The 63,392-nt window shown below is 32.7% G+C and overlaps 1 protein-coding gene across 1 annotated transcript; it reads right to left on the bottom strand.

The window, feature by feature from the left end:
* Nucleotides 1-20,221: 20,221 nt before the first annotated feature.
* On the bottom strand, nucleotides 20,222-47,189 carry LOC124364172 (nuclear fragile X mental retardation-interacting protein 1). Its single transcript, XM_046819451.1, has 7 exons — nucleotides 46,447-47,189; nucleotides 31,163-31,386; nucleotides 30,275-30,375; nucleotides 26,425-26,604; nucleotides 24,524-24,709; nucleotides 22,620-22,978; nucleotides 20,222-20,417 (listed from the first exon to the last, which is right to left on the bottom strand). The coding sequence occupies exons 1-7, from the start codon at nucleotides 46,978-46,980 to the stop codon at nucleotides 20,301-20,303; spliced, it is 1,701 nt and encodes a 566-aa protein (XP_046675407.1). The 5' UTR covers nucleotides 46,981-47,189; the 3' UTR covers nucleotides 20,222-20,300.
* Between the last annotated feature and the right edge of the window lie 16,203 nt (nucleotides 47,190-63,392).

Below are 63,392 nucleotides of genomic sequence, written 5' to 3'. Positions count from 1 at the left end.
CAGGAATAAGGGATGAGGAATACCATTAATGAGATATGCCACAAATGAGTCAATTCCACAGAGAGAAATAGTATTTCATTACAGATCTATTATAATATGTGAACAGGAGCAAGGATGTTATTCACACCAAGATCAACCTAAAACTGCATTAAGTAGATTTTTTACAATAATAAATTACTGTAAGCGGCATGAAAGAAGTTCAATGAGTAATAACTAATATTAGATTGAGCACGGTTTTCATATCTAACAGCTGGTGAATATTGTTTAATGTATTTGATACAGTCCATTAGGATAGAAATGCGAGTACTTCACAGAATAAAAAGAGATAAAATGTAGTAAGTCTACTTAGTCTATGTAGTAAGTATTTTAACACCACATTGGAGTCATTAGGTTGTGGTCACTATATTTCAATTTGCTCGACAATATTGAATTTCAGATTAATACATAGATTCCATTAGATGGTTGAATCTAAAGACCATCATTAAAATTTTCTACTACATACTTTTAAGAAACAATTTCTATTTCTTTTTTAATAACAAATGAAAATTATAAGTATTGAGAGAATGATTAACATGTAATTTTATACCCAATATGATAGTAGTTTGTATACAACATTTAAATCAGTATTTAAAAAAATTATCAACTGAATCAAATCTTTTACTATAATGTCTTTTCTTTCAACAAAGTATGTTATTGATATTTTAATTTAATTCTTTTACATGGCCTAAGTAAGTTTAAAAGGATACAATCTACTTGAAAAGTATTTTTAATTCTTACTTGGTGTTTGTTTCCTTCACATGTGAGATTAGTATTTTTAAGAATATACATTGACGAATTGTAGTAATTGTATTGGAATACGTAACAGAAACTGATCTAAAAAAACACATTTGTTTTATTTTTTAAGCATACATGAAACAATTCGTCAGAAGAGCAATTTGATTCATTTCATTAATAATAATTTAAAGATGTAAATTATATTTTTATTAACAATTGAATTTTGATAATTAAAACATGGAAAATATAATTGAATTTTACATTTTATAATTTTATATTTAAATGTAATAATAAAGTGTCACATTCTGTATACATTCCTGAAACAGTATGAAATGTCTTGATTCTTAACAATGTTGATTAACTATTCTTAAATTAAGATGACTCTTTTCTTGAAATTAAATTAAAAACAGCCAGTTTTATTTTAAGATGTAATCCAAAATAATTTTCCTGTTATTTAACACTTAATAATAGAACTGGACCTCAACACTATGTAACCTTATTTTGCATGTCTTACAAATTACAAGAATATTTTTATAATATTTACTGTTTGAATATTGTTGGTTACATATAATATAGTACACACAGGCCTTACTCCAATCGGTACCGGCCATAAATCTAAGGGAACTAATTGGTAACACTGCACGAGTTATCGGCCGACTTCACGAGCAGGCTCCATTTCCAAGTGACTTCATTCATGCCGCTTACAATAAAATACCACAACGGGATTAGTACACAATTTATTTTAATTTCCTTAAAATATTTTATACTACACATTCAATTCTCCTCAACATATGATTTCAAAATAATGGTAGCCATACTAAATCACTATTAATATTGTACTATAAAAGTAATTAAGCAAATAAAAACACAAATAACAAAAATTATACAGTTGTTTGAAGGATTTCTTCACGTAATTATATAGCCTGTACTGTAACTACTGTAACATTAGTGCATTGTAAAGTTAGTTATGTTTCTTTAACTCTTTCTAATTGAAAAGGGTTCAGCGAACTCAAAACAATTTTTCACTAATCGTAACGAATAGAGGTAAAAATTATCCTTATACCACAAAATAAAGCGAAAATGTCAAAAGTTTTTTTGACAACAATAGGATAGTTCACACAAAGAACAAGACTTATCTTCTACTAAGACGCTCAGCACAGAGCCTACCAAAGATTGATGATGGCATAGTGAAATGCTGTTTGTGTGAAATGACTGTCACTTTAGTTTAAGTATTTTACATGGTGAGACTGTTCTCTTATCAAATCTTAAAAACAAGTTTATCATGTCCTAATTTCAAAACTAACAGAATAAATACTGCGTTAGACATTTTGATTTATGTTCTTACGTTAAAATGTGTCCCAGCACAAATTTCCACAATATTATTAGAATTAATTACGAAAATAACTTCTAATTCTATTGATAGTGTACTTAAAAAAAACTTAAAATAAACTTAAAAAAACACAATAAAATAACAATAAATTTGATTATATGCTGTAATGATTTGGCTGCACCATAGTACAGTGCAGATTCTTAGATTCTGTTAAAAATAAAAACCCAATTTAAAAAACATTTTTATTATGATTAAAATAATAAAATACATATGTATAAATTTACTCCATATACAGGGTGAGTCTGACCACCCGTGCAGTATTTACAGCTGTCTTAATAACTGACTTCCACACTTTTTCTATCTCTTTTCTCCATAATTTGGCCTCTCCGAATCCGTTAAAATTATTTTCAATTTTGAAAAATGCCCCTAAAGGGCCCAATTTTGGGGGGTAGGGGGTAACTTTTTAGGGAATTTTTTCAAATGTAAACATGGGTCGTGTGATACATCAATTTAAAGGTCTTATTACACCGAACATTTTGGTGCAAACAAAAGTTAATTATCTTTAACCGTATGTACAGGGTGTACCAAAACGTTTTGAAATAGGACTTTAAAATAAAGTACCGTGTTACCTACCTACCATACGGAACAGCTCCAGATTTTTTTTTCCTAACTTGCTATGACCTATTTTTCAAATGAAATATGTGGTACGGGCATTTTTCACTGGATTTTCTAAATTTCAAAAATATTCAAAATTTAAGAATACAAAAAAATCCTAACACTCAAAATTCTTAAATAGCAACATATAAAAAATTTTATATCAAATAAAAGGTCCTTTGTTAAAACAAACTTTTTTTGTATTTAACTTTTTTCCTATCTCTTACTGTTTCAAAATGGCAGCCGAAAAACTGAATTACGTATATCTCTGTTTACAAAATGTAACAAATTATTTTTATTTGAACAAACAGGTTTTTTTGTGATGAAATAAACAGAATTTGTTATGAAATCAGGCCAAAATTAAACATGTTTTAATTTTATAATGTGGCCCAATATTCTTTGTAGTAGTTTCCATGTGTTATCTTTTAAAGATAACATTGTTTCATGTATGCACAATCTCAATGGCAGTCTTTGGACTAGAAAGGTACTTTTGTACCACCCTCAACAGGCTTATCACTTGCGGTATGCTGGATAGACATCTTTATCTGACAAATGTGATAAGGCTACCCTTAGTCAGTTCATTTGTGTCTGCTGTTAAAGGACAGCTTGTGGTTTTTGTTTCGAAATGCCGTACACGTACACAAATGCAGAGGCATTCGATATGCTAATGGTGTTAGGCGAATGTTTTCAAAATTATGTGGCTTCTGCGAGGGTATATGCCGAACGGTTTTCCAAACAGAGAACCTCAGTCACGAATGGCCTTTCAAAAGACTTGCTATTCGAGTTCGTGAAACAGGACAGGTACAGCCTGACAGCAATAAGGGAAAAACGCTTGCAAGGCCTGTAAGAAGTGATAGGGCACCAGAAGTATTGGCGGCGGTGCAACTAAACCCAAATGATTCTTCCAGAAGAAATAGCTATTGATTCTGGTATGAGTCCAAAGTTTCAGTGGTGAGGATCCTGAAAGACAATAAAATGCATCCCTACAAGATGTCCCTGCACCAAGAACTTCATGGTGATGATGGCATTCAAAGAATGAATTTTTGTTTGTGGGCAAGAGAAAAGTTTGCTACAAAATGAACATTTTTTCGCAATCTACTATGGTGTGACGAAGCTTACATTTCGGAGCAACGGCGAAGTTAACCGTCACAACATGAGGTACTGGGCTCATGAGAACCCCCACTGGATACGAGAGGTTGACAACCAGAGGTACTGGACTGTGAATACTTGGGTGTGTATTGTTGGTAGGAGAATTGTAGGTCCTTTTTTCTTTGAAGGACACCTAGATGGAGAGACTTATAACAATTTTTTTAATATTAATCACTTGCCTAACTTATTAATAGATGTACCTGACGAAGTTGTTGGCAATATGTGGTTTATGGCACGACGGTGCTCCGCTCACTACTCGCACAACGTTGCGACAAACGCTTGATGAACAATATCCTGGAAGATGGGTTGGAAGAGGTTGGTCCAGTTAACTACCCACCAAGATCCCCTGATTTGACCTGTATGGACTTTTACTTTTGGGGTAGGCTGAAAGGACTTAGTTTATGTTTTACGACCGACAACACCCGAAGATATGATGCAGCGAATCCGGAATGCTATAAATTCAATCAGCCACGGAAGAAGTGTTGCGAGCTGTAGATAGCTTACGTTCCAGATTAGAACTGTGTTTAGCAAATGACGGACTACAATTCGAGCACCTTTACTAGCAAAATAAATGAAAGGTAAGATTATGGATAGTTCAGAGGTCATTCAGAGCTAATTAAGCAAATTAAAAATTAAAGGACATATTTTTATTTCATATAATTTAAAATTAATTTGTTTACATTTTGTAAACAGACATGTCTATGTTTACAAAATGTAACAAATTAATTTTTAAATTATATGAAATAAAAATATGTCCTTTAATTTTTAATTTGCTTAATAGCTCTGAATGACCTCCTGAACTATCCATAATCTTACCTTTCATTTATTTTGCTAGTAAAGGTGTCTCGAATTGTAGTCCGTCATTTGCTAAACACAGTTCTAATCTGGAACGTAAGCTATCTACAGCTCGCAACACTTCTTCGTGGCTGATTGAATTTATAGCATTCCGGATTCGCTGCATCATATCTTCGGGTGTTGTCGGTCGTAAAACATAAACTAAGTCTTTCAGCCTACCCCAAAAGTAAAAGTCCATACAGGTCAAATCAGGGATCTTGGTGGGTAGTTAACTGGACCACCTCTTCCAACCCATCTTCCAGGATATTGTTCATCAAGCGTTTGTCGCACGTTTGTGTCGTGCGAGTAGTGAGCCGGAGCACCGTCGTGCATAAACCACATATTTGCCAACAACTTCGTCAGGTACATCTATTAATAAGTTAGGCAAGTGATTAATTAAAAAATTGTTATAAGTCTCTCCATCTAGGTGTCCCCTTCAAAGAAAAAAAGGACCTACAATTCTCCTACCAACAATACCACACCAAGTATTCACAGTCCAGTACCTCTGGTTGTCAACCTCTCGTATCCAGTGGGGGTTCTCATGAGCCCAGTACCTCAATTGTTGTGACGGTTAACTTCGCCGTTGCTCCGAAATGTAGCTTCGTCACACCCCCCATAGTAGATTGCGAAAAAAATGTTCATTTTGTAGCAACTTTTCTCTTGCCCACAAACAAAAATTCATTCTTTGAATGCCATCATCACCATGAAGTTCTTGGTGCAGGGACATCTTGTAGGGATGCATTTTATTGTCTTTTCAGGATCCTCACCACTGAACTTTGACTCGATACCAGAATCAATAGCTATTCTTCTGGAAGAATCATTTGGGTTTAGTTGCACCGCCGCCAATACTTCTGGTGCCCTATCACTTCTTACAGGCCTTGCAAGCGTTTTTCCCTTATTGCTGTCAGGCTGTACCTGTCCTGTTTCACGAACTCGAATAGCAAGTCTTTGAAAGGCCATTCGTGACTGAGGTTCTCTGTTTGGAAACCGTTCGGCATATACCCTCGCAGAAGCCACATAATTGTTGAAAACATTCGCCTAACACCATTAGCATATCGAATGCCTCTGCATTTTGTGTACGGCATTTTCGAAAAACCACAAGCTGTCCTTAACAGCAGACACAAATGAACTGACTAAGGGTAGCCTTATCACATTTGTCAGATAAAGATGTCTATCCAGCATACCGCAAGTGATAAGCCTGTTGAGGGTTGTACAAAGTACCTTTCTAGTCCAAGACTGCATTGAGATTGTGCATACATGAAACAATGTTTATCTTTAAAAGATAACATGGAAACTACTACAAAAATATTGGGCCACATTATAAAATTAAAACATGTTTAATTTTGGCCAGATTTCATAACAAATTTCTGTTTATTTCATCACAAAAACCTGTTTTGTTCAAATAAAAATAATTTGTTACATTTTGTAAGACAGATATACGTAATTCAGTTTTTCGGCTGCCATTTTTAAAACAATAAGAGATAGGGAAAAATGTTAAATACAAAAAAAGTTTGTTTTAAAAAGACCTTTTATTTGATATAAAATTTATTATATGTTGCTATTTAAGAATTTTGAGTGTTAGGATTTTTTGTATTCTTAAATTTTGAATATTTTTGAAATTTTGAGAAATCCAGTGAAAAATGCCCGTACCACATATTTCATTGAAAAATAGGTCAATAGCAAGTTAGGAAAAAAATCTGGAGCTGTTCCGTAGTTGTAGGTAGGGTAACACGGTACTTTATTTTAAAGTCCTATTTCAAAACGTTTTGGTACACCCTGTACATACGGTTAAAGATAATTAACTTTTGTTTGCACCAAAATGTTCGGTGTAATAAGACCTTTAAATTGATGTATCACACGACCCATGTTTTACATTTGAAAATTCCCTAAAAAAGTACCCCTACCCCCCAAATTGGGCCCTTTAGGGGCATTTTTCAAAATTGAAAATAATTTTTAACGGATTCGGAGAGGGCCAAATTATGGAGAAAAGAGAATAGAAAAAGTGTGGAAGTCAGTTATTAAGACAGCTGTAAATACTGCACGGGTGGTCAGACTCACCCTGTATATGATGAATCCTTTGGATAAATTTAGAAAAATTAAGCTTATCAAGTAATTAAAAAACTTTGCTTTAAGTTTTTAGCATATTGTTTAGCTACACATTGTAATTTTGAGGTGATTTTTACTAGTGTACTAAATCACTTTAGAAAGATGGAACCTTCCACTGAATTTTTATTTAACCATACAATTAATAAAAAAAGGTGTTTCTTCAACTAAACTAAATTCATTACATTTAACAACTTTTTGTTGGTATTTAATTTATTGTTCTATAATTGTATAGAAAAATATTAAAGGTGATTAAAGCTACATTTTTTTATAATAGAGTTACAACAAACAGACAATTTGATTTTATTGCCACTATGATTTTTATATGTACTACCACCAGTTAGTAGTAACAGGCTTCCACTCGATTTCATTCTTAAGTTAATAGTAAAAATCATTTCAATGTATTCTAATAAATAAAACAAATAATTGTTGTATTGACATTTATTTTACACACAGGACAGTCCATACTTACTGTATGTATTTTAAGCACAAAGTACAGACATAGCAACTGAATCTACAGTCAGTATCCAAGAAGTAAAATAAATTAACCGACAGCTGTTTGGATACAAATTTGACTATTGAGATCCCATGGCAAAATAGTATAAAATTGCCTTAGTTCAAAAACAGAAGTAAAGAATTGTTTAAATCAAAATTATTATTGTAAAATCTCCATCTTAAATACTGGTCACAATGAATTAATATGTGACCACAACATGTTAAGAGCTAGTTATAAATTTCCCTCCTTTGCATTTCTTTAAATGTTAATAATGAACCACAGCCATTTGTCATTGAGTCATAAATACTTTATTTTTGTCACAGTTGGCATTTTGAATATATGTTTTATAATTTTTTACCAATTGGAATTGGTAGTATGATAGATATCTAAAAAAATTTAGAAAACAAGTAGACAAGAAAGTACACTACTACTTATTATAATGGGACCACCTACAGAATTAATCAAAACATAACAAGTAATAGTTTTTTACGAAGTACGATTTTACAATAACAATTTCGATTCATATCTGTTTTACTCATTTCTTTCAATATTCTAGACTGTTTTTCGTTTCACTATTATGGAGTCTAGCATGTTTATTGTAGAGATGGATTGATCTTGTTTCCAATACCAATAGAATCATATTAATCTGTGGACAACAGCAGATCGACAATATGCAAATTTAACGCTTACTAAAACATGTTTACTGTTATACTTTGTGTATAAAAAACTTAAATAGATTGAATACCTACAATATTTTGTTTACAGATTGTATTTACATTCACAGATAGCCAACAGTGTCATCAGGGAAAACACTCTGATTGCGAAAAACATGCTTTTTTTTACTTTAGGTATGAAAACACATGATAGATAGCAAATTATTGTAGTGTTGTAAATAATATTTTGCTTACAGCCCCTATGTCTATGCATCTGTTATGTAAATATACAACTGTCTAAGGCTCAGCAGTAAACAGACAATCAATCATTTTGTTTTGATAACATTTTTATCATACACCACAAAAGGTAGTTTAAAATAAAATGTTTAGCGCTTCTTTAATTTAGATATGCTTTAATGTAAACAAAACAAAACCAATTAATATTCTATATTCTTAGTTACAAATAAGGTGGGAATCAGTATTGAATTCAGAATTGAAACCACAATTTTGATGTTGACCCATCCCTAATTTACTTTCCACCACACTGTCCACAAAAGGAAACATTATATACCTAGGCTAAATGTTTTCAATTTTCTAACTCAATACATTTAAAATTAACAAAACAAAATGTTCTTTATTATCTGTTATACAGTTTTTTAATTGCATTTTAAAAATAAACTTCAGTAATCATGTAAACGCGCACAGCACGTTTAGCTAGTTTTTTAATATTTTTGCCATTCGAATTTATAAATATTTTTAGTTTTGTAACAATTCAACCCATCACTTAAAAGTAATACGAGGTGGTGGTTCAGAAAGTACCTGGACTGTACTCGCCTTTTTTTTGGACGCAATTACACAAGTTGGTGCACCAGTAGCCTCTGCCGCAATAGCCATTGTGCTGAGTTGAGTGGTTAGATTATTTCTACAAGTTGTGCTTTGTTATTGTGTGGTATCATTACACAGCGATTTTTGTTGATGGCTGATAAATTTGCTTCAAGAAGCTTTTGAAAGAACATTCAGCAGTACATAAAGCTTTTTTAGTGGTACGCTCGTTTCAAGGCTGGCAGAACTTCAATTGAAGATGATCATCATTCAGGACGGCCTTCCACTAGCACAAAAGATGAAATTGTTGGAAAAAATTCGGCAACTGATGAAGATCGTCGTCAAAAAATATATGACTTAGGTAGTAGTGTTAGTATTAGCTCTGGACTGCAAAGAAATTTAAACCGAAAACCTAGACATGCATCAAGTTGCCACAAAATTTGTGCCTCGGCTTTTGACTGTCGATCAGAAAACAGCGACACGTTGATATGTGCAGTGAACTCAAAGAGATGTCTGAATCGTGACCCCACATACATATCCAGGATCCTAACGGGTGATGGAAGTTGGTTTAATGGTTATGATACAGAAACAAAACGGCAGTCATCAGTGTGGAAAAGTCCACAGTCACCAAGACCAAAAAAACAAGACAAGTGAGAAGTGCAACCAAAACAATACTCGTGTTTTTTTTTATTATTATAGACATTGTCCCATCATGAGTTTGTGCCACCTGGTGTTACAGTGAACTCTGATTTTTATTGTGACAATTTGAGGTGTTTGAGGGAAAATGTGTGTTGAAAAAGGCCTGATGATTTGTGGAAAGACAACATTTTTACTGTTTCATCACAACAACGCTCCAACTCATGCTTCCATGAAAAACAAAACAAATTTTGGCCCAATAACCAACATGGCTAATGTTCCACATCCTCCCATGTTTCGGCAGATTTAGCCCCTTGTGACTTTTATCTCCTATCAAAAATGAAAAAGGCATATGAAAAGGTCACCGTTTTGACAGTGTTTTTAGAAGATGTACGGAAAATAAAAACCATGAAGTTCTTGATAGCTTCCCGGAAAAGCTGTTATTTTTTTACACTTTACAAGCCCTGGAAAAAATGCTGGGTTATTTCTAAGGGGATAACACCCAATAGTAGCCCAGGTAAGAAAAAAAATTAGCAGACAAATTCTGGGAACTTTCTGATACCACCTCATAAAACACCTTGACATGTGTTGTCATCAGAATCGTTTGTTTCTTCCATATTCAATTTACACTTGTAGCCAATTTGTTTCCTGGACTATTCAATTGCTTTCTAAAATTCTTTAAGATATTAAACAAGATTACAAAAACTACTACTATAATTAATTTACATATTACTGTCCAGTACTATATAGAACTGGCCCACTTCAGACTACATAGAAATATTTATATGTTCAACAGTTGCTTATGGATACTGCCATATATTTATATATACATAGTAATCAACACGATTACAAAGTCATTTCCTATTTAATAAAAAAGAAAAATAGAGACATATATAACAAAAAGAAACAATACATATATTATATATAATTTTAATCAAATTGATTTCTTATGTAAAATTGGAAATACAAATGTACAAAGGATAAGAGCTAATTAGACAACTATTATTGTAGTAGACGTTTAGCTAAGATTTCGTAGACCATTTTTCTCCTGAAATATGGCATGTCCTTTTTGAGAAAAGGTGATTTTTTGCGTTTTCTACTGAGATACTCTGCGAACATGCACGAGAACACGCCACAGTCACTCCCATTTCATCTGTTGCAGGAATATCCTGGAATACACGAACACGTTTCATACATTAGGTCAACTGAGAGGAATATTCGAGGAACAATTATTACATTTCAAGATTTTTGTTACCATCAACTACAGCCAGAATATCTCACTCTTAATAACCCTAGAGACTGGAGTTTTTTTAAATAAAACTTACTTAAAAAATGATTAGGGCCATAATGACTGGGAAATAATCCAAATTTTAGGAAAGTGAAATAAATACCAACACCTTTGTCACATTTGTTGTACGTTTTTTAATTCAGTTTGAATTTTCATAAGGTCAAAAACTGAACCTAAACTGAATTACCTTTAAACAAACAAAAAAAAAATGGATACCTAATATTTTAGTTCCTAAATTCATAAAAAAAAAATGCATCAATCGTTACAGGCTACCAATACCAGTAGAACTTTTTCAGTCGTTTTTATTATTTCTTCTTCCAGAAAAAGATAATAAATTAAACTTTGACAAAAAACGGAATTGTTTAAAATTCCTAAATGCATACATATTGTATCTAAGGCAAAGTTTTTTCAGTTTGTTTTACAACTGCAATCCACCGATTTTGGTTATATTGTTTAAAAAAATTCATTTTGATTTAAATACATTACTACTTTTGTCCAAATTAACGATACTAACACATTTCAGAAAACATTATTATAAAGTATTTGGTTGCTAAAGCATATTGTTTCTTTAAATACCGCACATTGTTGAAATCAAATTAAAACACTTCTAATTGTTTAAAAAAAATATTACTAGTAATCACACTACAAACTCTCTGGACATAAATACCTATTTCCGTACCAATTCCTTTTTTTAATTGGTAAAGAAGGGAATGTTTTATTTACAGCCTGTGATAACATTAATAAATAAAATAATAGTGATATAATATACCTTAACATTTTCAGTCTTCCAGTCGCTGATGTCATATTCCTTTTTCTTTTTATCCAAAACTCTCCTCATTTAAGTAATTAAGAAGTGCCTGGAATTGAATAAACAGATTAGAAACACATAATGTAACTATAATGGGAAGAGTTGATTCAAGGTGGATCAACTCTAGTTTCAGTTCAACTTCCTCTTAGTGCAGTGTCTGGAATCTGATGCTGTTACAGACTTGACTCCTGGAATCTTGAGTTGTGCTCGTCTGAAGAGATTTCCAAAAAGGTCAGCAATGAAAAAAGCTCAAAATGAACTGATGACTATGATGTAACTCAGATACCCAAAACGATATAAAGAGCTAATTTTGATCTTCTCTTCAGGCAAACATGACTCCAGATTCCAGGACTCAAGTCTGAGACAGCGCCACATTCCAGACGCTGCACTAAGAGGAAGGTGAACTGGAGCTAAAGTCAACATTCAGATTAGAAACGTTCAGACAGACAGTGGAAAAAATATTCAGTCTTGGCAATTGTTTAAGTCTAAACATTTCTGTTCAAACATGGCATTTTATTATTTGCTAAGAAATTCCATAGCTAGTGTAAACTTAAGACTGAATTTTAGTTTATTGTACAAGGTAAAATGCATGGTATTGTTCAGGTTGATGCTGGGGGGTGGGGGGGGGGGGGGGTGGGGGGGGGGGGGGGTGGGGGGGGGGGGGGGTGGGGGGGGGGGGGGGTGGGGGGGGGGGGGGGTGGGGGGGGGGGGGATCGTAGTAAGTAGGCTATATGAATATTCTGTTCTTTACAACGGAAACATTGGACGTCATAAATCACTACTACAATGCATGGTGCTGAAGAAAACACACGGCGTAACATTGGAGGGCGACAGACGCTGATGGCGGCAAAATTGTGTCCACACCAAGCGACAAGGCGCTTCATCACCTGACGAGGACTCAGGCAGCTGTCAGAGATGGGCTAAATCAGTACGAACCTGTAACCGTTACTTCTGATACAGTTACTCGGCGATGCTGAGTACAAATACCGGTTACAAATATTGGATACTTGAAAACAGTACTTCCGTACTGGTAACGTTTTAAATACTGGATACTTGAAATCAATATTTCCGTACTTGTAACGTTTTAAATACTGGATACGGTACTTGTAATCAATATTTCCGTACTTGTAACGTTTTTTTAAATACTGGATACTTGAAATCAATATTTCCGTACTTGTAACGTTTTAAATACTGGATACGGTACTTGTAATCAATATTTCCGTACTTGTAACGTTTTAAATACTGGATACTTGTAATCAATATTTCCGTACTTGTAACGTTTTAAATACTGGATACTTGAAATCAATATTTCCGTACTTGTAACGTTTTAAATACTAGATACTTGTAATCAATATTTCCGTACTTGTAACGTTTTAAATACTGGATACTTGAAATCAATATTTCCGTACTTGTAACGCTTAAAATACTTGGTACTTGAAATCAATATTTCCGTACTTGTAACGCTTAAAATAGCCTACTGAGTATTTTTCTCAATAAACGAACAGTTTTGTGAAAGTTTCGATTTAATTAATAGTATTCAAAGTAAAACGCAATTATTTAAAAATGTATAAACATAATTTATTATTATTAGAAAGTTTATACTTTATGAGATGTAATTAATGAATTGTATGATAAATTGAACCTCTGCTTCTTTGAATAGTCCAATAGACTGTTACACTGGGTATTCTTTAAGGTTATGAAAATAAAATTCTATTTTATATAAGTAATTTTAATTTTCTTTGGTGTATTTTTGGTACATTAACACAGTTTTGTATTACTTATAATTTGAATTAACAGCATAAAATATCTAATCATAATTTATATAATTAAACACTTTTAACTCAATTTATTATATAAACTGCTTAGTTTTCTTTGAAAAAATGCATGTACTACTTAATAACTAATTCAAGAATATCACACTGACACCGGGGTTGATAAGTGATTTAGTTTGCAAAGTACCAATATTTTGCAGTTGGAGCGTTACGATCGCAGTACCTATTTTGTATATTTATTTTGTATATTTGCCAATCTCAGATTATTATTTGATTATTTGGTATCAGTGAGGATATGAGTACTTCAGGACTTTTAAAGTAATCAGTATGAGAAAATATCTGTATCTTATTACCATATGTAGTACTAGATACAAAGTATATGTCATCAGTGGTTTTGGTTCTTAGTAACCGTGACAGATACTGGAGAAAAGTAACCGTTACAAAGTACTGATTACTGAAATACTGTCTCACCTTTATTTGCCAGTGTAGCGCTACTAAATACAAACCTGTTTGTATCTTGAAGCGCTTGTAACACGACTGTCGCTCTCCGACTTAGGACACTCACGTTACTTACCATGTGTTTGTATTTCTAGATAGAGTCACTCTTGCCGTCCAAGCTAGGATGCCGCCTAATAAGTTTAATCACGATTCATAGAAATAGTAAATATTTTGTAAAATTTAACCCATACTGCAAGGAAGTAGCCAGCGAGGGGGTCCAATGGGTCCGGACCCACCCCTCCCCCATTTTCAATTATTTCAATTAATTTTTCGGTAAATTATTATTATTATTTAAATAATTCTGTATTACTGACATGTACTGCTGAAAGATCGTTCTCAACACAGATACAGGTCAAGAACATTTTAAGGAACAAAATGGGGCCTTACTTTCTGTCCACTTTGAGAAAATATCAGTTGTCTTAACTCCCTCAAATTCTTTTCCTGGTTACGTTCTTGCCATATTGTAAACCACCCTTACAGTAATGTACGGTATAACCGTGTTTATCTGTTCTTTGAATAATAAAGTATATTATTCTTCTTAAGATTCATGTTCGTACACAACACTGTTATGTTGTATTATGATTGCAATGTCTAATACGTGGTGATACTGAGCTGAATGTTATTACAGTATTTTAATTTATTACATATTCATAGATTTCATAATTTAAATAATAACAATAAATGAGATCAAATATTATTGTTCACTCTAGTTTTGACATGTAAACTTCAAACATGTATTGCAGTTTTCCGAGGCTGTTGTGATCATTCGTCGCATTCGCATCCTCTGGGTGGATAAGATTTCAGAAGAGGAGGAAATGTTGGTGGGTTTACTTTTGTAAGACTAGATGTATTATTATTTTTCCGTACTGATAATAGGGTACATTCATTACCTGAATTACAAGGTAGGGTTGGTTCAAGTCTGACTCAGATCGGCAAGGACAGACTCGTGTTCAACAACAAATATGGAATAATTTCAGTTTATTTTGAAGCTATTGCCTTATTCTCTTTAAATTTAGTCGTAGATACTTACATAATACTTACATTTTACAATACTTAAGGACCATTTCATTTATTCAATATTTATCTTACATAATTAATTTATACTTACATAATTCATTTAATTATACTTACATAATACTTATATTTTACAATACATTAGGACCATTTCATTTATTCAATTTTCTAAAAAATGTGTCAAAATTTACTGATACAAAATTTTGATTTTTTCTCAATTTCATGTTCGTCCTAATAAAGGTAATAAAATTCTCTTTAAATAATATCAGAATACCCCTATTTTCTCCTGTAAGTTTTATCCCCATTTTCAGTAATATTTGGAAAATTTCCAACAATTCTGGTGATTGAAATTTTAATTTTCCTCCCCACAATTTTAAGACATGAGGTGCTTTTCACTAAATTTCAACTAGAGTAACTTCTATATAAACTTTCAGGCACTTCCACCGCTTCTGAGTGTTATCTTTGATTATAATCGAAGATGTTATAGCTTACCAGTTTGAAATTTTCCCAAGACTTTTCGCTAGCAATATTTGTAGTTTGTAATTTTTGCAGCCCAATCACATGCATTTGTTGACCTTTAAAGGCAACAAAAGTAATTCTCATTTCATTTTTTTGTCTATAATGCTTACAACATTGACCATGAAATAGATAAAAATGGGTTGCTGTTACCACAATGGTTTCAAAACCAAAGTGTGCAAATAAATCCTTTAACAATCTCAAATCTTTACTTTCATTTTACACGGAATACATTTCACCCTAAAAGATTCCATTTCCATTTGAGCTGCCATCCAGCAGAATTGGATTGGAATTTTCTTATTCAAAGAGAAATTTTTGTCCAAAAGTTTTGATGTGACTCAATCTGTTTAGCTGCTTTAACAAAAATGGTGAGAACCAGAGTTGATAATGAAATTTGTTACCAAAGAGGTTTCGCTTAGCTCAGCTAGTAACACAGTGTTTATATTGTCAAAACTAAGTAAGATTACTAAATCTTTGTGCAGTTGGATACATATGAGGAGCTCATGGAGTCTATAAACGTTGAGTTCACAGCTTGTGGATTGTTCCCAGTCAACATGCAACAAGTACTTAGCGTAAGTAGACAAAACATCCAAAAGTGAATAACAGTTATTGGTAGTAGTATAGTATGGGTAGTATTTTTGACGTGACAACGTCTTAAATTAGGATGCGGCTCGGAGTCACTCATGAAAAAGTGTAACGCCCGGTAACATTACGATGCCCGTCCAGTGGGTCCGCCGCACGGGATCCGCACGGGATAAAGCAGATAACTGTGGGTCCGCCGCACGGGATAAAGCAGATAACTATGTTTATTCGTGAAAATGTGGAGTGCTTAGATTCGTCATTTACAACAACTACAACAATAAAGGTAAATAATTGTACACTGATATTTCATTATCGTAAACTATGATTGATTGATTAATTGTTAGATTGACACAAAAAGTTGAGAAACTGAGTTTATAGGTTATGTCATACTATTGACAAATGTTGATAGTGTTAAGTAAATTATTAGTTTAAATCACTCTGCAATTAATCGTAATTCAATCGATTGAGAAGAAACAGCGCGTATTGCTAGTCAAACATTTAAAATAACAAATTATAACCTCTAACCTGTCATAACTGTGCGACTAAACAAACGAACTAAAACCGACCAATCACCACGCGCGGAGTTAGAATTTAACTGTGTTTAGCAAGAATTTCAAATTCCAATTTTAGTAAATGTTTTATTCAACTTTACCATTTACAATAACAAATTTTAATTAATTTCAAATTATGTACAATGGTTTAGTAAACAAAATATATTTCTATAGTTAAAATTTGTGCAATTCTTATTTTCATTCAATTCCTTGTTCCTATTGTGCAATTTAATAATATTCATATCAATAAATATTCTACCGAGAAAAAAGACGTCACGTAAAATCTTCGCCCGTAAAACCGACTTTACAGGCAACCATAATTTTTTTAAATTTATTTATCTTCTATCAGACAATAGACGTTGAAAGCTTATAATATATATATATATATATATATATATTATTGCTTCATTTTCAAACTATAACTTTTTGTGTGACATATAACAAAATGTTGCTAAATGTTATTCCGAAATCATATTATTTCAACATTAGTCATCAAAAACAAACTTTAAACAAACAGTTTTGTTTGTGTTGGCCCAATTTACATGAACGAGAGACAGAATCTGTCTATTTCATAACTGAGATATAACTACCAAAATGAGTGTTACGGCACAGGAATTAATTACAAAAAGCTTCAGGTGCATTGGCATGAATTCATTTTCATGCCCGTAACGTCACAACTTGATTGAGTTGATTCTTGTCATCTCTATGATATTAAAGTAGACCAAAATCTACTTGGTGAATAAGGCACCAATTATACATGAGTTTTTATTCATTAAAGAATGAAGAGGAATATAAACGAGTACGGTTAGTTTCCAGATTACTGTAAACTAATTTTCACATCTAATTCTTTAGTTTTCTAGTTAGATCTTGAGTTTTTCCCCAATAATAACAATGAACCTCATAGTCTGAATCAGGAACTCACATTAATAAACATTTCTGATCAAAGGGTAGTCCAGGGCAAGTCCAAACTGTTCAACTTGTCCTGTTAATTCAAAACTCTTACACAAAAACATACTGACCCAATATTACTAGAGAAAATCGCTTTTACAATAACATAGCTTCTCAACTTAAGCTACAATTTACCTTTGTTCTGTCATTTATTTTGTACCAACTACCAATCATTTTATTATTTTTCAGGTTCTTGGGTTGATTATAACCTATGGTTTGGTCGCTCTGCAATCTAAATGATGAGTCTACAGAAGAATACTCTGCTATGATAGAGATTATTGTACCAATTCTCATCAAAATGCAACTCTCAGTTCACTAAAAGTTTATTAGTTAAGACAGATCCTAAATGAATTAAAGCAAAATGAACTTGAAATAATTTTATTCTAATGTAATTAGTCAAGTAAAATCGATAACATTCTGATTTTTTTTAATGTTTCATTTAAAACCATTAACCTACTGAAAGTAAATGTCCTCTCTGCTCCTTCTGCCACCAGACCAGAAATATGTATTGACTTCCTCGATCTTACTATTTTTTATTGATGATAAGTAATCTGAAAGGATAACAGGATTATGGATATTTTATTACAGAAATGTGTGTTTCAAAGACTGTTATGTATTCTTTTCTTTGGGTAATAAATCTTGTTCATGTAGGACTACAGAAAACCTCTCATTGCACTTAGACCTACACAGACCTTTGCGCTTACTTAAAAGCGCAGGATACAGTAGAGTCCCGTTAATCCGACCTAATTGGGGACCGAGCCCTATTCGGATTATGTGATTGTTCGGATTAGCCAGAATTACAGAAAAATACGGTTTTAAACTTGAGAATGGGTCTATTTTGTTATAGAATTATCAACATTGTTTATTAAAACATGTTTTCTGACTGTTGCATTGTATTTCTTGACAAATAAACGTGTTTGCGAATACTAAGCACATTTACCGTATTTAGTGGTCTATTGTTAAGCAATGTGAGTCATCCAATAAACTCTCTTCAATGCGACAGAAGACAATAACTGAACTTTTGTCTTTTAACAATTAATATTGTACTCAATAATAATATCAGTACTAGTACTGTACGTCCAATTTTTGTTTGATTTCACTTCTTAATACAGTAATTTAATTCATACTTAACCTATAAGTTTCAATTTGGTACTGTATTTAACTTCATTATTTATGTACTGTATCGTACACAATTTGTCTCTAAAATACTGTATGTCTATTTAATTAAAGTTTTCTTTGTTTATGTACGAAATGATGCACCCATTTTCATTTTTTAAGTAATTAGTTCCTATAACTGTTCATTATCGTTATAAATAATTCCTCCTGGACCTGTTCGGATTAACCGACGTTCGGATTACACGTGTTCGGATTAGCGGGACTCCACTGTATTTAAATTTCTTGAGGAGGGATAATGGGCTGTATTTCAGTCATGTCATCTTGGAAAAAGGGGAGGGAACTCTGTTCCAGCCTCACCTGTCAGAGCAGGCAGGCGGCAGCACTCCCTCATGTCTAAGACTAGCACCAGACTTTAACACCGAGGGAGCTCCAACAACTACAACACAGTCATCATCCACAGTAGACTAAACCTATCTATCCACCCTTCCATCCCAATATCTTGACATTTTGTGGTTAGTGATGTGCTGCTCCTGGATATCCATGGGTTGCCCAAATACTACACTCTGTAACTAAGGAACTATCATAAAAGTACATGGTGAAGTTTTACCTGAACGTTAGAAACAGAACAATGTTTTCTAGTTTTAATTGTATTTTTGAAGTTGCTATTATATTGTTTTATTTTATATTTTGATTGCGGTTTGTCAGCATGGCAAGAGATATTTGTAGTAATGATAACAGCATTTATCAATTTCATATTTTTTTTTAATTTTGTGTGTAACTTTTCTGAGAATGATAAGAATTAGGATACGGACTCAATCTATTACCCATGATGAGACGGATCAGGAGATTCTGGTTGCAGTTTGGTAAATGAAGAAGTCTACCATGATGGACGAGAAACACATTACATGTATGCTAACTGTGGAGCAGCTCTGTACATGGCAAATAAACCCAGCAGTACTGGGTCACTGCAGCATTGAAAACTCAGTACTTAAAGGGTTAAATAATCTTGGAAAATTCCCATATTAATGGATATATTCAACTTTTTTGTAGTAGTTTTATTGATAGTGATGACATGATAACAATCAACAAATAAAAGGACTTGATCAAAATACTTTGGAGATTAGCAGAATAACTAATGGCATTCATATTAAGTATTTGTAGTGGATATTACGTTTCTTGTAATGAACATTAAAACTTGTCAATATAAAAAATTATTTAACACAGTTTCCATGAATTTGTCACTGCAAATAAATTAACCTTATTTTATCTTTTTTTTATAACCTGTAATTAGAGCTAGGTAGTTTTATTATTTTTAAGTCCGTAAACACTGCAGTTATGTCAAATAAATACTTCTGTAAATATCATCATTTTAAGCATATTCATACAATTTGCATGGTCTTTTTTCCTTACAAAAACCCCTAATCATTCACTTACATAATATCTTTTTTTGTAAATAGATAGACGTTTGTGCACAGATTCAAGATTGTAGTTCGATCCTTTTGTTTGCAATTACATGGTCCAACAAAAAGATCAAACTTACTGATAAACTTGTTTATCAGTAACTAAAAATATAACTAAAAATTGGGTATTAATTTTGCACCTTACAATAATATTACAATTGTAATAACTAATTTACTGAATAAGTTATTGTTAAGGGTATCAAATAAAACAATTTCATGTTGCCTTTCCAATATTTACTTTAAATCACAGTCATATCATTGGTAGTTCCAATCATAATCAACAAATTTGATCATCCTCAATGGCCATTAGCAGCTTTTGGTAGATTTGCACATCCGAAGAAATTATTGTTCACAACGTAACGAACACATTGGAGAATTGCATTTCTCTCTTTCCGTATTTCATTACTGAGCAGCTGGAAAAAAATTACATAGTTAGACGTAGGTAACGAGTAATAAAACGTAAAACACATTAAAAGTGGACTACATTAACGGTTTTATTCACACTCCACTTTTCATTAACTATTAAGAGTGTATTATGACTGCTTTTATCAAGGTTTTTATATGTTAAAGATGCTTACTACCCTTAAATGGGTTCATTTTGAAATATAGAATTTAATCATCTGAAAGGGATTCAGTCCCAATTAATCCGGAAGGCGGCCCCAATTCATTCAGATTATTGATGTTCTACTATAAAAATTACAATAACTACCTTTTTATGGTTTTTTATCTAATATTGTCCTGATTTAATCTAAAAGTAATTATACAGTGGAACCTGGCTAATTCGAACTTCTATAATTCGAAATCTTCTTTAATTCAAATATTTATATTGGTCCCTAGCATTTTCTATATAAGTAATGCAAAAATATCGTGGTTAATTCGAAGTTTATTTTGGATAATTCGAACTTTTTATTCGAACCCACAAAAAGACGCTGCACTCTTTCTAATCGCAAGGCCATTGGACACAGATCTAGCCACCCTCCCGCCCGGCCGGCCGGCTCGGCCCTATCCTTCCGCGCCTATTGTTTTGTAGATGTGACTTCGGTTGTCCAGCCTATGGACCAGGGGATCATAAAAAATCTAAAACAGTTTTACAGACGTTTATTGGTTGAGTACATACTGACTAAAGATAGCGACGCCCTAAAAATCAAGTTAGACATTCTTCAAGCCTCTCGCATGTGCAAGAAAGCTTGGGACAAAGTAACGCCCGAAACGATCAAACATTGCTTTAAAAAAGCTGGTTTTGTAAAAAAGGAGGACAGCGGCGAAAGAGCCAACGACATTATAGCGGAAGCGGTACCTTCAGTTGACGGCTGGGAGGACGTCATTACTGACCCTGCCATCTCGTTTGAAGATTTTGTCAACGTGGATGAAGATGTTGCAGTATGTGGTGAGATAACAGACGCGGAGATCATCGCTTAAGTGCTCAACAATAAACAAGATGGCGACATGGCATCGGGTGACGAAGACGGCGAGTCATCAGTTAGGGCGGAATAAGTTCCGAGTGCGGCCGAAGCAGCACATCACATCATGGAACTTAGACGTATTTTTGAAAGTAAAAATGACGTAAGTGAGTCTATTTTCAATTCATTGAATATGGCAGAATCTTTTGTCACTTCCGAATGACTTAACTTTAGAAAACAAGTGAAGATTTCCGACTTTTTTTCGAAAGAATTAAATAATATTGTACTGTATAATGTTCCTTATCACCATTCAACTTATTTTCTTTTATCAAAAACAAATAATGCAATTTTGTATTTTTTAGATAATTCATGATTCAATTTTGCATTGTTTTACCATACTTTGCTTGGTAGGAATGCACAGGAAACATACATTTACAACTATTCATGTTATTTTCAATAAAGGTTTTCAGCAAAGATGTGAAGTGCCATTATTTAATTCTTAACTTTTTTAATTCGAATTTTTGGATAATTCGAATTTTTTTATTGGTCCCTTGAGATTCGAATTATCCAAGTTCCACTGTATTTCGATAACTCATTTCTAAAATAAAACTGTACTAAATACATTAGAAAAAGTTACACCACTAAGTACCATAAATAGTTTAGATCTATATCATGCAAACAAATAAGAAATTAAATAAATTTGCTGTCTTTGCCATAAAAAAGCAGTTTGAAATCATAACACCACATTTACATTTTTTTTAAACTAATTCTAAAATGTGGATTCAAATTATTACTAGAAGTTCATACAACAATTATGGCATATTTCGACACTGATATCTGAAAAATGTAAACAAAGTACACCAAATATTTAAAATTTCCCCTATAAATTATATGAGGAAAGTTCAACTAATAAACATTTCTTTGCAACACTAAAAGGAGTTAAAACTATGCAATTCCTCAATTACACATTCTTTACATTACTTGTAATAATGGAAATTTTACACATTCTACTCGTTACTTTTAATAATGGAAATTTTGAAATATACAAATATTAAATGTAGAATTGCATGTCAGAGCTTTAAGTCCTAAAGGGAATTGAAGACCAATGAATAATGCCAAATAAGAGTCAGTAAAATAGGTGATTGGTAGAACTTACAAAGCCATGAAAAACAAAATGCAAGTAGTCCAACACAAAATATGAAAAAATAGATTTACCTTTTCAAGAAGTGACAACTGGTGCCGTCTCATAGGCCTTGCATGAGGTGCTTTAGGCCTCACGTCCAGTTTTCTAGCCTCAGTGCTTTGTGTTTTATCCAATTCTGTCTTATCCTCCTTGTCAAGTTTATCAGGGAAGGGAATATTAGACTTGTCCTCTCTGTCAATACCAGTTTCTTCTGGACCACTGTCCGACTCTTCACCTACATTGGCAGCAGATGCTGCATCCTCTGCTTCACTCCTCAACTTGGGATTATCATCTCCATTCTGATTTGCAATAAAATCAGTTGTCTCTCCAATATCTTTTACCAACGTAGTACTTTCCGTTCTTGTGGACTCTTGAGTCATAACTTCATCATCTACAAACACATAAAAACTTTGTGAGATTCTTCTACTTGTAACGTAAAGTGAGAAAAAGACTTTTAATTAATTCGTTAACTGCAAGTTTAAAAAATACAAAGCACAAGTAGGACTCCTGACAAGTACTGTCTTTACAGAGAAAACATAATTTCATCAAAGACCAATTACTGCCAAATTTTTAAAGCACAAATTAATATTAAACTATTGAAAACTCCAATAGTTTTTTGTGTGTGCTAAAACAAGATTGTATTAACATTCAAAATTTTCTTGCTTAAAGTTTAATTTTAATTTATTTCAGAAAGTAAACATTAAACTAATAAAGAGAAAAGTTTGCAATTTTATCAAATCAATAATAACTATAAGCTTTTCTGAAACCCAATGAAAAAGTGTAACTCATTAACTAACCATTGCACTGTAACTATCCTTTACAAGTTATTCTGAGTGAATAAAATTGACCAAAGTTTTCAGAATGCACCATTTTGAGAAACACTTGAGAACGTTGGCAAGGACTGAGGTAAACACATGTATTTCTCTTATAATATACAAGATGGGTGGGTAATAAGCAATTAGTTACCAGTTTTTCTTGACTTATTTGTGTCATCTTTGGAACACTCCACATTCAAAAGCTAATTACATATTTTAGATGTTACTATATTAAACTGGAAAACATTTGACCACAGAATAATCTGCCTAGTTTGAATAAAGGTCTAATACCTCATTTTATTGCAAAAGGTAATGCTTATTTCATCTCAAATCAAAAATCCCTAGATTTTAGTTCTAATGCTGATGAATATGCAGCTTAGAGAACAGAATCCAATATAAAATTAACCCTTTCCGCTCGGATGGGCAGCAGTGCTGACCAAATATGGCTTCTCGTAGGCTCGTATTATTAGTTGGGAAATGTCTTGCAATTGGGATGGTCTTCCTTTTTTATTTGTGTTCCTTACATCGCCAACAAGCTCTAATACCAGTAATTAATAATAATACCAGTAAAACCAGGTATTAATACTGATATATTTACACTTTTATTTACAGTTATATTTACACTGATATCTACAAAACTTCATTTACACTAATATTTAATAAAATTGCACAATACTAAGAATAATAAACAATCCGTTCTAATAATGCGTGTAGATTAACTCACTAGTGACAATGTGGTTAAAAGCGCGCTAAAACGAAAGCCTAGAATGCAATATTGACCAGATGATCAATTTCCAAGCTTTGTAATGAAACAGCTGATTGATCTTAATGCGTTGTATTATTAAAAAATACGTCAGAATAAAAAAAAAGAGTTTATAACTTGTGGTCAACGCTGCTGTCCATCCGAGCGCTAGTAGGATTATTCAACGGACAGCACAGCTGACCATCCGATCTCTGAGGACGGCAACTCTAAAAATATATGCACGCGCTAGAGAAAATGGCGGTGGCCAACACTGCTGCCCATCCGATCTCTGTGGACATTCTAACATTACCGCTCAGAGCGGAAAGGGTTAAAGCTAACTTTGGATAAAACGTACATAGAACATTTATATTGAACATACCACCATCCGACATGTCAGACCCATAACTGGTCATCAATGAAAGTAGAACATTGCTGACCAAAGGTTTCTCAGTGTTTATGGCATTTGGAGTTTCTTCACCTTTCATCGTCCAATCCTCATCGTCACTAAAATTACTATTATCTACTAAATTTTTGTGTTTTTCTTCTTCTGGAGAAGCTATCGCAGCTGAAACACAAAATAAAACTTTACAAAAACAAATCTACTAGTAATAACCCTTAACACTTCAACATGGGGATATCCAAGAGACGTTGTATTTTAATAGTGTTTATGGTATAAATGGTATTTTAAAAGCTATTATTACGGTCATTATTAAATTTAAAATGCCTCATGGAATACCAAATAATATAAATATTTTTATTAATATTAAAGACAAGAAATGCAAAACGGGTGTTTTGGGTCTGGTATACTTACATAAGAAAATCACTGATCCCGCCAACTTCCACCCAAGCCAATCACCGTTAATTATATTTTATTTGCTGACAGTACAAATAACAATACTAATTCAACCAAATAACATAACGACTATGGAGGAATCAATCATAAGAACTCTAAACCAACTTGATGAACGGTTTAATTCTGCTGAACTGTTAGTAAATCAAACCAAAACAAATACAATGCATTTTAAAACAAAAAACAAACAATGTCTTGAAATTAAGTACATTAAACTTAGTTGATCCAGAAACGTTTTTACGAGTGAAAATTGATAAAAACTTAAACTGGATACTTCATATTAATTATCTAGTAAACAAACAAAGCTCTTTTCTTTTTCAATGAAGATATTAGCAGATTCAGAATCAATTTCTACATGTAAAATTATATATTTTACACATATAAACAATCAATTCTGAAATACAGAATTTTATCTGGGATTCATCTCCTGATATAGAAAAAGCCCAAAAAGCTATTATGAGGACATGGTTGGTGGACACTTTAGAGAGAACTGCTGACTGCTAATAAAAAAAGGTCAAATACTCACACTACTATGTTCATATATTTTTAAATTGTTAAACTTAGTTCATAAAAATCCAAACACAGTAGGTCACCAATACAAAAACCAGCACAATCACGATACAAGGCACAAAAATATTCTTGCGTTTCCAATTCATAAAACTTCTTTATTTGAAAAAAAAAAAAAAAAAAAAAAAAACAGAATATATAGGAAATTATTTTATAACTGTATACCTTTGTCACTAAAAGAGCTTAAAAAATTAACTTTCACAACAATAATAAAAATCAGCTAACAGAAAAAGCTTATTATAATATAACTGAAATGCTGAAAGATTTTCAAGCAATTAATAAAACAACAACTAATCAATTTAAAATATTTAAACATTCTAACCCACACAATTATTCATTGTTACACCATATTATACCTTCAGTCTACTCGTATGCAATATAAGGATAAATTTGTTATTCTTTATAGACATATTAGAATACATACAGTACGTATTGCAGCGTTTGTATCTTAGTTATACTTTTAGAAACTTGACCATACACCTGATTGTATTACTTACGTATTTAAATGTCAACTTGCAATAAAATAATTTGAATTTGAATTGCTAAATGGAGTACTAGTTGTGACCACAACCTGCTCATCAGTTGCCTATTTTTTTTATTAATTAATTCGTTCTAATTGTATGAAAATTTTCTAAATGTTTCAACTATTAGTAGGTACATTTTTAATCTCTCCTCAAACAGTGAATCACCTAATAGTTAAATAAATAAAGTTATTTTTTATTTTACTCTAATGTAAAACTAATGTATAGTGTACACTTTATTTATATACTTGTTACATAATCCATGTTATTTGCAAACCCTTACCAGAGAACATAGATTAGATTCTAAAATTGAATTCATTAAATCATATTTTTCCTACGCACCTGTTCCCGGGAATTTGGGGAGGTCTCCCCTCCAAGCATCTGGGTCTCTCCATTTGGAGCTATCGGAAGTCTCCATGAGCTTCTCTGGACGTGGTCTTGATTGTCTTTGAGCTCCTCCTCGACTGAAGCCACCTGCATTATTATTTGTATTTCTTCCTCTGTTGTTCCATGTGGGTCTGTCTAAAAAAAATACAGAAAATCAATATATATTATTTTTGAAGTACAATTATTTGAACTAGACATACTAGTTATCTTTATCATCTGTTGGTTCTAGTTAATTTGTATTTCCATGGTGTTGTGTACTTAACGTAGGAATCATTTGCTGTGGTTCCTGACTGAGGAATACCAAAGCACTTTTCTATAACTTTTCTATTTTTCTAGTTTCTCTTCTTTGCTAGGTTATTGGCTGAATGGTTGTGAAAGACCTGATAAAATTTCTGTTTGCTTGTTTGTCTGTACTTTGGCTCTGTTTGTAGCATGAGAAAGTTATCATTAACAAACACACGAATAGCCTAACCAAGCTTTACCTGCCCACTATGAGCATCAGTTTTCATGCTGTTGTTGACAATAACTAAACACTGTTTCTGCATGTGGTTCATTTGTACTTGCAACACTTTATAATTAGTGGGGTGTCAACTACTTTGTGGTTAGAAAAACCACCACCTTGTGTTTGATTTGTAACTAAATCCGTATTGAAAGAATACAATATTAGTAAACAGTAAAAGCAAATATGCTCAACTCAAAGGTCAGTACCGAGTAGAAAAAGTGCAACATTGGAAAAGATTTGATGTAGTCTCACGGTGAAATTTTACTAAGAGTAATCGTCAAACGTAGCTGTTTGAGCAAGTTTCAAATAATGTTATCTATTAGTTGGGGCTAGCAAGCCTTTTTTCTGACCATGAATTCAGTAAAAACCGATATTGTAAAGACCATTTAGGAGTTATGTCCCTGAAAGCGTTTAGTTCACACGGCATGTCTGCAAATATAGTTGCACGTGAAACAGAAGATATAGGAACTGAAATTAGCTACCAGCTTGAAGATGCCTGCAAGGAAATTTAATTGGTATTTGATTGCTTTGGATGAGAGAACAGATATATCCGATTCATCTCAGGTGCTTCACAGGTGGCCTCACTCTCGGACCACTGTCTCAATAGATTCGACATAGAGGCAGGAATAGAGGTGAACGTGACCCACAGGTTCCAAAATCCACCAACTGGATGATCACATTAAAAATAAAACAGTTCATTAAAAGTTGAAACTATAACTTTATCTTGAATTTATTACACTTACTGCAAATGAGGACTTGAAATGAATAAACAATTAATCTTTTATTTAACAGGTAGGTTCTCAAATATATTTTATGGCCTAGGTTTGTTAATTAATTATACTGATTGATAATCTATTAATAGTCAATCATCAAAGTGTTAGACATTCACATTTATACCCTTTGTTTCTATAGGTCATAGAGTAACTCCTTTGTACCATACCCTTAGCAAGAGGAATATTTTCAATTTTTGGATCAACATATATTTGTAAAAAAAACCTTCTTGAAAATTATATGTGAGAAATTTAAGTACAGAGCAAAGCTTCTGATGAACAGCTAAAATCTATTTTAGAGATAAGAATGTCAAAGTATGAGCTAAGATGGACCAAGAAAAAAACTGCACAAATGTGAAGAGTATTTTGTCAACAACTTTAACCCTTTGCACGCCAAGTAATTACGTATATGTTTTGCCCTAGCGCCAAATTATTGAATATTTTAATTTTTTGAAAACTGTAAAGCCAATTTTTTATTTGTTTAAGTAATTGATTTAAAGAATAAAAAACCATGAAATGCTTTTATGGGCATTTTTTTATTCTTAAACGAAATATAGATATTTTTCTATTTTAAGTACCAGTAGGTATGAAATGAATGAAAACGTTATTTTGATAAAACTGTATAATTTTTACAAACGTATACCGGTACATGAACTAGATATGATGTATGATAAGTAAATAAATACTGTACATATTTTGGAAAACAGTAAAAAGATATCTTACAAACTGTTTTCTGTTTTTTTTTTTACGAATAATCGTCCAAAGTATGAAACGCCTCAAAACAAACTTCTGGGTGTAACGCTGGATTGTCTGTACATGTCTTGCACGAGTATACAGTTTCTTTTCTCAAGCCCTTTTTGAGACAAACCTCACATCATGCTGTTTTTTTTTTTTTTTTTTTTTGTTCTCTTAGGACAAGAAGCTTATAAATTGCACTTAGTCCTGTAAGGACCTTTGCGCTGCTTCCGGAGTGATAGGATATTCAGGATGGGTAAGGTTAGGGAGTAGGGGCCGCCTCCTATCAAGATCCATGAGGAGGAATTAGGGCACTACATCTCAAAGTCATCCCGGAAGAAGGGAGGCCAGCTGTGAACCAGCCTCTCCAGTCAAAGTAGGCAGGAGGTGGCACACCCTTGTTGAGGTTAACAAGAGCCTCTGAGGTAAGGGAACAAACCCCACCAACTCCAACAGCCATCCTCCACAGTAGACTAGACCTATCGAATTGCCCATGAATCCCAGAATCTCAACATTTGCGGTTAGTGATGTGCCGCTACTGGACATCCATAAGGTTGCCCAGATTGAAGTGGCACATCGGTTTTTGCTGTGCCCAGTGGTGGGTTCAACTGGTACATCATGCTGTTCCTTTTGGTCTCCTCTGAATAAAATGTGGTTTCTTGTTCAAACGTTCAGCGGGTGGTGTTCCTTGACCTTGAGTGGGTCGGCCGCGGCGGCCCCGTCTGCTCATTGGTTGCGCCAGTTTGCTTGCAACGAGGTCCTTCACTAAACTTTTTCTAAATTGTGTATGTGTCATCGGCTTCTTCAAGTTTTGTTTCTGTACGTCTTTGTACAATATGTAGGGAATTCCTACCTCCAACAGATTTCTTGTAGGCCTATTTGAGGTTGATGCTTGAGTGTCATCCTCAGAGTCAGATTCACTTTCACTCAAATTATGCAAAATAATGTCCTGTTGCTCAACATCCTCAACTTCGTCAACTACACTTGAAAACATGGCGTTCATAACCCCAAGAACGAAATCGTCAAAGTCCGGATTGTCTGCGTTAGCCATAATTATGGCAATATATTCACAAGTTACGTCAAAATAATAAATAATAGTTATTACTATAGTAATAGTTTTAATAGTTCACAAGCACTAAACTTAATATAAACTAATAAAAAACATAAACAGTCAGTGAGTAGGAACACTAGAGATAGAACTTCACAAAATGGCGGCGCTTCATGAAATGGCGGCGAGTATAATCGCTTTGGGCGTTTCGAGAAGTACGGGAAACAAACATGAATAGAAAGAAACAGCTGTTACCGATTGATACTCCTCAAACGTTCAGTTGGCACGTTGGCTAATGGCACTAGGCAGCAAAAGTGACTTTCTCTGCCATCTAGCGGCAAATTCGGCAACTATTAAACTATCTAATGTTGTAAAGTGTAGTTCGCGGTATAACTCGCTATGGGCGCTGTACGGACTTTTATGCATGCGAACTAACTCGCTTATGGCATGCAAAGGGTTAAAGAATTTTCATTTTAGTAAATAAATGAGAGAGTTTTGTATAGAATTGTTTTAAAGGTTTTCTTAAGAAACATACTCTACTGGCTTTCAAGCATACCATTTTGCCTTTCAATGAAGTACATATGTAATGCTTGGTTTCGTGCATCTTAACATTTTTCATTATGGCCCTCAAACGTTTAGATACATCTCATCTAGAGTAAATATTATTACAAATTTCACAGACCATAAAAGTTTTAATATATATACTGCCTCCAATTCACAAATTTATAATTAAAGTTGAGTAGAACTTACTTTGAAAGCGTTTTCCCTGAGTTGGAATTCTCTCACCACGATTCATCATCTCATCCTGTTGTGCTTCTTTTTTCTGCACATTTTCTTTAGTAGGGAAGCGTCTGAAAAAATAAAAAGATGATTCACTGATGTTGAAAGAATTCTGAACCTGTTCAGACACACAGAGATCGTGCCACAACACACTTCTCCAAGAGTACTTCTGTCTCTGGAAGGTTTTACTTTCAGCTGATTTATCCCAGCCAATAGAATATGTACCGAGTGCAGCACAAGCCGATGTTTTCACTTATGTCTGAACAACTCCATAGATGTCCTGGAGTGTCACGATATTGGGATAAAGGAGCAACTTAACTGATAGGTCTAGTTTACTGTGAAGGACAATTAATTCTAGAAGTGGATAAGGTTAGCAAGCCTAAACATGAGAAAGAAGCCTTTTCACTCTTTGCTTCGACTGATAAGAGGATGAAATAAAGGCATGTAACTCTTGGACAAGGGGCAAAACTCTTTATTGATGCAGATCTTGCATGATCATCCTACACCCAAACATCATGCAGAGAGATACTGACTGGATTATTACTTTTAAAGAGGATAAAACAACATTACTATAAACAGAGCAATAACACTATAGTACAGACTTTGCTAGGACCATATCACAAGATCATAACATGGAGATGCACATTAAAGTAAACATAGAGAGTAATGATTGTACAAAAACGTGGAGTAAGGATATTAAATTTCCAACCTAAAGCAAGCGAAATCCTGTCGTGACGCATTCAAGATGTTAAGGATCACGATTGATGTTAACACCTATACATTATTTTATTTAAACTAAATATTGTTTGTATCCAAAAATTTAATATAAAGAGAATATTCTTATGAATCCTATTTTACCTCTTGCGTTCAGCAATCCACTTGGCAATGTCGTCAGGGTTGTCGGCGACTATTCGCTGGTACAGGCCGGTGTCGTGCTGCAACTCCACATGCTTCTGGACCACCTTGGGGTGTCCTGTGAACGTACAACCGTCACGGCCGCACACCTCGTGTTGTGACACGTGTTCCTCCAACATCTCCTGTGTCTTCCAGCTGCGATCGCATGTCTCACAATAGAAGTCCCCCTGCATCACAGAGACACCATTACTTGTTAGCCCTTACTTCAAGTCTTGGGATGAGGGGAAAGAAATAACATCAGTAAATAAAAAGACGTGAATGTTCTCATTGAAAAAATTATATTCTGGATTTTTAAAATGTCTAAAACTAAACACCAAAATTTGACAATTTAGTGAATTGACTGAATAATCATTAGACCTGCTATGTACAAGATAGCTATAAGCAACTCAATTCCTTCTGCTTATAGATTTGTTGTTTGATATGTCTGAATCTGACTTAGAATAAGATCTTTGACCCCATTGAAATTGATCATGCAATGATTAGGCCATGGGCAAATTAAGAGAAGAGGTGGCAAAAATTTTTTATACCACAAATATCCGATTTTAAATATATTTTTGTGATATATAATCGCCATTTAAGGTTAAAAATGTTGCATGTCCAGATAGTAAGGAACATTTGTGCACTACCCTGAGGTATTCAGGAAACAATCTATCACGGTGAATTTACGCTTATCCATTACCTCCCTTCCTGTCTAAGTGTGCACAGTTTCAGTCCTGTGCGGTTCACTTCACTTACAATATTTCTAAATGATGCCTGTAAGTAGATAGTACCACTACAACAGAAAATTCCACTAAGTATGAAATCGGTAGTCAATCAAGTTTTATATGTACAAGATATTTATACTTTTGATAGTCATAGAGGAATCCAGAGTTTATGATACAACGCAACAGGAATTTAAAAATTACAATTAAACGTTTTGTAATTTACACATTGACCTAAGAGACCTAACCTAATGCCTAATGACTGTTACCGGCTTCCAAAACTGAAAATGTTTCACGGATATACACTTACAAAGTCATGAAGTACTGAAGCAAGAAGTAACTTTATGGTATCAATCATTAAACAGCAGTAAGAATAACACTGCTGTTTAGACAGCTGTATCTCATTAAGCACCTATAAAAAGCATAGCAATTATACAGAAAAGTAGGGTTGGGATTAATGGTACCATTATTTAATAAACCCGTCTAAAATTAAATCTTTCAACTTCTTAAAAACATTTAGTCTGATGAAAGTTGGATTCAGACACCTCAAACATGTAATTTGAGAAAATTAATTAACTGTCCTAAAATTTATATACCTGCACAAAAGAGCTTATCCAGTCAAATTAACAGTATTATCAGAATTTATAAATTAACAGAACTTAAATTAAAACAATCATACTACAAAAATGGTAAAAATGTATTCTACATAAAAAATCTTAAAAAGGTAAATATTCTATATTATAATTTTTTTTAACTTGTTGGAAAATGTAGTTAAATCTGATTGTATATAACATTTCATGAAGTATTGTAAATAAAACCAGAAAATATTTAACAAAAAACAAAAAATATATATAAATTATAACGAAGCTAAAAAATTGCTTAATACAATATATAGTTTATTAGATACAGTAAGAAAACCTTTTACTTACATGTATATTCCTTATGATAGTGAACATTGAAATCTAATTTCATTTTGTTATTTGAGATTCTAATAAGCTATGTTCACTAAAAACCACAGTTAAAGAACATTTCATGGTTTTTTATATTTTTGTATCAAATTTAAACATGAACAATGTTTAACTTCTAAACTAGTTATAGGTTCGTACACTTTTAAACAACTAATTTTTATTTATTTTTTTTTAAAGGAACATTTTAAAAATCAATGGGCATTTAAAAATCTAATTTACTTACTAAAAGGGGTTTGTAAGTAGGGAATGTAATCATCATGAATTATCAAATACTTGTTTAGTGTGTTATTTGATCAAATACATTTTATTATCATTTTGGTACGATTAACTATATAATTAACGCAACTTTGAATTTATTTGTAATAAAATTAAAATGTTTTAATGGATGGGAGGCTCTCTTCTGTAGTACTAATGATTAACATCAACATTTAAATTGATCATATTTACCTGATGAGGTCAGATATGATGCTGCTTGCTCTCAGCAAATAGCAATTTTCGAAATGGCACGATGAAATTTCAACATGTCCATTAACACAAGTGATCGCATGTTTACCTGGTCTGCTGTCATTTAACTCAACCAACAGGCGCAGTCAGTGAATCAGGAATTTTCAAAACCTGTGACTGTTTTACTGGAAATAAATTTTGAGACAGGATCCAAAGTCCTGTCGGAACAATTTATGATTAGACAAAGTGATTTTTGGCAATGGTGTCCAAATTGTATCACCAAGGCCATGATTTTCTAAATCACTGTTTTTACAATTACAAGCATTTTCATGTATTTTTCAATAGTTTTTTACAGAAATTCTTGCACACAAATTATAAAATACAGGTAATAAGTGTATTAGAAGTGGTAGCAATAAATTTACCACGCCAGGCTTGAATTTCCTGGAAACAGGCCTATTGCTTTTGAAACACAGAGAACGATAACAACCAATACCACAAAGAGACAATACAAAAATCAACCAATACACATATAAGTATTTTTAATTATTAAAATTTTGTTAAAATTACTTTTATAACAATATTTTTAATAGAGTATTCATCATTTATAAACCAAGCATATCTAATATTTTATAATTGAAAAGCTTTTTCAACTCCAGAAATGCATGAAATATAATTTTAACTCCTATAGTAGCAATTTAGAATACTACCAATTGAATAAATACATTTTTTAAACTGTTTAGTTTTTGAACTAGACAAATGTCTTTAATTTCTTTTCGTGGAGCATGCTTGAAAATGATGTCAACATAATATTTTGAAGTAAAGTTAAGAAGTGTTTCACTATTATTAGAATTGAACATTCTATATGAACAAATTTTGACAGGAGTTGATCTTCTGGAGGTCTGTACTAAAGCAAACCTTGTAATACATTACACTACACAGTGATATGACATGTAAGGTCTAAAGCCTTTTAAACACTTAGCATTATTTAAAATTTGCACAAGTTCAATTTTTAGCCTACCAACATTTTTGGTTCATCAATATATTCACTATAACCAATTTGAACTTTTTAACAAAGTTTCTTTCCAGAAATAAAACTATGTTTAACACTGTATTGTAGTTTTATTAAAGGTTTCGTTTAAATGAACACCGCCTAAATATTAAAAATGGGAGAACAAATTTTTGTTCTTAAATCTGATGTATATTTATAACATGATTTCAAGTAAACAATGTCAAATAAAGACAAATAATAAATTATTGTTATAAATATATTTTTTGGCAAATCCCTAAATCTATATTTTTTGTCATAGAAAAACTTTGTACCTAATTATCATACAAAAAAATTTGAGCACTCAAAATTTGTCAAAACGAGAAACTTAACTACCCTGTATATATTACCTCATCTGATACTATTCATTTTTATATGGCACCTATTAGATTAAGGAATTAACATCTCATTGTAAAACACTTCAGTTACATATCCTTCTGCATTTTTAAATAGCTTCCTCTTTTGTACCTGATATCTAAAATGTATGAATATTCAATTTTTTTAAGAATGAATATGTAGCCATCACCTACCACCCGGAAAAGGTAAGCTTGCTTCTCATATTCTCGTTTATTTTATTGTTCCAAAAGGTTTTTATGCATCAGTAGTTGCTATTAGTTTGTTTCCATCGGCGTTTTATGATTTATGCAAACATTAACATAAACAAAAGTGTAGCCAATAAACTTTAAAAGCTTAATGAATTTTATGCGTTGATTCTTTAAAAATAAGGTTCCATTCTGTATGGTGTAAAAGGCAGTGAGTGTTATCTGTGTATAGCCGTGGGGCCCAGATCAGAGTTTCAGTCCGGATATATATTGGGTCTGTTAAGTGTTCTTCGCTTCATAATAAACATTCAAAATGATTCCAATTATAAAAAGATCCTGTAACTAATTAGGTACCATCAACCATTGTCTGTAATAAAAATTATTATTTGTTGCCAATAAAGATTAAATTTGAGTTGCTAGCAACAAATACTAAAAACACAATAATGTTAAAAAAAAAACAATAGAATTCAATTCTACCACTTTCAGAAGCAACTCTAGTATTATTGGACTCTGTAGGTCTTCGTCCGTCAAAAAGGTCTTTATGGTCTACTTCTCCCATTTTTTTAAAAGCAAATCTGGAATCCTTTAGATTTCAGTCACTCCAATAATTCTGCCACTTTTGGAGGTATGTCTCGAATCCTATGGATTCTACACTCTCAGTGCAGTAGGTCTATCCTACCACTTTTATAAGCAAAACTGGAATCCTTGAAATTCCACATACTCACTCCATTAATTCTGCTATTTTTGGAATCATGCCTGGTTTCCCACGGATTCCACACTCTCAGTGTAGTAGGTCTACCCTACCACTTTTATAAGCAAAACTGGAATCCTTGAAATTCCACATACTCACTCCATTAATTCTGCTATTTTTGGAATCATGCCTTGTTTCCCACGGATTCCACACTCAGTGTAGTAGGTCTACCCTACCACTTTTATAAGCAAAACTGGAATCCTTGAAATTCCACATTCTCACTCCATTAATTCTGCTATTTTTGTAATCATGCCTTGTTTCCAACGGATTCTACACTCTCAGTGCAGTAGGTCTACCCTACCACTTTTATAAGCAAAACTGGAATCCTTGAAATTCCACATACTCACTCCATTAATTCTGCTATTTTTTGAATCATGCCTGGTTTCCTACGGATTCCACACTCTCAATGTAGTAGGTCTAATTCTACGATTTTTGGAAGAAAATCTGGAATCCTTGAGATTCCATACACTCACACCATTAATTCTGCCACTTTGAAAGGATATCTGAAATCCTTGGAATACCACAAACTCATCCTGTAATTCTGCCACTTTTGGGATCTTTTAAATGACAACTTCAAGTAATAGCTAAATTCACATTGTCTTTTCCAGATGAATATAGCATGATTTAACCTTTCAGTTGGTTTCATGTGATAGCCTCAGTTGGCAAACTCACTTCTCTGGAATGGTTTTAGATGATTGTCACATTTTTTGGGAAGGTAGTATTCATATGCGACCTACCAGCAAGAGTTGGAGCTCTTTCAAACATTTGTTTGTCTCACTAGAGAGAAAAAAATCATTCATCTTTTTGTCATTACTATAACTGTTTTTTTTTTTTTTTTTATCATCTCTGATTTTTGTCAACCTAACAGATGATTTAAGTCAGCTGATCATTTTAACACTGTAGGAAACAATGTTGCTACTGTTTACAACGGCTATATTTTTAAAATTATATAAAACAAAGTTATGAAATAAAATTTTTTTTTTACTTATTAACAATAAACAATTAAATGTTTACTGTTTTACTAGGAAGATATACAGGGGTGGTAACCGGCATGAGAACATAGAAAACCTTCGATAAGCTGCTACAATACGACAGCATGTAGCAAGACCTACGCATTGTGTAGTGTGGAGATTGTGTAGGTGATTTATATCTATACCATGTGCGTTATAATTAAATATTTGGCCTGCTTCACAACTGCCTTAGAGGCTTGGCAGTATCACCATTTACGGAAACTCGGTATGCTGTACTACCATGCCACCGGTTGTTATCTGCTCGTCCAGCCATGTGAAGCCGGTGGCACCCATTTCAAAAAATACGTTAAAACATATTGCACGGTTGAGTAGTGATCTTCAGTGTTTGTTTGGCATTTATGTACCAGATATAACAAAAACAAAGTGCATGGAACTAACTTCACAACAGAACCAAACCAAAATAACCCAAAAGCTAGTGGAATCGTTTATTTAGATTGTTCATAAAAAACAAAGTGGGGTGCCACTAGATCACGAGCATTACCCACTCATCAGTAAATTCCAAAAACTAGTGGAATCCTTCGTTTCAAGTTAATTTAGGTTTGTTTAGCTGTTGTTAAATGTTTGGCATTCATATGTGGGACAACAAAATGTCACAATTCACACTAAACTTGTTTTACCAAAATACACAAAAAACTAGTGGAATCATTTGTTTAGTAATTTATTTTTGTTTTTTGTTATTTTTAGAAATTGTTTGTCATTTGCATGTGGTAAATATTTAACCCATTGACAACCAAATAAAATTCAAATGTTTTTGCCTTAGGTATCAAATTATTTTTTTTATTTTGCAAATGCAAATCATTGTGTGGATGCCTATGGTCAATTAAAAATATTGACCACATAACATGTTACAATTCTACTCTATTATCTTATATTTAAAGTATTTATTTGCCTAGCAACAACTGAATTAACACCACATCTATCACCAAAAATTAAATTATGTTGATTATTAGCTTGCCTTCGCCACTTTCAAGTTTGAAGGTTAAGCCTTATCACCTAATTTTCTTAAATTTCATCACAACTTTTACTCAAAATTTCGCCATTAAAGGTGCCATCAATCACTTCATTTTTACCTTTATTGTATGTTCTCCATAAAAAAACTCTCAGAAGTCATTTTACAGTAATATCATTTTACTGCTATGTCATTTCAGACGGCAACTAAACAACACAAACAATCAACAGTTGAACTTGTAAGCAACAATTGATTTCCAGAGAGTCGACCATTTACAGAATCAAACATGTTATATTTTAACAGAACATTGATATAACAGAATAGACAAATGCCAAAATAATCTATATCGGGAATATTTTTCGACTCCAAAATTACTAACATAGCATGACAGGAAGCGCCCGTCATTAGTAATTAAACCGACGCTAACTGATGACAGGCAGTATACGTCATTGGTAGCCAATGGGTTAAACAATATCAAAGTGGGCTCCCCTAGATCACTAGCAACACTGGTTCACAAAAAAATATTTAAAAACTGTGGATTTGTTTTTTTGAGTTATTCATTTTTTTAGAATGGCACTGTTTTTACTATACAGTACCAACGATCGGCCCAAGGGACTTCTTAGTTACGTTTACCTGTAAATCATGTATGTTCGGAAGATGTGGGTGGATGCCATATATAGGATGGTCTAAGAGTGGCATGAATTAAAATATTATCCTGCCTGAAGATTAATAGATCCTTTAAGGATCCCACAATTATGATAAGTATCATGTTTGCTACAGTCAATTGCATAGAATGCCAGGACAAATGCACTCCTGTTATTTGTTTGCAACATCAAAACAAGTTTTAAAACTTTTTGAAACGATCTTAAAGTGTCACCATAAATGTAATGAAAAGCCTGTTTATGTCACAACCATTGTATTAAATTTCATAAACATTATGATACCTTAAAAATTACAATAAACTTTTTATTTTACTTTTGAACCGTAGTTTACAAAAATTATGAAAACCGTTAGAACGTGGAACATTGAATTAAAAAGTTAAAGTCGAAAACAATGTACAATGTGCAAATGTGTTTTTTTCCAATGACTTTAGTTTGAATTCTAAAGTTCAAATCTTTGAACAAATCAATCTTGACAGCACTAAAAAGGTGCTTGTTTTAAGTTCCTAAAAATTGAATTTTAAGTTTAAATAAAAGAAAGCGAAGGTTTAATTATTGTGATTTGCAGCTCCTGATGACGTCATGAACATGAATAATTCGAAATTGGTACACCATGGGAATTTTAAGATAGTCTGATGAAAATGTTACGACTCAAATATTTTGTACTGATAAAAACCTTGAAGTTCTCTTTCCCATTTGTCCCCGTTGGAAAGTACATGGTTACAACATTATTCTTACTATAAATAAGTACATAAAAGTGCTTTTTAGTGCCACTTCTTATCATGAATTCTGAGAGATAAACAATTTGTACATGAAATTAATTTACGTATTTCCGATAGTTTAGTGTATATGTTACAGGCTGTTGGTGCAATTGCTGCCCAAAAAGAAAGTTCTGCAGAATCTGGAGTCGTTAAGGGTGATACCGTTTCTTCACTTAACATTATAGTTCAACTGAATGTATCTGTCGTGTCATTGTGAAGGTCACTCAGCCATAAACATTCCACTGACTGTTAATACATTCTGTTTTATACTAATGACCAATAAATTTAAAGACTACAGCAATTCATCGCCTACAAGCAATTCACTGAATTTATAGTGGAAACATTATGTGCAAATGTATTTCACAATTTTTTTAGAACAGGCAAACAAAACCGATGTCTACGATACAGACCAAAATGGTCAGAATGTCTCATTAGTAATGACATTCTCGAAAAATTAATGAAAAAATCTGAACAATATATTAAGAGTACTATTGTGAACAGTTTGAACAAAATAATCAGTAAGGCTTGGTTATCTCTAGATTTTGTGTGCACGGGGTACCAAAAGTTCTCCGTGTGGAATTGGTGAATGTCATTTAATTTATTCAATAAAGTTTAACTTGATTTTTTTTTATCTAAACCGAATGGAAATATTTTTCCAAAGTTAAAATTATGTACAGTTTTCCTTTTTTTATTTTACTTGGTAAAATTAATTTTTACAGAGATTGCTATTTACAAACTGTTCTCACATTATTCCCAATTGCTTTATTATATTTAATATGAAAACAATATTTTAAATTTATATTCTTTTAATCTAGAACATTTTAGTTCAAAATTTTTTATTATTTTAGTAAAACCTTTTTACATTCTTAACGAGGTTAACAACAATTAAATAATATCAACTTAAACTAATCCTGAACACTGAGTGGACTATCTTTTTGAAAAAAAAAACAAGGTTTTCTGAAGAAACAAACTGACAAATTAATTATTGCTTTGAGTTTATGTATTTAGACACAAATCTTTACAAAGTTAACAATTTGTTAATTGTTAAGGAGCAATAAAACTACAGGTGAGTTTGTACTTTCACTATAACATGTAAACACGTATGCTTAAACTGACTGAACAAGATTCAAACCTTAAAATACAGCAAAACTAAACAATGTTACTATAAACAAGAGGGATCCTTCTTGGCAGTGAAAGGAGCTGTTTGTATAATATATTAGTTCTGTGTGATAACATTTATTAAATTACAATGTCATTTCGTTTTTAATTTACGTTTAAGTGGTTACGTATAGACACCTCATCAATAAACTGTTGTCTATTGACAATGTTATGTTTACACAGTGAAACATGTAGAATAAAATTATTATTAAATTCCAAGCAAGTATTTGAAGCATAGAATTATTCTTATATTTATATATAAAATGTTTTAAGAAATGCATTTAAGTGGAGAAAATAACTTATACTTACAAAGTAAAATAAGCACTTTAGCTAGAGTTTAGTTCATGTCATATAACATAAAAGTGTTGACCCGTAACAAATAAGTATTATTTCTTTTTAAATGTATTATTAAAATATTCAAAGTTAACGACCATTATCACTACACATTATTCCAGTTACAAAAATATGTAAACTAATCAAATTACTCAATGTAATACTGTATACCCAGTATACTTTAAAATTATATTATTACATTTTTGTACGCAATTACAGCATCTGCATCAAGCAAGTGCCTTGAAAACATAATTTTATATGTTTATATGTATACAGAAGAATGTAAGGATTTAAAAAGTAAGTGTTTCAAATTAATAAAAAAAAAAACATACATACAATATAAAAGTTTTGGGTTAAACAGAATTAGGCTGCCATTAAAAGACAACCACGATTATATTTAGGCTAACTACACAGATAAATTTTTTAGACATAAATTATTTTTCCTGACAAACTACGATAAAATACACAACAACAATTACACGTATTAAATGCATCATTGAAGTTTTCTGCCTACCACTTAATATAATTAATTGATTAAAAAAGGGAATATTTTTAATTCAATTTTCTTACACAGAAGTGTGTATATTTAACTACTCAAGAAGCATTACATCAACCCTTGGCCTAAACAGTTTTAAATAAACATTAGGTTAAACCTTTCAAACATTAAATAAAAATAATAATACAAGATTTTATAATTAAACTAGTGGTAGTTATCTGTATGTCTCTCCTCACATCTGTGCCTTGTTCCCTGGAGTAGATCCATACATAATCTGGTCAACATCCTGGAATAAAAAGAAAAATTAGTTTTCATCAATAAAATTAATAAACGTAATTTTATAACCTGTCATTTTAAATTTGGTTTAATTAAACTGTTAACACTGATCACTTCTTTGCACTGAATTTAAAATGCAATAAAGTGTTTTAGAAATAAATAATCATACAAATAACATTATTACATAAAATAAAATTCTCCAATTTCGTGCCGGATACTTTCAAGAGAAGAAAAAAGAACATGCATAATAATTATAAAAAAATTAAAATACAACAAAACATCACATATTAATTAAATTAGTTTTGAAATAATTTTACATTGTTCATGGCATATTAAATTTACTACAATTATTGACGTTATGTAATTGAATAGTCAGTTTAAAAGACAATGTTCCAAAATGTTAATTTCAACTAAATATGATTATTAACAATATGATACTATTCATATCTTTCATTTAACCCACCAGTGAGTACTTAGTTTATAGAAAAATCTGAGCTCTTTATATACGTGGATTACTTTATATGAATTTGTAATTTAGTTAATGCACTTTAAATAAATCATTTATCAATTTCAATTATTAACTGAATTTTCAAGATAACTGAATATTAATACTAAGTAAAAACAACTGTTTATATTTCTTATGTAAATAAAAAATAACCCATAGGATAAAATCCACAAAACAAAGCTATGTATGTACTGTACAACGTATATCCTTGAAACACACGTAAACTTTATGCTTAATAACATCTTTGCTATAAAAAGACTGATTTTTAGTATTGTTCTGTATTTACTGAATGTATATGTAACCATATTAACTTAATTCCATATTACTCTTTAACAGAATACATAATTATATCAATTTCAATGATTAACTCAATTTTAAGGATGACTGACTTAATACTAAATAAAAATAACTGTTTATATTTCTTATGTGAATAAATAAACCCATATGATAAAATCCAAAAAACAAAGGTGTGTGAGTGTGTACAATGTAGTAACATGAATCGCACGTAAACTTTACGCTTAATAGACATTTTTGTTGTAAAAAGAATAAAGAGTGCTCTGTATTTACTAAATTTTAATGTATCCATATTAACTTCATTCCATAAAATTCAATCAGATGAGATTCTACTGCATGTGTAGTAAAATGATTATTCATATTGCACAGAGACGAAGGCATAGACACAAATGGAAATATATGTCTGCTGCACTATGGGTATTTTCAGATTTTAAGGTATCTTTTCATCTAAATCTCTTTACAGTAGCTTATTTGGTTTATAATTGCATTTTTAAATGTTTTGTAACAATTCTTTATTTTGTTTTCAAACCCTTATATTAATTTATCTGGATGTATACATTTACGTAACTAACTATAACTCAAAGAAGATTTCAATTATTGAAGGGACTAACTTAAAGACAATTTCATTGATTTAAATACATAAAATATTTACACATGTAAACATAATTTTCAAACAAGTGCATATATCTGAGGGGTACAGGCACTGCTTAATTTGTGGCAAAACACTGGAATGGTGTTCTAAAAGGTACCTCCATCTGGAAAAAAGTCTGTGTGGTGTCTTACACCTAACCCGAGATCTCCCTGAGGTAACATTTCTACCACCTCTAGATCCCCGAGATCTCTAAGAGGTTACAGTTCCACCACATTCTAGATCCCCGAGATCTCCAAGAGGTTACAGTTCCACCACATCTAGATCCCGAGATCTCTAAGAGGTTACAGTTCTACCACCTCTAGATCCCCGAGATCTCTAAGAGGTTACAGTTCCACCACATCTAGATCCCAAGAGGTTACAGTTCTACCACCTCTAGATCCCGAGATCCTAGATGAGGTTACAGTTCCACCACATCTAGAGCCCCGAGATCTCCAAGAGGTTACAGTTCCACCACATCTAGATCCCCAAGAGGTTACAGTTCTACAACCTCTAGATGCTCAAGATCTCCATGAGGCTACAATTCCACCACATCTAGATGTAAAAATCAAGTAGTGTATATCTAAATTTAAGTAACATTGAAAATAAAAACTCTTTCTTACAAATCTGTTAACAATGATAAAATACAGTTCAGTGGTGTGTGTAAAAAAATGTATACCAATATATAATGTACTTATTATATGACCTATAGATGCAAACTAGTCTTAGCTACTTCCACATCTCAAATTACAATACTGCAAATGTAGATTGTTTTAAAAGTGAGAACAAATATACATTATAATTTTGCATCTAGTAATGTAAGTGGCTCTTATCTTATAGTGTCTATCAATGTAAGGATTAGGATATGGTAAACACAAAAACAATGTCAAGTTATTTGCCACTTATCATATTAATGACAGTTTTTAGTTATATTACTAATCGGGTATAAAAAGAAATTTACTTACAGCTTCCGGGTGAGATCCTATGTACTCCAGCTTCGCAATGTTCGTCATCTTTCCAACAAGAATTCTTTGGTCTTTGAAGGCTTGCCAATCAGCATCGGTTTTTTTCTCTTTGGCAGCTTCAAAAAGTTGGTATTTCTTACGGATTTCAGTTTTCAAATTTTCCGTCACCCACGGTTTGTTCACCTCCGATTCCTAGACGATATCTTGGAGTAAGACATTGCTTTTATAGCAGGAAGTAATTTGTAAATTAAGAAATTCTTTTGTTACTACATTATTGTTCATAATGTCATGAGGTAAACAAGTAATTATTTTAGTAGAATTTTTATTTGTTAATACCAAAATAATCAATATGTGCTTCAAAAAAGTATTTTGGATTTCATTTTGAGACAGTTCATATCACGGATATGATATTCATATTATATAAATTTAAATATAATAAATGGCTAAGTTTCTCGAGATAAGCGCCTCATTAACTTTTTATACTTATAGTACGTACTTATGTATTTACCTACTTATATAGTCTAAAGACACATAGTAGATAGGGACAGAGTGGCCAAATTTTTGCTGATTCCGAAAGTCCAACATTTGACCTTATGCTGCAATTATTAATTGTTTAGTCAACAGTTTATTGTGTGTGTTTTGTTATTTGTTTTGTGTTTATTGTTTGAATATTATTAAAAGCAATTTTATGTTCACATTTTTGCTATATATGCACAAAAGGCCTAGTTGATTTTTACAATTATTATTAGTTTTTCTTATCTTTCAGTATATTTTTGATAAAAATTGGGTACTTTGGTATTATCTGGGGGCCACTATTTTGGAAGTTTTTCTTACCTGGGATCTAAAAATACTACATTATTAGAAAGAAGAGACTTTATTTTACTTACTGTGAAAATTACATGTTATTATAGGGATTGTTTCTGGTTTTCTGCCTCCAGAAAGAAAGCGATGTCAGCAAGGAGATCCCTCTGATCCTATGATCTACTACTTGTTATTATGCGGTATAAGTAGGTTTAGATTAGGCTATAATAAAAATTTTACTAGTAGTACTGAAGTCAAAGATAATCTTTATGAGCCCTCATGTGATTGGAACATGAATTTGGGTACTATCTCGATGATGGATGAATTATTTTTTCAGTAGAAGTGAGGGGTGGCGAGTTTGCCGCCATCAAAGCCCATACTGATGGCCAGGGGTATTTCCAAATTGGTACTTTCCCAACCTCGGATTACGTTGGATGATCTGGCTCGTGATTTAAGGTCTGGAAATTACAAACGAAAATGCCCCTTTCGTGCGGGTTTTCGATGGTCCCAACCCACACTTTTGGCAAAAAAAAAGAAAAACATCCTTCAAATAATACCTAAGCTAATAAGTAATAAATTCAACCTCAGAACTTGTGAGTCTTCATAAATGTCAACTTTATTTTTTTATATTTAAAGTATGAATATATGTATAGACAGTAGATAGGGATGGAGCCTAACAAAGTATATTCTTTCTAATAATGTAGTTCTTTTAAGTCCCGGGTGAGAAAAACTGTTAAAAGATAATGGCCTCCAGATAATACCAAAGTATCAAAAAATTTTCAAATAACTTGCAACTTTCTCACAAGTTTAAAAAAGCAAAACATTTTCATTCTCACATTTTTTAAGATTTTAAAATGGCTGCAGTATAATAATCAGCCACCATTTGAATCATCGATATTTATGATTATCTAAACTACCAAAACAAACATCAAAGTGAATTACGTTGATACGCATTTCAAATTAAATTATAGTTCAGCTGTTTCATACGTAAAAAGGTAATAATGAATGATGAATAAAACACTAACTGGTGTGTCTTTTAAGTCTGGAAATTTGAAAACATGTGGCCTGAAAAGAGTTACAGTTATATGAACATTTCCTTAATTAAAGCCATGAGGAATAGATCAAAATCAATTAGGAAATTTATATTTGATCACAACTAAATGGGTGTTTTGTTATTAGTTTTGTTTCATACAGTTAACTTTGTTATTTTTAATATGTTTATTTTAGGTTTTGCTTCGATAAATGAGGTATCCAGTCCCATAAGAGGCCGGTAAAACAATCAATTGTATATCATGATAAAAACAAAACTATTATCGATTAAGCCAGATATTTTTATCCTTCAAAACAATACGTGAAGTAAGGTAAGCCTATAAATTACACTGCTACATTTAATAAATAAACATAGTTAGTTTATAACTCTAATAAAAATTCTTACTTTTCTACATGTAAAAAACATAGCTAAACTAGGCTATACTAGGTGGCCTATATGATAATCTTAACTACCAAAACTACAATGTCAAACCGAGTTGCATTATAGAGATTTCAAATTACAGTACAGCATAGTTCATCCGTAATAGTATAATTATTATGAATATATCACTATCTAGGCTACGAGTATTTTAATTATATATTTATAGGTTATGGTCAATTTCTAATCGATAATTAGGTTCGCTGACTCGATTGTAATGGTAGCTGCTTATTATACTGCAGCCAATGATTCAAACAAAACATGATTGATTAGGCCTAGTTAACTTATTGTACTTGAATTGATATAGGCTGATGAATAACTTTAGTTTAATTACGTCTTCAATTCTTTTGGTGTTCATTAGGCTATAGAACTGAGTCATTTCCTAGGTGAAGTGTATGTTGTAAACTAGTTACATATACCTTGCCTACTTATTTAAAATATAGTATACCCACCTCCTTTTTTTCTTTCCGTTTGGAAACTTTTTTGTTTCTACCATTTGCAGGAGTATTGGTACCTAAGCGTTTAAGGCCTACACCCCTTCTCGCAAGACCTCCTCTGCCTCTCATAAACGGAGGAGGACCAGGAGGGCCAGGCCTTAACGGTCTTCTAAGTGGAGAGCCTGGAGGAGGTAGGGGGTGTGGATGCATAGGAGGTGGCATACCTGGCCGATTCATTGGATGAGGTCTTCTTGGAATTGGACCAGGCATACGTAAATCTCTATGATTAAGAGGTTGGTGAGGAGGAAGAGGTAAAGGTCTCGGAGGTGGAGGTGGTAATGGTGATGGGGCCATCCTAGGGGGAGGAGGCAACCGAGGATGAGGAGGGCCTGGTCTGAGATTTCCTCGAAGTAAACGACCTCTTGGTGCCCCAAATGGAAGTCTAAAGTTTGGTTCAAAATCACGAGGAGGCCTTGGAGGCAGTGGATACGAGAAAGGCGGCCTTGGTGCTCCTCTCCCACCTCTACCACCACGGAATAAACGCACCATTGTTATAGTACACTGATATATTACCGTACAAATTCACTGATTAGTTTAATGTTTCCCTTCCCAATCACAAAAAACAGATTAATTGCATTACAATCCAAGAATTCCTTATGTAGTCGCACGGTTTAAACACAAAACATCGCAAACACTACAACTACTACAAACAAACCACACTCAAACAAAATACAAAATGAAAGATGGCGGCAGTCAGACAGCCGGCGCCCAGTGGCGTCAATGAACTTCACTACTCTTTAAATCGCCCTTTTACGTGAGTATTATAGTACTATGTAAAGTGTTAAGGTTTCTCATAGCGAGCTGTTTTGAATTAATCAAGATGGTGTTAGACCAAACAAACATCAAGAAACAAATAAAATTTAAACTTCGGTTATTGCTTCAGTTATTATTTTGCTATCTGAATTTGCCTGTACATTTTTCTTTATCCGTTTTCTCATGTGTTTTTAGACAAAAGCCTACTGATAGATTATCCAATATGTTATTCTTAAGTTTCTCCGGCATGACAGCGTTTACAGTATAATACAATCTTTATATAAGGCTAACTTGTTTTTCTTTAACGTGGAGGTTATAAGTTTAATGAAGTTTTAAATCGGTAGTTGGCAGGCAATTCACAATGAATTTTTTCACTTCACTAAGAGTAACATTTACTCAATTTCATGAACTCATTTCTCTCCGATGGATGAAAAGACACATGCTTCGTGAAAAAATCAGAGTAATGACTGTATCGCAACTTCTTCCAGCCTCATCAAAATCTCTGTCTTCTTCGATAGGTGTACAACTAAGACAGTCTACTGTAGCAAATGTTGTAATAAACACATATTTATTTTGAAATTTAAGTTAATTACATATTAAATACAGCACTGGAGCTTACGTGACGTAACTGAAGGAATTCCTTAAATTGATCCAAAAATAGATAAGTGCAGACAGTTACTGCTTGTTTTGAAAATCGGAACCCCAAATAGTGTGAAATTTCTTTGCCGCTTTTAAAAGATTGCTAATTTAGGTATCCCTCTCCATGCAGGAGTACTTTCTCTCCGTCGATGTGAATGTCTTTGAACAAAATGCAATTAATAGGTATATCTTTCTCATCTGGATACCGATGAAAAATATCTGCACAGACGCTCACTAATGATGCATCTGCTGCAACTATAGGCGTATTCAGCGGGGTTTTGGAGGTTGTAAGCCGCCCTCTACCACCAAAAATTATACAAAATATTCCAAAGTACGGTATGTTTTAACTTGCGTTAACCTGAAAGTATACTCGTAGTTTGAACAATGTATCATAGTTCAAATATGTTTTAATTTGTTTTGATATTTTAACTATAACAGTTGGCATATATTATAACAAAAGACTCATGTTTCAGTATTTTTGGAATGACGAGTACGCTTGCAACCCGTGGAGGTTAACAAATATAATACAGACCTCACATCCCTCGCTTAGGGCGAGAGAGACAACAAGCAATGGCTATGAACCAGTCATCTCACTGATACTGTTATACTTCTCCGGTATTGTTCAACCAAAGTGTTGCAAGACGTATACAAAATAAGTGTTGCTTATCAAAACGTGTTTTATAGTTGACCTACATATAAAAATAAAATAATAAACGTTCAACCTTTGGTGGTGAACTTCTGATGTATCTGAGGTTATGGAACAACCCATTTAGTTTATATTAATGAAATGTTCACAAAAATTGTTAATTTCACAATCAAAGTAAACAAAGGTCGTCGTCGTTTAAATAATATCTGAGTTGAAGTTGTAATATTTTATTTTACATACTAGAACATCTATTGTTTACATAAATTTCAGGAATAAAATATACGGTAACTAAATATAATTGGTGGTAATTTTCTGGGTTACCCTCAAATGGTCAATAACAACGATCAAGCATCGTGAAATGTTACTCTAGTAATAAGATTTATGTTCAAACTTCTTTATAATAACTATTAATTTGGTTGGGCCATTGACATATAAAATATAAGCTATTGAAGTTTGATTTTATTAGTACGATCGTCTGTTGATTTATCATTTTTTGATTGAACAACTTTGGCTATAAAAATAATTTATTTATGTTTTAACATATCTTTCATTGAATACTTTATTCCAATATTCATGGTGCAATATGTTTTTTTAATTCTTTTATTACTACAAAATTATCAGTTTTATTTTTTTTTCAGGTTCAGTGTACTGAAATAGTACTTTCTTAAAAAAACTTCTAAATAAAAGGCTAATTTTCTATGTGACAGATTAACAAAAATGTTGTCTATACCGTTCCTCCCCCGCCAGATCTCAGGTTGATGCATGCAATAGTTTGTCTAAAACTGTAACCCAAAAGAATGTCTAATATAGCTATAGTCTTTTATCATCACTAGTATGATGACATTAAAATCGCCAAAAAAATAAAATGTATTTTTCGTCGATTTATATACGCGTACGTTCAGTCATTATTAAAATAGTTATTAACCGATCGCTATAATGTGTTTCTGTCACACTTTATGTATGAAAACCCAAAACAACACAACCAAAGTAACGAAATATCGTACTTTCTAAATAATATTCAACTTGAAGTTTATATTTTGTATGTCTATTTTTGGACATCGCCGAGCGTCTGCTACGTACATGTGCAATGCACGCAGTGAACATTATCAACCACTCAGCTCCGGTAAAAAGAAACACAAATTACGAATTTCATGCCTCAAAAATGGGTGTGTAGTTGTATCCTATATAAAAATAGATGTCACCTTATACCTCAATATTTTTCCTCAGAGCTGACATGGTTCGAAATCAAGAAAAACATTTAGATGTAAATACATATTAATTAATTAATCCAAGTACACGTCCATATGTGAAATAGATGTTATATGTATGTATGTATGTATGTATATATATATATATATATATATATATATATATATATATATATACTTCGGGTGTATAAACGCAGAATTGCTCTATTACAACAAATATTAGACTTCTTGATATAAATTTCCTTCAATATTTCGGCTTTGTTGTTTTCAAAAAGGTATAATAATAAATAACAACACAGCAAACAAAATTTACAAAAGTAAATAAATAAAAATGTACATAAATAAATAAACAGGAATTTTTGAACATGTGATTAACAACAAAGAGAAATATCATGAATAGAGAAAGAATTTAGAAAAAATAATACATAATAAAAACAATTTATCATTTCATCTTTTATTTAGATCAAAGGGTACTTTTGATTTTAATATTAACTGATGTGCCTGTTCTAAATTTTCTAAGTAAATTTTGTTTCCATCTTCGGGTACTTTGCAAATACCTTTCAGTGAATAACATTGTTCAAAATTTTGTTGGTGGCCTAATGCGTGTTGTGAAACAAATTTTTCATCCTGTTAGACGAACAACGATGATTATTCATTCGTATGTGCAATGGATTTGTTGTCAATCCAACATGATCCATTGGACAATTTTTACATGTTAATTGATAAATTACATTTTTACTTTTGCAATTAATTTCTCCTCTAATAGGGTAAGTTTTCTTTGTTTTACTACTGGTAAAAGAGTTGGACGATTTTATAATTTTGCAAGTGTTACATCGTTTGTCTTTACAGGGTTGATACTTAAAACTTTTCTTCTTTTCTGAATTTTGAATGTCAGTAGGTGGCAATTTGGGCCGTACCAGAAGATTTTTCAGGTTAGTATTTCTACGAAACACTAGCCTGGGTGGTTTTGAAAATAAGTTTTTAGTAATTGGTGAAGATTCACGAATTTTGTGTGCCGTTCTTTGAATATTGTCTGTTTTATATAAACCAGGAAAATATTTTGTTATAAATTTTACATTATCATTCTTTTGGATTACTAACATTAGAGTGTTTAATTTGATTGTTTATAAATTTTGCAGGATATTTTCTTTTAACAAATGCATTTCCAAGTTTTTCTAGATAATTTTTGAAAGTCTGCACTATCAGTACATAATTTTTTGGCCCTAACTAACAAACCCTTTGGTACTGATTTTTTGACATGTACAGGATGGCAGCTGTTGAAATGTAGATAATCCATTGTGTTACTGTCTTTAATATGAATTTTTGTTTTGAGAAATCCAGATTTAATAAAAACATCAACATCCAAGAATGTTATGATTTCTTTAGAAAATTTCCAGGTAAATTTCAAAATCGAGAATTTGTTCAGATTTTCCAAAAATTCTTTTAAATGTTCAAAGCTATTATTCCAAATCATAAAAATATCGTCGATGAATCTAAACCATACAAGAAGTTTGTAGGATTGAGAATTCAAAAAAATCTTCTTCTAATTTTGCCATAAATAGATTAGCATACGCAGGTGCCATCCTGGTGCCCATAGCTGTTCCATTAATTTGGAGGTAATTTTTATCTTGAAATTTAAAGTTGTTCATAGTTAAAATAAAATAAAGTAATGTCATTATAAAGTTTGTGCTAGGACTAGCTTGCTTAGGTCTAGTGGTTAAAAAACTATGAACTGCTTCTTCGCCCAAACTGTGAGGAATGTTTGTGTATAGAGACTGGACATCAATGGTAACCATAATTGCATCGCTGGGAATGGGTTGCTTCATTTCATTCAGTCTTGCGATGAAGTGATCGGTGTTCTTGATGTGTGATTTCAAATTTTTCACCATTGGCTGCAAAATGTCGTCGATATAGCTGGAGATTCTTTCTGTTGGAGAACCATAACTCGAAACTATCGGTCTCCCTGGTGGTGGCCTTGTTTCCTTATGAATTTTAGGTAAAATATAGAAAACAGGGGTTCTTGGTACATCAGGAGTTAGGAGAGCTAAAGTTTCTTGTAAAATTATTCTGCTGGTAAAATTATTATGTCTTTATTATTCCTAAGAGATGTGATAGCTTTTCTTTCTTCGGCTGTTAAATTGTCATTACTCTTTAAGGAATCCGTGAATTCATGATGTGACAAATTTGATAAGATGACATTTATGAATTTTTCAATCGGATGGATCTGGAGGTAGATTAGGAGGGGTCCATTTTGACTTCGGTTTGAACTTAGCAACTGAATTTGGGATTTTATTATCATTCATTGTGTTTTGTAGAAAATGAAGCTTTAGCCTTATATTACGCGAAAAAGCGAGGGCATCAGCAAGAAAATCCATATGATTGAACTTTGATGTTGGTGAGAAAGTTAATCCTTTGGATAAAACAGAAACTTCTTCGGAATTCAGATCATATTTGGAAAGGTTAAAGTATGTTAGAAGCTACCATGCAGCTTTGTTCGTTGTTTTTATCTACAGTTTTGTCCACACTAGAACTCACAGTGAAATGTTCTGCCAATTGTCTTGTAGTATCATTTTTGGAGATTATGTTGATAGCCTCTGGTGGCTCAGTTTTTATGTTCACATCTTTATAACTGTAGCTATCTTTTAAATTGACCTTATTCGGTTCAGTTGTGTTCATATAAAGGTTACTGAGTTTTTTGTAAAGTTGTTCAAGTTTAGTTTTCATTAGATGGTTACATTCTAGTAATATGTGTGTGTATGTATGTATATATAAATATATATATTACAATTTATTATTATACACAATTTTATTCAAATACGTTCATGAAATAATGTTTTAATAGATAATAAGAACGTATGTATTTTTAATATAGTCACCGCATGCTTGCAAATATTAAAAAAGTTAATTCGAAGTTTTAAACAAAAGTTCATTGGCGATTGAACAAAATCGAAGTATAAAAAAGAATGGGCATTTAAATTTGAGTAAAACCAAAAAGAGTAAAAAGTTATACTTTTTTTACATATTATGGCAAAATAAAAAAACTGAGATAGTAAAAATCACAAAATGCCAAAAAGTAAAACTTCGACGTTTTTATTATTCAGACTAGTAACTCTTTTTTCTTAATTAAATTCACTGTTAGCTTATAATAGCACAAAATAAATGTTACTAATAAATTAAAATTTTACAAATATTACGAGAGCGATCGCGAAGGTTACGATCCACTGTCGTAATAACTGCAATATCTCATCATCAAAACACAAGTTCACAACAGCAAAACGTACTTTTTATCTCATTGCCTCAGCGTCAGCTATGCCGGGTTCAAAGAGCACTGATTTTTATTTTAAAAGTACAAAGTACATGATTGGACCTCACAGGGATTTGAACCCGTGATCTCTCGGTTACAGAGCCGAGACTACAACCATTACTACACGGAGGAGGACAACAAAACATAATATTACTCGTAAATAAGAAAAATCTAATTGGTGCAATCAGCGTGAACCAGCTGATTCGTCGCAGTGCGCGTATCTGGTGCAGTACAATTAGTAATTAATAAGTGCAAACGAACCAGAAGAATCATTCCTGAGTCAGAAAAACAGAATTTTGATAAATTTGCGTTTATGTCAATCCCTTATGTGCCGGGATTATCGGAGAAAATTAGAAGAGTAGGTAGAAAGTACAACATTAGAACCGCGTTTAAAACACACAACACTCTTAGACAAAGTCTCGTAAAAACAAAACCAAAAAATGGCACACAGGATTCCAAAAACTGTGTTTACAGTATAAAATGTAGCTGCAATAGGGAATACATAGGCGAGACAAAAAGACCACTAAACGTAAGGATAAAAGAACACAAAGAAAACACGAGAAAGGGTTTCACAGAAAAGTCAAAAATTGCACACCATTGTTGGTCCGAAGACCATCATATGAATTGGGATGAAGCCCACATAAAACATCGGGAACCACATTTCTTCAAAAGGAAATTAATTGAGGCAACATACATTAAATTGGCAGACCAACCAATCAGTCGAGATTAGGCCGCTTTGGTTGCCAATTCTAAAAAATGAACTAAATAGAAAACCAAAAGTATCAAACGGATCGGATATTTGTAATAAACCAATGCGGAGTCACAATATGGTTTTAAGAAGTTCCTCTCGCATGAACCAATAATAACGAAAGGGCCCATTCCTGTCCCCCTTCCCTTGTATTTCCGCCATCTTGTTTTAGCCAGCCGTCACGATTACCATTGGCTAGTCCCTCTGGTCAGTCGTAGGTGGTTAGTAGACGAGTGAAGACGTATTGTGACCTGTATTCCGTAGTTTAGTTTTAATGATTAGTGTTTGGTATAGTTTTGTGTTAAGTGCATGTCTTTAGAGTTAGTGAAGTTGACAAACAACATGTAGGTTGTGATTCCTGACTTAGGCGTGCCACAACGCTTTAGTAAGATTTGTTTATTTTAACCTAGTTTGTAATTATGTATTAGGTTAGTTCTTTACCTGAAGAAGAGATCAGATTGCAGATCTCGAAACGTAGTGTTACTGTTTTCTTGTTTCACTGAACGATGGCAAATGTCCGGAAAAATCCTGTTTCCTTCACAATCCTTCCATCGTCAAAAATAACCTTCAAACAAAGAATTATAAAAAGTATAGACGTCTAACGGAACACGAAAATTATCAGAAATTTATTGTTTACGTAAATCGGACATTTCTATTTTGAAAGTATCAATACCGATAGTTTTGAGAGTATGTTAAGGACATAATAATAAACACAGGCCGAGTTAAATGAAATGATGTCGAGCGTTGCCATCTAGACTACTAAATCTCCCAATATCAGGATTTTGCAAGTTCTAGGGATCTATAAGCACTGGTATAATTTGTGGTACTTTGGTGTTATACAAAGGCCGCTTTGTCCCTATCTACTATTTGTTGTTAGGCTGTACCATTGTAAGTAGGTAAGTACAAAATATAAAGTTATCATTTACGGGCGCTCACGTTATCTGAGCTTGAATTTGGGTACTATCTCGAGGGATGTTTTCCTTTTTTTCTTCAGAACTGTAGGCTTCGCACTGATGGCCAGGGACATCTCCGAACGGTAATTACCAACCCTAGTTGGTCCCAGATCGATCAACTTTTCCGACGTCAGATCACGTTGGAACTTGTCCATGTTCATGGAGAAATAGAAATAAATGCGCACTTTGGTGGCCCCAATGTCTGCGCAGTGCAACTTAGAAATATTGTGATAAAGCCTATGCCAATACTGATTCGTCTGTGCACTCAACCTAGACATTTGTGCTCAATTTATTGACGCATAAAAATAATTTTCAAAAGCACTGCCAACTATCATAGGAGCAGCGAAACTTCAAAATATTTGGCATAACTAGTGTTAATTGTTTGTGTTTCATTAAAGTAAAAAAGGAATTTTTGAATCACTGCCAACTTCTTACGAGCAATGTAACTTCATAGTTTTGGAACCTAACCTGTGCCAATATTTTGTGCACGCATTCCTGACGTGTGTGCTTCGTTGCAGAAGTAAAAAATAAATTTTGTAGTAGTGCAAAATTCGTACGAGGAGTGTAACTGGTTTAGAAATAGTGTATAACAAAGAAATATTGTAGTAACTCTTTATATTGTAACAAAATTTGTAGACTTTTAATTTTCGTACTTGGCATTTGCATTGCACATATGTTGCATACAATGTTTATCTCCCTGCACAGGATATACAAAAATAACAGATTGGACAAGACCACATGCTGATCGGTACTGAATATATTCAATACACTGACATCGGAAACGATTATAATAAATGGTCAAGGTAACTCAAAGAGCATTTTCGATAGATTAATAATTTATCTGCTATGCATGGTAAACATTGTGTACAATATATGTGCAATGCAAATGTCATACGAAATTTAAGTCTATAACATTTGGTTACAATATAATGAATTTTACTACATTACTTTGTTATAAACAAGGGCATTTCCAAACAAGTTGCACTGCTCCTGTGAAGTTGAGCACAAACGTCGGGATTGCGTCCACTAGCGATTGTTCTTCATTTTGTAACAACATTTTTAAGATGCGCTGCCTACTTCACAGACGTAGCCCCGCACTTCTAGGGACAAAGGAAAAAATTCCTCGAGATAGTACCCAAATTCAAACTGAGATCATGTGAGCGCTCATAAAGGTTAACTTTAACTTTGGTAGTACTAGTAACATATTTATAACCTAATCAACAATAACCCTACTTATACCGCGTGATAACAAAGTATTCGAAACAAACAAAGTGGTCCCTGGATAACAACTACTAAGTACCGAATTTGGAAACATTGTGAAAATAAATTAATAAAAAATAAAAACGCCGAAAAATTGCTTTCAGCACAGAAGAGCCTGAAAACACTAGTTTTTGTCATTCTTGGTAAAGTTCCTTTACTTTTTTCAACATTTTTGTATGAAATCAAAATATTCAAAAGACACACAGTTTACCTGATTAAGAAAGTATACAGCATTGTATGAGAATGAAATAACTAACTCAGTATTGTTTGCATAACATGATTGTAAGAATGGAATCCACAACCATTTCAACACAAGATGCAACTTTTTCCAGCTATTTTTGTATCATGGATTGTTTTAAATCCTCAGTGCCAATCTGTTTATATTAGTCCAGAAGCACAGACTCAGCATTTTACTCCTTAAAATGGATAAATGCATTTGCCATAAGGAAGAAAATGATTGGAGGTCGAAATGTGAGGGTATCAAGAGTTAAAAATATGAAAAGATAAACTTCTCCTCAGATAATATTTTTCTTATGAATGTTGCGTTTAGCTCCAGTTCTCCTGCCCTACCCCAGTGAAGTGTTTGGATTGTGATTCTGTCTCAGACTTGACTCATGAACTCCCACCATAGCTATGTTATATGTAAAAAACTCGGCTACTCACTCGTGCTTAGAGATCGTGTCTAAAACATAGTACTGCAATCAAATTTGTACCTGGTGAGACAGTGAGAATACATCTTCACCTAAATTACATTACATTTAGTAGTCTACGTTTCTTAACGTCGAAACAATGTAAAGAGTTAGTTTTGAGCTTCTTCGTCACCAACTTTTTGGATGTCTTCATACGAACAGGACTCCAGGAAACAAGTCTCTGATAGTGTCAGATTCTAGATACTGCACCAAGAGGAACTGGAGCTAAACTCAACATTCACATTGAATCAACCCTTTTCAATGCACCATAGCTGCGTTATATTTCTCTTATTGTGATATAAATATTATTTCAGTGTGTTAAAGTGATACTTTATTTATTGATAAACAACTATTAATTCTGGACTTCTGTAATTACACCATTAATTTTGAAATATCTTTTTCATTTTTACTTCAAACTCGTCACGCAAAATTGCAAAAACCTGTAGATGGTTTTAGTTCAACAACGATTCTATTAAAGAGTTAATTTATAGCAAAATTTAACATAATTACGGATTTGAGTTGCGAGAAACAGCTGGTGTTTTACTTATTAAACACGCAGAAATATTAACAAGAAATAAATTTACACATTACAGTGGGAAGGGTTGATTCAATGCGACTGTTAACTTTAGCTCTATTTTTTGAGACAATGAGAACATCTTTTTATCTAGATAACATTAGGTGGTTTCGGAGAAACTAGACAGAGCTTTTTTATGGTCTAGGTTCTTTGATGTCAAAATGATGCAGAGTTCGTTTTGAATTTCTTCATCGCCAACTCTTTTGGATCTCTTCAGACAGATGTAGTTTCCTGATCCCAGGAATTGTCTGTGACAGTGTCTGATTTCAGATTCTGCACTAAGCAGAAGGTGGACTGGAGTAAACTCAACATTCACAAGTTATGACTAGAAGTTTGGGTGTATCAACACACTGTGTAAAATCAAACAAAAAGATTAGTAAAGTAGCCATAATAAGATATAGTAACAGAAAACTCTTGTAATGTATTAAACAGATCTCTAAAAACAACCTATACAGACTTAAAACTTGAATCTTCAATTATAAATGGTTTATTAATAACTTTTAGATCTATGAATAAATAAATATAATTTTAATGAAGAACGGCTTAAGAAGTACTTCTTCTGATTGGACTCGAATCTGGATCCCTTACTTGCCAAACAAATACGTTACCATGCCACAGTATCCTCACATTTAGTAAATCAATTATTTTATATAATTAGCTGTTTCCTCCACTAGTGTTTAAATAAGCAAACAAATATTTCATTGGAAGACCAATTGTAGTCAAATGGTACAGGTATTTAATTAGACTAATAGACTTTAATAGTTACTAAATTAGTACAAACAGGAATTAATAATTACTATTCTTATTTATTACACTACTGTTTCCAATAATTAAAATATACGGTCCCCAGATCTTGGCATTTAGAACAAAAGAGATCAAGTGGCATTCTGAAGATTTATCTTTCTTTCAATCTTCTCAGCAAGATTATTCTTCACCTACTAGATATGATTAACTTTTGAACTCCTACAAGAACCAGGCAGCTGGCCTAACCAATCTGTACCGTAGGAAGTGACTATCTTCAGCATAGCCCTATAATCCCTTAATTGCTGAATTTGGAAATTGTGTCTGTCTTTCCATTGATTTCTTCTTCAACACTGAAAGTGAAACACATCTACAAATTCCAGCATTTACTGGTTCTAGAGAGTATTCTTCATGTTCTTAAATTGTTTATTTATTAATTACACCGGTATTCAATACTTATTGAGATTCTTTTTATTTTTACTAGAGTCCTCCAAATCTAGGATTTGGCGTTGATATTGTCATTTTCCAAAACATTGCTAACATTCTGATTAGAATAAGAATAAGTTACTGTTTTCGTTCCATACTGATTCTCCCTACTGCACCAAACCATTAATCTCATGAGTTGAAATATGGATATTATCGAGCACCATTAAATTCATCATTGTAAGCACTTTTGATTATTATTGAGATTTTTTATAAGTTTTGTAATTGTTAACGAACACATGAAACAAAGTTTGCATTGAACGCATCTATTGGACTAATGTGGGACCATAATGGTAATTTTAAAATGGTATCCTAATTTTAATATTTTTACAATTCTGAATGTGGTCAAACTTTTCATTCAGTTTCGCAGTTCTTTCGGATTTTTGTAGTTCGACTGTGACATTTTCGAAATCTCTGTTAGCAAGCACCTGAAAGGTAAGATGTTGTTCAAAGTTCTGTGTAAATCCATTCTGTATTTTCAGAGATTTCGTGTTAATGAAAATTATCATTAAGAGTGTCACAGTTTTTAGCAAACTTCCGTGGTTGGTTATGATGCATAAAAACTAGTCTTGAGGGTACTTGTGTGGAACCCTAATGGTAATATTATTCTTCTTAACAATCTGAATGTGCTAAAAACTCTCATTAAAATATTGCGGTTTTTTATGGACTTTCGTAGTTACACTGCAATATGTACATAACAGTTTCTTAGCTAGCACCTAAGGGGTAAGATGTAGTATGTGTAGAAAGTCTTATGCAAATTTAATCTATCTGTACTCTGGTTTCAGAGATTTCATGAGTCAGCAGTTAGTTGTATTTGGCTTTTACTTATTTAGATTGTTGAATTTTTATTGCTGTTATTTTTGTAATTATGTACTTCTCATTATTTCATATGTCTCTTGTAGGTAAATTAGAGCATGCCGTTGAAATACTACTAATAATAAACAATCGGTTTGTTTCTATAAAGATGTAAAATACCATCTTTATACCAGTTTTAATATAAACATTTTCAATTTGTCTACTTCCTTTATCATAAAATGATATACCAACATAGAATGTATTAGCTACGTGTATCTGCCGTAACTCTTTGTAATTTGGTACATTTAATTTTGGAGGTTTCTGAGATAAAAATAGTAAATATATAAGTGTTATACAGTAGAAAAGTACAGCTTATTGAGCTTAATATGAATATTTTATGAAAACTGAACTTAATTCATGATCAAAATCAAGTATTCTGTTTGGATCTGTAAAATTATTGTGAATTAACCAATACCTTTCCTTAGATAAAATTTATTTGAATTATTCAATTTTTAAAGTCTTTAGAGACGAACATCAAGAATATAAGGACTTTCACAAATTAATGTAAAATATAAAATGCAACGAAACTTACCACACCAGTGGCGTAGCAACAGAGGAGCGAGTGGAGCGACCGCTCCAGGGCGGGGGCGACAGGGGGGCGGCGGACGATAAAAATGGCGGGAAGCAGCCCCTTCCAACGAGCTCCTCACGCCTGAGATTTAATGGGGGTGATCAACCGAGGCGGAGAGAAAGAGTGGGGACAGAGCCGAGCAGAGCCGAGCAGTACCGATAAATCCCGAAAAATTCCTGACACAAACTCTGTACATGCGGCTGATAGCGACCTCAGTTCGGAACGGTTCTGATTTCTATTATCTTACGAATTAATGAGTCGTTTTATATCCGAACATATCTGCAAAACATAGAAATTATATCGAATTAATCATATTAATATTGAACTTTCTTTATAACTCCAAAGACACTTTACAAAAAGTGAGATGGTGCACAACGAATAAAATGTCATAATCTTTTTGTGCTATTGGAATATATTCAAATTAATAGGGCAAAAGCAACATATTATAATGTGGAGTCCTTAATTGGTAGTAAATAAATTAATAATTACACTACAAAATCTGTAATAAGATTATGTAATAGCTGTAATAAACTAAGGGTATTAAAAAAGATTAAAAAAGAAACTTGCGAGTAAATATTCAACCAAAAACATAATTATAGAAATATGACAAAATCAATGACAACTACCTGACTTAAATACATAGCACGTGACATCATTAATAAATACAAAATTTTGCTAATTAATTATATATTACTGTAACTGACAAATTCAGTTTAAGATCATATATGAGTATATTTTTGGTTTACAATTTTAAACACTTATATTTATGTAAGAAAATATTACACTTATATTACAGAAATTTTATGTAATACGGATGATGAAAATAATTTAGTCCTACTGATCTCTAATGCTACGAATATAAAGATTTATGATACAATTACAATATATATATATATATAATATATATATATATATATATATATATATATATACATATATATTTTGTGTGTAACCAAATTACTGAAATGTGTTTAATTCAGAGTAGAAGCTAAAAAACACAGTGGTACATTTTAAGAGGCTTGTCACATTGATTGCCTGCAATTAAATTGTGCTGCATCCTGCAACATCCAGCTTTGAAAATGTAATTTTAAATATATGTATGCTGTACTAAAACTACGGAAAGGGGTTTGAAAATACAGTGATACATTTTAATAGGTTTGCCAGGTACTGAACTAAATTAAATTCAGATGAGTACAGAGCGAGAACGCGCGGACTGCCCATTCCACTATTCTAATACACGGGCTATCTGTAGTTGGCAGGAGGGGCCCCTCCATCCCCACTCTTTCTCTCCGCCTCGGTTGATCACCCCATTAAATCTCAGGCGTGAGGAGCTCGTGCCCCCTTCCACGCGCATCACGGCCGCGCAGTGTCTTTGTGTCAGTCAGTCTGTCATTGACCTTGGCTGAGACAAAAGGCGTCCGTACAGACCCACCGAGTGATTGACTTACTTCAATTTACCTTTGCGTAGTGATTGCAGATTTAGCGTTAGTGCAAAGTATTGATTATATTATTTTATTTTGTTGTGATGTGATTTGTGTGGTGTTGATTTATTACCTTTGGTATGTAATTAATGTCAAGTAGGGGATTTGACGAGAAATGGTATTTTCAAAAGAATAAAGAAAACCAATTGAGAATAAAACGTAATTGGTTATGCTATTCAAACATCCTCAATGTTTGCTATTGTCAGCCATGCGGGCTTTTCAATATGGCCTATACTCATGTGGGATTTTCGAAAAGGTACGTCTGATTGGGCACATTTAGGTCGAAACATAAAAGACCATGAAGAAGATTCGCAAAGTCATGCAATTGCATGTGAAATATACTATCGCTGGCAGTTAGGCCTAACAGTTGATAGTGAGAATCTGGAGGAGATTAAAAAAGCCACTGATTACTGGAGACAAGTTTTAAGGCGAGTGGTGGAAGTCATTATTACGTTAGCTACAAACGACTTACCACTGAGAGAGCACAGATTTTGTAATGACGATGAAGATGCAACTAAATCGAAAGGAAATTTCCTTGAGATAATACATATGCTAGCAAGATATGATCAGGTCCTTGCAGATTTAATTAAGTTACCAAAACGTAGTGTTAATTACCTTAGTCCCTCAGATTCAAAATGAGCTGATCAACCTGATTTTCCAAAGAGATAAAAAAAAGAAATCAAGGAAGAAATGAAAAAAGCTCCTATGTGTCTATTATCTTTGATACAACTCAAGATATAGCGAAAAACCGACCAGCTGAGTACAGTGTTTCGTTATATAGATAAAAACTGACGAAGGCGACAGGCCAGTACAACTACTAGTCATAGAAGAAGCGTTCGGGGGCTTTTTGGAAGTGGAAAGCCAGAAATCAGAAATACTTATCAAATGTTGTTTTCAATATCATAGAAAAGTATTCAGATATATCTAAAGTTCGAGGGCAAGGCTTAACGATGGAGCCGCTAATATGAGTGGTATATATTCAGGCCTCCAAGCAAGAATAAAACCAAAAAAAAATCCTGCAGCTAAGTATATTCACTGTTGTGCTCATGCCCTTAACTTGGTTATCAACGATTCAGTATCAAACATTCCTGAAATCAGAACCTTTTTTGATAATGTTCAAAGTCTTTATGTATTTTTTTACTATATCAAGATGGGCACTGTTGACTAAGTCGGCTATGTTACAAAAAACCTTAAAGAAAGTGTGTCCAACAAGGTGGACTTCAAGAAATCAAGCCGTCGACGCTCTTTGATGTGGTTATTTTGACATAATGAAAGTACTAACTTTCCTAACGTTAGAAGGTAAAGACCAAGAAGAAGTAAACCAAGCTAAATCACTTTTGAAATATTTTGAGCAGTTTCCTACAGTAATATTGATAGTTATAGAAAGTGTGTTGCTTGAAACTATGGACATAATTTCTAAAAAAACTTCAAAGTACCGAAGAAGACTTGGAACACCACGCAACAAAAATGCTCTTAAATCTCAAAACAAAAATTAACAAACTTAGGAATGAGTGGCAAACAGTTAAAGCAGATGCAACTAAGCTTTGTTTGCAATGGAAAGTTGTACCACATTTCATTGACTCAAGAACAAAAAAAGAAGACAAGAATGTTTGATGAAGTGCAAGTTGATGACCCTATTAAAGACAATGAGAAACGTTTCCGGGTTGAGGTGTTCAACCGTAGCCTTGACATAATCACAACACAGCTGACAGAGCGTTTTGAGGCTGTTACTCACATTACTAGTAGTTTTCCAATGTCTGAAGCCTTCTTTTTTAGTTGGAGCAAGTGATGAAAAAATCTTAGAATCAAGCAAATTTTTGATATTAAACTACCAAGATGACGTCTCCCTTAACTTAGGTCCACAGCTTGTAAGGCTAAAAACTTGTTTTTTAAGTCACGTGGAAAAACTCAAAAGTATAAGGGATCTTGCAGATACTTTAATAGTGCGTACTCAAGTTGGTTCCAGCTTTCCAGATGTTGTGAATGCTTGTTTGAT

This window comes from Homalodisca vitripennis, chromosome 6 (assembly GCF_021130785.1).
Source record: "Homalodisca vitripennis isolate AUS2020 chromosome 6, UT_GWSS_2.1, whole genome shotgun sequence".
NCBI lineage: Eukaryota > Metazoa > Arthropoda > Insecta > Hemiptera > Cicadellidae > Homalodisca > Homalodisca vitripennis.
Note: the sequence above shows the minus strand (reverse complement) of the source record. Positions and strands in the feature narration are given on the sequence as shown.

Coding starts and splice junctions, on each gene's coding strand:
- LOC124364172 (XM_046819451.1), bottom strand. CDS start 46,980: ATGGTGCGTTTATTCCGTGGTGGTAGAGGTGGGAGAGGAGCACCAAGG. Junction 24,710..26,424: donor CCCCAAATTCCCGGGAACAG/GTGCGTAGGAAA, acceptor TTTGTGTTTCAG/CTGCGATAGCTTCTCCAGAA. Junction 22,979..24,523: donor GTCTGACATGTCGGATGGTG/GTATGTTCAATA, acceptor ATGTGTTTGTAG/ATGATGAAGTTATGACTCAA.